Source organism: Ranitomeya imitator, chromosome 3, assembly GCF_032444005.1.
Source record: "Ranitomeya imitator isolate aRanImi1 chromosome 3, aRanImi1.pri, whole genome shotgun sequence".
NCBI classification, from domain to species: Eukaryota; Metazoa; Chordata; class Amphibia; order Anura; family Dendrobatidae; genus Ranitomeya; species Ranitomeya imitator.
The window spans coordinates 394,184,989-394,257,077 of record NC_091284.1 but is presented as its reverse complement, the minus strand read 5'-3'; the positions used below and the strand labels follow the sequence as shown (position 1 = coordinate 394,257,077).

The window sequence follows — 72,089 nt, the reverse complement described above, 5'->3', positions numbered from 1 at the left end:
GTAGCAGCAGGAAAAAGTTTTGGCTTTCATTGCTGACTCAGCCTCTAGCTCTTTCGCCTTCTCTTCAGAAAGTTCCAAATATAAAAGCAGCACGTCGTCAGTGTCCTTGTGTCCTTCTCCCAAACCAAAAGTGAAGGATGCGTCAGGCGATACTACAGGTTACTCCATGGAGCTCTTTACACATACCGTGCCTGGGTTAGAACGGGAAATTGTTAACTGCCCATTACAAGATGAATCGGACATGGAGTGCACTGATGCACAGCCACAGCTAGATTATAATGCTGTTCCATTGACTCAGATCACTACATTGCCCTTGCAGTGTACTGAGTCAGGATCTGACCCTGCTGAGACTATGGTGCTCCGTCCCGAACGCTATAGCACCTTACACAGTGACACAGAGGAAGGTGCACATGACATTGAAGAGGAGGTGATAGATGACCCAGTTGTTGACCCAGATTGGCAGCCATTGGGGGAAGAGGGTGCCTCTGCCAGTAGCTCTGAAGCGGAGGAGGATGATCCGCAGCAGCCATCTACATCGCAACATCTGTCATCTGGCATGCCCGTATCAAGCCAAAAACGTTTGCAAAAAACAAAAACAGTTTTAGGACAGCATGGCCATCCGGTGAAAGTAGCACAGCGTGCAGTGCCTGAAAAGGTATTCCATAGTAGGAAGAGTGCAGTGTGGCAATTTTTTAACCAAGATCCGAATGATCAGTCAAAAGTTATATGTAAGAAATGCTCAAAAACCTTTAGCAGAGGGAAGAATCTTCAAAATTTAAATACAACGTGCATGCTTAGACATTTAGCCAGCATGCACTTGCAAGCCTGGTCTAACTACCAAACATCCCGTACCGTTGGTGCACCTGCTCAGAATGAAGGTAGTCAGCAATGCTACATTGCTTCCCTCACTGTAAGCCCAACGGTTAGAACACCACCAGAAGCAAATGTGGAGGTATCGTTGCAAGGCCAAAGCAGTCAGGGATTCACAAGGTTATTGGTAGGAATCACTGTATGTAGGCCAACATCGAGAATACCATCACCAACCCTCTCTCAATCCGCCATGTCCACCACCACCACCGCTAGTTCCACTATATGCAACTCTCCAGTCCAGCTCACCCTACAAGAGACTCTCATTTGGAAAAGAAAGTACTCATCCTCTCATCCGCGTACACAGGGTTTGAACGCCCACATTGCTAGACTAATCTCGTTGAAGAAGATGCCCTACTGGTTGGTTAAAAGCGAAACTTTTAAAGCCCTGATGGCCAACGCAGTACCACGCTATGACCTACCCAGTCGACACTTCATGCGAGAAAAGCCATACCAGCCCTACACCAACATGTCAAAGACCACATTGTCCATGCACTGAGACAATCAGTCAGTAGAAAGGTGCACCCCACAACAGATGCAGGGACCAGTAGGCATGGCCAGGGACGTTACGTGTCCATCACGGCACACTGGGTTATTGTGGTGGATGCAGGTTCCACAGGGAACAGCCATAGTGGGACAGTTCTGCCTAGCCCACGGTCTAGGAAACAGTTGGCTGTAGGCGTTCGCAACCCCTCCTCCTCCTCTAGAAACGAAAGCTCATCCACAGAGCGCAGTCGCACGACCACTCCATCTGCAGCTGCCAGTGTTGCACACGAGGTGTCCCATTATAGAACAGCTAGTGGTAAGCGTCAGCAGGCTGTGTTAGAAATTAAGTGTTTGGGCGACAACAGACACAACGCGGAAGTACTGGCCGAGTACTTGCAGCAACAATCTCAGTCATGGCTGGGCAGTTTACATCTTGAGGCAGGCAAGGTAGTCAGTGATAACGGAAGGAATTTTATGGCTGTCATAGCCCTTTCAGAACTTAAACACATACCTTGCCTGGCTCACACCTTGAACCTGGTGGTGCAGTGCTTTATCAAAAATTATCCGGAGTTACCAGCCCTGCTCCTGAAGGTGCAAAGATTTTGCTCGCACTTCCGCTGGTCGCCCGTACACTCCAGCAGTATACTGAACCATCAGCGATTGCTGAATCGTCCCCAGCACCGCCTAATAAACAACAGTGCAACAAGGTGGAAATCCACACTGCACATGGTTCAGAGTCTGTGCGAACAGAGGCGTGCTGTGATTAATTTGTGGGAGGATACACATACACGGGCAGGCAGTTGGATGGCAGACATGGAGTTGTCTGGTGTGCAGTCATCGAAGCTCCAAGACCTCTGTCAAGTTCTTCAGTGTTTTGAGGAATGCACATGGCTGGTAAGTGCAGACGATGCCATCATAAGCATTAGCATCCCACTAATGCGTCTGCTGATGCAAAGTTTGACAAACATTAAGAAGCTGGCATCTGCAGCCGAGGAGGAGGGAAGCTTTGATGACATTCAGCCATTGTCTGCTCAGGGAACTCTCCTGGACGAGGTGGCGGATGAAGAGGAGGAGGAGGAGGAGGATGGGGATGAATATTTATGGGAGGAGGATGCATTTCAGGAGGCAATAATAACTAGTGGCGTTGCAAGGTCAGGTATAGGGTATTTGCGGGACACAAGTGATGTTGATTTGCAAGAAAGTGCTCCTCAACCCAGCACAAGCAGTGAATTGACACCTGGAACATTGGCCCACATGGCTGAGTATGCCTTGCGTATCCTAAAAAGGGACCCTCGCATTATCAAAATGATGACCGATGACGATTACTGGTTGGCCTGCCTCCTGGATCCACCATATAAAGGAAAATTACAAAATATCATGCCACATGAGAACCTTGAGCAAATATTGGCTACCAAACAAGCAACTCTTGTAGACTGTTTGGTTCAGGCATTCCCAGCACACAGCGGCGGTGATGGTTCTCACACGAGCCGTAAGGGACAACATGGCAGAGGTGTTAGAGGTGCACAAATTCGAAGTGGCGTTGGACAGAGGGGTTTTATGACCAGGTTGTGGAGTGATTTTGCAATGACCGCTGACACGACAGGTAGTGCTGCATCGATTCAAAGTGACAGGAGAAAACATTTGTCCAGTATGTTTACGAACTACTTTTCCTCCCTTATCGATGTTCTCCCTCACAGGTCATTCCCCTTTGATTACTGGGCATCTAATATAGACACCTGGCCTGAATTGGCAGAATATGCATTACAGGAACTCGCTTGCCCTGCCTCTAGTGTGCTATCAGAAAGAGTCTTCAGTGCTGCTGGTTCAATACTGACCGAAAAAAGGACACGTCTGGCTACCCAGAATGTTGATGATCTAACCTTCATTAAAATGAACCAATCATGGATTTCAAATTATTTTGCCGCACCTTCTCCTGCTGACACGTAGCTTGCCTGAAAAATGTCTTGCTTTTGGCCTCTTCTTATTGACTTCTCCAATTCCTCCATTTGCAGCTGCTGAATGTCCACCATAGGCCATTTTTATACCTCTCTAAATGGGCTGACTCCCCCCACAGGGCCGTGGTCACCACCTGGCGCAAGCACACGTGCGTGTGCCGTTTGCCTGGACAGGTGGGTGCGCTCACTCTTGGGCGACGGCACTGGCACAGGGTCCCTCATAGTACAATGAAGTGTCTCTGACGGTGGTGGTGCACAACCAACGTCAGACACACTGTCGTAATATGAGGGGCCCTGTGCCAGTACCGCCGCCCACGAGAGAGTGTTCCCCCCCAGTTCGAACAGTGCTCTACCACTTGCAATACTTACCTCTCCCTGCTCCACCACTGTGTAGTCTGTGCTGTTAAATCCTTCAATGGCACTGCCAATACAAATTTGTTGAAATTATAGATAATAGTTAAAATATACAGGGCCCTGACCTCCATTTAGACCAGTTAATACTTTGTGCCTACTACCACTGTCTGCTACTCAGCAGAGGAGCCCACCCCAGTACCTAGCTATGCCGCCTGTTTAGTCCTGTTACCAATTTTGAACTGCTTTTTGCCTACTTTTGTATTTTGGGCCTACTACCTGTGTCTGCGCCACTCATTACAATTGTCGTCCACTGAACAAAGCTATGCCGCCTGTTTAGTCTTGTTACCAATTTTGAACTGCTTTTAGCTTACATTTGTATTTTGGGCCTACTACCTGTGTCTGCGCCACTCATTACAATTGTCCTCCACAGAACAAAGCTATGTCGCCTATTTAGTCCTGTTACCAATTTTGAACTGCTTTTAGCCTACTTATTTATTTTGGGCCTACTAACTGTGTCTGCGCCACTCATTACAATTGTCCTCCACTAAACAAAGCTATGCCGCCTGTTTAGTCTTGTTACCAATTTTGAACTGCATTTAGCCTACTTTTTTATTTTGGGCCTACTAACTGTGTCTGCGCCACTCGTTACAATTGTCCTCCACTGAACAAAGCAATGCCACCTGTTTAGTCCTGTTACCAATTTTGTACTGCTTTTAGCCTACTTTTTTGTTTTGGGCCTATATCTGTGTTTCCTCCTCATCCTGCCCATTGCCCAGCCTCTGCTAGATGAGTCTGTTGGTACATTGACCCAGACCACTACATTCCCCTTGCACTCTACACAGCCAGAATCTGACCCTGCTGAAAGTCAGGTTCCCCTTTCTCCATATTATACCACCTTACACGGTGACAAAGAGGAAGCTGCAGATGAAAGTGCAGGTTCCTTCATCAGGTGGGGGGCATACTCGTTGGCACTGGCACAGGGCCCCTCATAGTACACAAAAGTGTCTCTGGCAGTGGGAGGCACCACCCGCCATCAAACACACCGCCGTACTATGAGGGGCCCTGTGCCAGTGCCAGCTAGTGGGCGCCCCTGCTTGCTCAGGATCACAGCACTTGCAAAGTTGAAATACTTACCTCTCCCTGCTCCACCCCTGTGACGTATTCCGCGTTGTCCTGAGCCAGCCCTACCCCCCCACAACTTTAACCAAATGACCCCCTGTTTTCAATGCCTAACTATTATTATAAAGTAAATTAAGATTGACAAGCTTAAGAAATAAGAATTGATGTTTTTAGCATTAAATTGGGCACTGTAGGTGTTTCCTGTTCTCCACTCACTGCCGACTTTGATTCCCCATTGACTTGCCTTGGGTTTCGTGTTTCGGTCGGCCCCCGACTTTTTCGCAATAATCGGCCGATTTCACCCGACCCGACTTTTGACAAAGTCGGGTTTCGCGAAACCTGACTCGATGCAAAAAAAGTCGCTCAGCTCTAGTTGGCTGTAATTGCTTCACATGTGGTCATATTAGTATATACAGACAGATATTTATTAACCTGTCTTGGCCAACAGGTAGCAGAACTTTAAAGTGAACCTCAACTAATGCCATTGATGGTGCAGATCAGTTTTCACTTCAGTTTTTTTCTAATTTAACCTGTTATTTGGCTCCATGTCTCATAGTAAGTAATATCTCTAGGCACTCACAGTTTGTCTGCCTCTGTTCTTACCAGTTTCTACATATTATTACGTCATATTGCTCTTTATGATTTTTTGGGATAGTTGCATACCTTCACATCCATTAGTTTATGTGATTTTAATATGTGCAAATATAATAGAAATTAAATAGTAAATGCATTAGTATTGTATAAAATCCTTTTTGTTAGTTTCTGTTTTTGTTCACATGCTACTAAATCCTACTGTTCTGTGTCTGACATTCAGTCTCTTCTCACCTTGAGGACCTCCTTGTGTCTTTTCCAACACAACAAAAATTCTGGCTGGTATTATTGGAAAGCATGCCCAGATCTCTCAGGGGGTGTCTATTCAAACTGTGGAGTGTCTAACATTTGATGAAAAATTCTGCTTTATATATCCCTAATAATACTTCTGGCGATGATCAGCAACTAAGCAATCTAGCCATCACACAGTCTCTGATCCTTAACAGCTTGGGCTCTTATAGGGTAAACACTATTGCTGCTGGTAAATTATTGAATTGTGTTAGATTATCTTTATTGGTACATGTTTTTTCTTTTGCTTTGTATAATATGAATAATATAAACAAGTTTTAAACTAATATATATATATATATATATATATATATATATATATATATAGATATATATATCTATATATATATATATATATATATATATATATACACTCCAAGAAGTTTTTTCAAAAAAATAACTTGGATTTTAATATACCCTCATGGCGTCAGGACTAGGGTTGAGCGACTTTTAGTTTTTTAGGGTCGAGTCGGGTTTCGCGAAACCCGACTTTCTCAAAAGTCGAGTCGAGTGGAATCAGCCGATTATCGCGAAAAGTCGGGGATCGACCGAAACACAAAACCCAATGCAAGTCAATGGGGGAGCATAGTCGGCAGTGAGTGGAGGCCAGGAAAACACCAACAGTGCCCATTTTAATGGCAAAAACATCCATTCTTGTTACTGAAGCTTGTCAATCTTAATTTACCTTATAATAATAGTAAGGCATTGGAAATTTGGGGTCATTTGGCTAAAGTTGTGGGGTGTAGGGCTGGTTCAAGTATTTAGTGGGCCCAGGAAATCTGGACCACGTCACGGCAGTGGAGCAGGGAGAGGTAAGTATTTAAACTTTGCAAGTGCTGTGATCCTGAGCAAGCAGGGGGGGGCCCACTCGTTGGCATTGGCACTGGCACAGGGCCCCTCAAAGTACGGCGGTGTGTTTGCACGGCGGGGGCGCCTCCCACCGGCAGTGACACTTTTGCGTACTATGAGGGGCCCTGTGCCAGTGACGTTGCCAACGAGTATTCCCCCCACCTGATGAAGGAACCTGCACTTTCATCTGCATCTTCCTCTTTGTCTCCGTGTAAGGTGGTATGGTATGCGGGAAGGGGAACCTGACTTTCAGCAGGGTCACATTCTGGCTGTGTAGTGTGCACGGAGATTGTAGCGTTCTGGGTCAATGTACCAGCAGACTCATCTATCACAGGCTGGGCAATGGGCAGGATGAGGAGGAAACACAGATATAGGCCCAAATAGTAAAGTGGGCTAAATGCAGTTCAAAATTGGTAACAGGACTAACCAGGGGGCATTGCTTTGTTCAGTGGAGTACAACTGTAATGAGAGGCTGACACAGTGAGTAGGCCCAAATCAGTAAGTAGGCTAAATGCAGTTCAAAATTGGTAACAGAAGTAAACAGGCGGCACTGGTTTGTTCAGTGTAGGAGAACATCAAGGAGCGGCAGACACCGTTAGTAGGGCCAACAAAACAAGTAGGCCAAATGCAGTGTTATATTAAAAACAATTTAACGAGAGCCGGAAGATAGAAGCTAGGGAAAGGCAACCTGGAGAACACCTTGGAGCGTAAGACACCGTTTGTAGAACCCAGACCCAACTTGTAGGCCTAATGCAGTGTTGTTTCAACAACTACTTAGCAAGAGCTTCAAGATAGAAGCGAGGGAGAGGCAACAGAGAGAACACCTTGGAGCAAAAGACTCAGTTTGTAGACCACAACGAAACTTGTGGCCCCAATGCAGTGTTATAATTCTGATAAGCTGAAAATCAGCCTTTTTTTTTTAAAGGAGGAGGACAGCTGTATTAAGTGGCGCAGACAGACACTGCTAGTAGGCCTTACACCACAAAGTAGGCTCACTGCAGGATGAAAAAAAGTTACATGGGTACACGGTCGGCATTGGTGTGCTCAGCGGAGGACAAGTGGAAGGATGGACCGCAGACAGACTTAGTAGGCCTACAATAAAGAAAGTAGGCTCTATGCACTGTTAAATAGGTTCCAGGGGTACACAGGCAGCATTAGTGTGGTCAGCGGAGGACTATTGGAAGGAGGGACTGCAGACAGACTTAGTAGTCCTAAAATAAAAAAAATTAGGCTCAAAGCAGTTTGAATTATCTTGCAGAGGTACACAGGCAGCATTGGTGTGGTCAGCGGAGGATGATTGGAAGGAGTGTCTGACACAGTTAGTACTCCCAAAAAATAAATAGATATTAATGTCTCGCAAAACAACAAAACCAAAAAACAAAAGGGTGGCATACATAGGTAGAGGGGTGGGCTCCTCTGCTTAGTTTCAGACATAGTAATTTGGCGCTAAGTATTTACTGGTGTCAATATAGGACACTGACCCTGACTATTTTAACTAGCATCATACATGTCAACAAATTGGTATTGTCAGTGCCAGGCATTGAAGGATGTCAGCGCATAGACTAAACATTGGTGGAGCTGTGAGAGATAATTTTGCAAGTGGTAGAACAGTGTTTGAGCTGGGGGGAAGGGAAAACTGTCTTGTGGCCAGCGGTACAGGCCCAGGGCCCCTCATGTTACTACGGTGTGTCTGACGTTGGGTGAGCGCCACCACCGCCAGAGACACTTTATTGTACTATGAGCGACCCAGTGGCAGTGCCATCGACCAAAAACGGGCACACCCACCTCTTCAGACAAACGGCACTCTCACGGGTGCTTGTGCCAAGTGGCGAGACCACGGCCCCGTGGGGGGAGTTAGCCCATTTAGGGAGGTGTAAACATGTCGTATGCTGGACAAACAGCTGCTGCAAATTAAGAGATTGGAACAGTCAGTAAGACCAGTCCACCAGCAAGACCTTTTTATAGGAGAGCTAGGTGTCAGCCGGGAAAGGTGGGGCAAAATAATTCGAAATCCATGAGTGGTTCATTTTAATGAAGGTTAGATCATCAACATTTTGGTTAGCCAGATGAGTCCTTTTTTCGGTCAATATTGAACCAGCAGCACTGAATACTCATTCTGATAGCACACTAGCTGCTGGGCAAGCAAGCTCCTGCAATGCATATTCTGCCAATTCAGGCCAGGTGTCTATTTTGGATGCCCCGTAATCAAATGGGAATGACGGTTGAGGGAGAACATCGATAAGGGATGAAAAATAGTTAGTAACCATACTGGACAAATGTTGTCTCCTGTCACTTTGAATTGATGCTGCAGCACCTGTCCTGTATGCGGTCATTGTGAAATCACTCCACAATCTGGTCAGAAAACCCCTCTGTCCAACACCACTTCTGATTTGTGCACCTCTAACACCTCTGCCCTGTTGCCCCCTGCAGGTCGTGTGAGAACCATCACCGGCGCTGTGTGCTGGGAATGCCTGAATCAAACGGTCTACCAGAGTTGTTTGTTTGGTTGCTAATATTTGTTCGAGGTTCTCATGTGGCATAATATTGTGTGGCACACACAGCACTGGCAATGAGGCAGAAATGCCAATCTTAATCTCCCACTATTTTTATTTTTTCAGGGAGAATTGAAAAGAAATCTGGCCCAGTATTACACACTAGGTTTAATGTGGCACAAAATTTGAGACAGGTGGCACACACAGGAGTGGCACTGAAGCAGAAATGCCAATTTTAATCTCCCACAAATTTTTTTTTTCAGGGAGAATTTAAAAGAAATCTGGCCCAGTATTACACACGAGGTTTAATGTGGCACAACATTTGAGACAGGTGGCACACACGAGTGGCACTGAAGCAGAAATGCCAATCTTAATCTCCCACTGTTTTTTTTTTTTCAGGGAGAATTTAAAAGAAATCTGGCCCAGTATTACACACTAGGTTTAATGTGGCACAAAATTAGAGACAGATGCCACACACAGCACTGGCACTGAGGCAAAATTGCCAATCTTAATCTCCCACTATTTTTTTTTATTTATGGGAGAATTGCCAAGAAATCAGGCCCACTGTTAGACTGTATGTTTTCTGTGCCAGAAAATGAGACACAGATGCCACACACAGGACTGCCACTGATACAGATTTGCCAATTTTAATCTGCACCCTTTTTTTTTTTCTTCAGGGAGACTAGTGAATAAATCTGGGCCACTGTATTAGAGTATATTTTCTGTGGCAGAAAGTGGCTTGAAGAGATATAACGAAATAAAAAAAAGGGACTGTCCTACAATTACTATCTCCCTGCAGTAATCTCAGCAAAGTAGGCAGCAATAACAAGGAGTGGACTGCTGCACAAAATAATCAAAAGTGTGACAAACAAACAAGATAACTGTGCAGAAAGGAAGGAGCAACAGGATTTGTGCTTGAAAAAAGCAGTTGGTTTGCACAGCGGTGTACAAACTGCAATGCAGCTATCAGGGAGCCTTCTAGGGCAGCCCAATGAGCTACAGCGCTGAGGAAAATAAATGTAGCCTCCACTGTCCCTGCAAACAAAAGGTGCTGTTGGGCAGTGGAAATCGCTACAGCACAAGCGGTTTGGGGGTTAATGTACCCTGCCTAACGCTATCCTTGCTTCTGACGAAGGGGCATCAACCTCTCCCTATGCTCAGATCAGCAGCAGTAAGATGGCGGTTGGCGGGAACGCCCCTTTATAGCCCCTGTGACGCCGCAGAAAGCAAGCCAATCACTGCAATGCCCTTCTCTAAGATGGTGGGGACTGAGACCTATGTCATCACGCTGCCCAGACTCTGCGTCCACCTTCATTGGCTGAGAAATGGTGCTTTTCGAATAATTGAAACGCGACTTTGGTGCAAAAGTCACGTACCGCATGGCCGACCCCACACAGGGATCGGGTCGGGTTTCATGAAACTGACTTTGCCAAAAGTCGGCGACTTATGAAAATGACCGACCCGATTCGCTCAACCCTAGTCAGGACGTTTCAGCTCACATGAGCCTTTCTCAAGCAGTGAACACATTATGCAAACAGGTATACTATATAGAGAGGTGATAAAACAAGCATCAGTTAAGAGTTTATTCATAAAAAAATGCAATGCAATACACATAGTGCAATATATATGACAGCCATGTGTTGATCCAATGTGTGTATGCTGTAAAGTGCTTAATAAACATGTACAGTTATTTCAGAAACACATAAATTGCATTTGATTGTTTAGTTGATGCATCTGTAACATTCATTATAATGGATTAACTAACCAGGTGTGCACGGCTGTATTTTACATTGAGGAACACACATCGAGTTCGGGGCATAGGTGCTGCAGGTTTTACCCCCGCATGCGCATGTGAGAGAGGCCAACTTACCGGCATACCAAAAATACATTACTGCGCATGTAAAGCAGTTCCAAGTCCGCAGTATTTTTACTCCAGCGCTACCCATATTTTTGTTGCTTGAAACTTAGGCATATTCATTATTAATCTCTTAGTTCATTTATAGCCACTGTAGCATGGATAAAGCTTGTGTAGTCGACGGGAGGTATGTGTCACATAGGTGGCTTGTCGCTGTGATGTGACCCGGAGTGTTTTCTTTATTGCATATAACCATGCCTATGTATATGTGTTGCAGGACCTGTGGTGATGTCAAACCACATGTCTAATCAAGTGATAATAATAATAATAATAATAATTTTTATTTATATAGCGCCAACATATTCCGCAGCGCTTTACAAATTATAGAGGGGACTTGTACATACAATAGACATTACAGCATAACAGAAATACAGTTCAAAACAGATACCAAGAGGAGTGAGGGCCCTGCTCGTAAGCTTACAAACTATGAGGAAAAGGGGAGACACGAGAGGTGGATGGTAACAATTGCTATAGTTATTCGGACCAGCCATAGTGTAAGGCTTGGGTGTTCGTGTAAAGCTGCATGAACCAGTTAATTAATTTTTTTTTTTTTTTAATATAGGCCACACAGGGATCGTTAGGTTAATGCATTGAGGCGGTAGGCCAGTCTGAACAAATGAGTTTTTAGGGCACGCTTAAAACTGTGGGGATTGGGGATTAATCGTATTATCCTAGGTAGTGCATTCCAAAGAATCGGCGCAGCACGTGTAAAGTCTTGGAGACGGGAGTGGGAGGTTCTGATTATTGAGGATGCTAACCTGAGGTCATCAGCGGAGCGGAGGGCACGGGTAGGGTGGTAGACTGAGACCAGAGAGGAGATGTAGGGTGGTGCTGAGCCATGGAGTGCTTTGTGGATGAGGGTAGTAGTTTTGTACTGGATTCTTGAGTGGATGGGTAACCAGTGTAATGACTGGCACAAGGTAGAGGCATCGGTGTAACGGTTGGTGAGGAATATGATCCTGGCAGCAGCATTCAGGACAGATTGGAGTGGGGAGAGTTTGGTAAGAGGGAGGCCGATTAGTAGAGAGTTACAATAGTCCAGACGAGAATGAATAAGTGAAACAGTAAGAGTTTTTGCAGAGTCGAAAGTAAGAAAAGGGCGAATTCTAGAAATGTTTTTGAGATGCAGGTAAGAAGAGCGAGCCAGTGATCGGATGTGGGGGGTGAATGAAAGGTCAGAATCAAGGATGACCCCAAGGCAGCGGGCATGTTGCTTTGGAGTAATGGTGGAACCGCAAACGGAGATGGCAATGTAAGGCAAAGGTAGGTTAGTAGAGGGAGAAAACACGAGGAGTTCAGTTTTTGACAGGTTTAGTTTCAGATAGAGGGAGGACATGATGCTAGAGACAGCGGTAAGACAATCACTGGTGTTTTCTAATAAGGCAGGCGTGAGATCAGGAGAAGAAGTGTATAGTTGGGTGTCGTCAGCATAGAGATGGTACTGGAAGCCAAATCTACTGATTGTTTGTCCAATAGGGGCAGTATACAAAGAGAAGAGGAGGGGGCCTAGGACTGATCCTTGAGGAACCCCAACAGTAAGGGGAAGGTGAGAGGAGGAGGAACCAGCGAAACATACAGTGAAGGATCGGTCAGAGAGATAGGAGGAGAACCAGGAGAGAACGGTGTCCTTGAGGCCGATGGAGCGGAGCATAGTGAGGAGGAGCTGATGATCCACAGTATCAAATGCTGCAGAGAGATCCAAGAGAATTAGCATGGAGTAGTGACCATTAGATTTAGCTGTTAGTAGGTCATTAGAGACTTTAGTGAGGGCAGTTTCAGTAGAGTGTAAAGAGCGGAAACCAGATTGAAGAGGGTCGAGAAGAGAGTTGGGTTCCTGGGTGTGGTTAGCTCCATAAAAGACAGGCTAATGCTTAACACAGGAGATGTGTGTGTGTGTGAAGGTGAAAGCCACCAGAGTGTCTTAAGGCCCCAGGACTGAGCCTGAAGGACACTTGTATTTTTTGATCCTGTGCTAAAGGCTATTTGATTTCTGTTATCTACTATGTGGTTTATGGAGCAATAAACCCTGTGAACTTTTAATGGAATGTGCCTCCTGAGTGTCAGCCGTCGCACCTGAGTGAGTGTAACCCCTACACCACTTTGATGAAATGTTTGCTGAAAACTGCTACTGAGCAGGCGTGGACAGCGCCATCTTGGAGGAGCATATTTTTTTTCTCTTTCAAGATGGCGCTGCCAACGCATGTGCTATAGCAGCTACTGGATCTCAGCTATGTACTCCGATAGCTGCTACTCTGCAGGCGCAGCAGGCGCCATATTAATATTTTTTTGCTATGCTCCTCAGGAAAAGCTCAACCACGTGTAGTAACTACAGAGTAAACGTGATTATGCTGGCACCTGCCTGCAGAAGGGTTTTCTTTTTCTTCAATATGTTAGGTATTCGTTATGCAAACTAGAGGGCAGGTCAGTGTGGGATCAGTGACCTGTCAGCAGTCTGTATTATGAATAGCTTAGCAGAGCACCACATGAAACCCTCCTCACAGGCCATCCTGGATCACGAGCATATCATTAACACAAAATTGAGAATACAGATTAAACAAAAACAATATGACTGATTTCATCAACCAATGTATCATTTTAATCAGGGTAACCGTGTCGACCTGACAGTGTCTGTAAGTTACTGTGCACAATCCTGCTGACAGGTTCCATTTAATGTATTAAGCCATAAATGATATCCACCACATTATTTTCTGAATGTATACAGTATTCCTTACCTATTAGTGTTCAATTTGCCTATTATATACTGGAAGCAGCTACCTTCCTTTGTGACTTTGGAATTTACTCAAAGTACATTTGTCACTCAGATATATTATACTTTTTTATTCTTTAGAAAACGTTGAGTCCCAAAAGCTTTTATTGCTTGATATTTTATTAGGTTTCAATGGTTCACTCATGTGAAAAATCAAGCTATTTTTTGTTTCAACCCATATCCATGCTACGAAAGATTCATAACTGTAAGTATATCCTCATGAGTTCAAGCTACCATCACATAGATCAACCTCCGTTTACTTTCTAATCCATTGTCATCGTACTGTGAGGTGCCAAGGGGAGAAGTACTAGAAAACAGATATGTTTCTCCCCGTTTCATTTCATATGTATCACGGTATTGATTGTGAAGCTGTTTATTTCTCTGTAATCCGGTCCTGGTTTCTTTAGTGATCAGCCTGAAAGCTCTGGTGCTTCCCTTCCACACATACGATCCAGCTTTTGCTTCAGCTGATATAATCAAGGAACTGCTGGGATCTCAGTCTCTCATCTGCTGGTCTGGGAGCTGACACAGTAAGGTTGCACAAACTTCTTTCTTGTTGTGTAGGTTTATTTTGCAGTTAGTATCTTGTTGTTAGTTAGTGGCCAGACGGCCTTAGACATTTTATTTCATGTTTGGCACGTGTAACATTGTACGGCAAATGTGTACAATAAATACACCTGACACATACCTGTGTGGAACTCGCTAGCCTGCTATTGTTCGTTGTGACTCCATAGCCACCTGCTTGGGCCAAAGCAGAGATCCCTGATGAGCTATATTCCCACAAATGGTTTTGAGAATGCGGGCATAGTGGCTGTTGGACTGTGACTGCAGATAAAGTGCTCTGTGTATGTCCTGGCTGAAAGCTCATGCGCTTTTGAAGAGCCAAGAGTCCAGTAATATGGAGGAACTAGTGAAACAGTTATTGCAGGCAAATGTGCAACAACAGCAGACCAATACTTACTTCCAGCAAGCCCTGGACCAGCAAAACCAGATTCAGCAAGAGCAGTTGAATGCAATAAAGCAGGCTTTGATTCGGCAGCCCCAAGATGAGAGGGATCATGCACAAAGTGTTGCTGGTGCACGGAAAGCCGTACAAAAAACCCTGCTTAAAATGACTGCTGACGATGATGTAGAAGCGTATCTCACCGTATTTGAACGTATTGCAGAACGTGAGCATTTACCAGTGGACACGTGGGCTGAAGTGGTTGCGCCATTTCTGAGTGGAGATCCACAAAAGGCCTATTACGATTTAAGTGGAGTGGATGCTATGGACTATACCAAATTAAAAAGCGAAATCCTGGCAAGGCTGGGAGTAAACACATATGTACAAGCACAGAGGGTACATTTATGGACTTTTGTGGAAGATCAGCCAGCCCGCTCACAAATGCATGATCTTATCCATCTAGTAAAAAAATGGCTGCAACCAGAGATTTTGACATCTGCAGAGATGGTGGAACGTGTCGTTCTAGACAAGTACCTGCGGTCCTTGCCCCCTAAGTTACAGAGGTGGGTTGGACAAGGTGACCCATATACAGCCGACCAGTTGGTGAATATGGTCGAACGCTACAATGCTTCCGAAAGCCTACTCCAAGGGACGTTATCACCTCGCTGGGCTCCCAAGAAATCGCCAGAAAATACTGCGAGACCTACTTCATCTTCAAAAGAAGAGAACGTTGCAATAAAGGGTAGCAGACCCACAAAGAACTATGGAGGTGGTACAGTCTCACAGCAATTCAGCAGACCCTATCAGGCATCTCCGGCGAGGAAGCAAGGACCTATACAATGTTGGCGATGTCGCGGGCTTGGCCATGTAGCAGCTAACTGCCCAATGACTACAGAGCCAATGGACTGTAACGCTATGAGACGCCTTTCGTTATATGTACAGTCAGTCTGTGTTGCAGAGGTCCTCACAGGAAATGAACGACACGTGTGTTGCCTCGAGGTCGACGGCCATAGTGTGAATGCCGTCTTGGATTCCGGCAGTCAAGTAACTCTGGTACATGCCAGTTTGGTGGACCCTAGAGCCCTAACGAACTCAACCCTGGGCATTAGTTGCATCCATGGCGATATAAAAAACTACCCCACTGCCTGGGTCACCCTTGCCACGCCAGTAGGAACCAAAAGACATCAAGCGGCAGTCCTAAAGTCTATGGGACATGATGTAATATTGGGGAGAGACTTTCCCTTATTTTGGGACTTGTGGAACCTTAAAAATGGCATGAGCACTCTAGTTGAGGAGGGTGCCGTGGGGCTAACCCCTGAGCTATTGCAGCAAGAGGGGGGGGAGTCCATCTCAGAGGTAACTCCAGAATCTGCAGACTCACCTCTGGCTGTATATGCAGGCGACGCAAGTGAACTAGAGGAGGCTATAGAAATGCCAGGTCTTGAGGTGGCCCGTGGTAAGTTCGGGACCGCTCAACACCAGGACCCTACTCTGGCAAGGGCATGGGAAAATGTAAAGGTCTCTGAGGGAAGACCATTGTACCCAGGGGCTCAAAATGAGTTCCCACACCTAGCTGTGCAACAGGGTATGCTGTATCATATAGACAAAGTGCGGGGGGTGGCGGTAGAGCAATTAGTGGTGCCCAAGTCCTTTCGCCAGGTAGTTTTGGAACTGGCACATAAACATCCCTTGGGGGGACACCTGGCCGGAGAAAAAACAAAACACCGTATTCTGCAGCGTTTCTTTTGGCCGGGTCTAGGGGGGGACGTGACCCGGTATTGTCAGTCCTGTCCTACGTGTCAATTGACCACACCTATGTCACATTTTAGAAGCCCCCTTGTGCCCTTACCAATAATAGAGGTGCCCTTCGAGAGGATAGCAATGGATATAGTGGGTCCATTGGTTAAATCTGCCAGGGGACATCAGTACATTTTGGTAGTACTAGATTATGCCACTCGTTACCCTGAAGCAGTGCCTCTGCGGAATGCCAATGCGAAAGCAATTTCAAAGGAGCTTGTTAATATGTTTTCTCGCACCGGCATTCCGAAAGAAATACTAACAGATCAGGGAACCCCCTTTATGTCTCGAATACTTAAGGACTTGTGTAAGCTACTAAAAATCTCCCACTTGCGTACTTCAGTATATCACCCTCAGACTGACGGGTTGGTGGAGCGATTTAATAAAACCCTGAAGGGAATGTTGAAAAGGGTGGTAGATAAGGACGGGAGGGATTGGGATGCTCTCCTACCATATCTCCTGTTCGCTATACGGGAAGTACCCCAATCCTCCACAGGCTTTTCGCCTTTTGAGTTAGTTTACGGGCGATGTCCTAGAGGCCTGTTAGATATTGCTAAAGAGACTTGGGAACAAGAGGTGACTCCTTATCGCAGTGTAATTGAACACGTAATGCTTATGCAAGATAGAATTGAGGCGGTCATGCCAATAGTTAAAGAATGTTTAGAACGTGCGCAACAGGCCCAAAGCACGGTATATAACCGAGCGGCTAAAACACGAGTCTTTCAACCCGGAGACAGGGTGTTAGTATTAGTACCCACTGTAGAAAATAAATTTCTTGCGAAGTGGCAGGGCCCATACGAGGTGTTGGAGAGAATAGGTGAAGTGAATTATAAGATATATCAACCAGACAAGAGGAAAACCGAACAAATCTACCACATAAACTTGCTTAAGGCCTGGCGGGATAGGGAGAGTCTAATGACAAAAGCCACCCTTAATGATGGACCTCGTAGGGCACCCCCATCTGTGGTAAATGACCCCCAGGTAGCATTGCCAGAGGTGGGTATTGCAGAGACACTATCCGAAAGTCAAAAACGAGAGACTAAGGAATTTATACAGAAAAACGCAGAGGTTTTTTCAGAGCTTCCTGGTCGTACTCACTTAATTAAACACGACATTGTTACTGATCCACAGGTCCGTGTACGACTAAAACCATATCGAATTCCGGAGGCTCGGAGACAAGCCATTGCCCAGGAAGTCGAGAAAATGTTAGAACTTGGAGTCATTGAAGAGTCCCGGAGTGATTGGGCTAGCCCAATCGTGCTAGTGCCCAAACCCGATGGGACTATTAGGTTTTGTAATGATTTTCGGAAATTAAATGAGGTATCAAAATTCGATGCCTACCCGATGCCGAGAGTTGATGAACTTATAGAGAGACTGGGTTCGGCCAGGTACATATCTACTATCGACTTAACAAAAGGTTATTGGCAGATTCCCCTCACGGATTCAGCCAAAGAGAAAACGGCCTTTGTAACGCCCCAGGGACTGTTCCAGTACCGTGATATGCCATTTGGGTTGCATGGTGCTGCAGCCACCTTCCAACGTCTAATAGATATTGTCCTTAAACCCCACGTCCGGTATGCGTCCGCATACTTGGACGATATCATTGTCTTTAGTGATGACTGGGACACACATTTGTCAAAAGTACAAGCCGTCTTAGACTCGATAAAAACTGCTGGGTTAACTGCCAATCCTAAGAAATGTACCTTGGGATTGGAAGAGGCTCGCTATCTGGGATATAGCATAGGGCGAGGAGTCGTAAAGCCACAGACCAATAAAGTGGACGCTATTCAGAATTGGCCACGACCGGTCAACAAAAAACAGGTCGGAGCCTTTTTAGGGATCGTTGGCTATTATAGGCGCTTCATTAAAAATTTTGCCACCATAGCGGCCCCTCTCACAGAGCTTACCAAGGGCTCAAAATCTATCACAATAAAGTGGAACGCAGAAGCAGAGAAGGCCTTTCAGTATTTGAAAACGGTCCTCTGTGACCAACCAGTGTTGGTTGCCCCTGACTTTAAACGGGAGTTTATTGTCCAAACGGACGCCTCTGGTGTCGGCCTCGGTGCAGTGTTGTCACAGGAAGTGAATGGCGAGGAACACCCAGTAAGCTATCTGAGTAGGAAGCTTACCAGGGCAGAAAAGAATTATAGCGTGGTTGAGCGCGAAGCCCTGGCTGTGAAATGGGCCCTATTCACCTTACCCTATTATTTACTAGGTCGCCAATTTAGGCTAGTAACGGACCATTCACCCCTAACATGGATGTCCCGCGCAAAAGAGGGCAATGCGAGGGTGACACGCTGGTTCTTGGCATTACAACCTTTTAACTTTTCCGTTGAGCACAGGGCAGGCGCAGCGCACGGGAATGCAGATGCGTTATCCAGAACACACTGCTTAGTGACTCATCGTGTCCGACCCTACAGGCTCAAACAAAGGAAGGGGGTATGTGAGGTGCCAAGGGGAGAAGTACTAGAAAACAGATATGTTTCTCCCCGTTTCATTTCATATGTATCACGGTATTGATTGTGAAGCTGTTTATTTCTCTGTAATCCGGTCCTGGTTTCTTTAGTGATCAGCCTGAAAGCTCTGGTGCTTCCCTTCCACACATACGATCCAGCTTTTGCTTCAGCTGATATAATCAAGGAACTGCTGGGATCTCAGTCTCTCATCTGCTGGTCTGGGAGCTGACACAGTAAGGTTGCACAAACTTCTTTCTTGTTGTGTAGGTTTATTTTGCAGTTAGTATCTTGTTGTTAGTTAGTGGCCAGACGGCCTTAGACATTTTATTTCATGTTTGGCACTTGTAACATTGTACGGCAAATGTGTACAATAAATACACCTGACACATACCTGTGTGGAACTCGCTAGCCTGCTATTGTTCGTTGTGACTCCATAGCCACCTGCTTGGGCCAAAGCAGAGATCCCTGATGAGCTTGACTTTTGGATATGGGATGGACCCCACTCCTTCTTAAAACCACCATAACTACTGTAAACCTAGGTACTAAAATAAATACACAAAACACATTATTTTGGTTGTCAAAATGGCCACAGCTTTTATTCAAATCACAGGATTAAATAATGACAGTAGGAGTCAGGTGGAGTGCTAGTACATTGGGATTCACAAGTACTGCGATATCCCCAGCTGTCTGACATACATCACTTGGACAGACAGCCATAAAGGGGCGGCACGCACTGGCTTGCCATTCAAGCAGAGCCAGTAAACTTTCAGGGCACCAATGACCCTATTATCCTCACTCCTGTGCTTAACCACTGTGCCCGCCCCTGATTGATGTTACCATTACAACGTCCTTGAGGCTGGCCACCAAAGCCGAGCCTGCTCACCACCATGAGGTTTTACATCCTCTATTAGTTAAAATGAGTCCACCTTAACTTGTCTGCAACTTCCACCTGACTCCTAAACCGCCACCAGCGAGGCCATTTGACACCTTGAATGGACTCGACCCCCATCACCCATGCCTAATAAAGTCATCAACCAGATCTGCATTCTATGGAAAGACTGTGCATATAAGGAACAAAATTCCAGGACTGCAACAGATTAATTTTAACAATGCAACACTACCAAATTATGATCAATAATATGGTAACTACAGCAAAATAACAGCCGCTAAACACCCTGCAATGTGGATCCTATAATAGGGAATGCAGAAACTAAACCATAACAAAGGGGTAGCCACAGTCTGACTACCTGTATAATGACATCTGTGATGCCTCAAAAACTATTATACTGCATGTATTGTAGCCAGCTCTAATAACTCACTAATTCACAGATTTCAGTTCAAGAAACCACCATTACATACAGTAGCTGGGCTGTGCAGTAACCAATTCTTAAACCCACTTACTATTACTACCCAAAAAGTGATGAGTGTATATAAAGAGAAAGATACTATAAACAAGGAGTAATTAAAAGCCATACACAATATAAAATCGACATTATAACCGATCATTAAATAATTTAAATAATTTCTGCAATATTTGGACATGGTAAATGAAATAAGCCTATTGCAGAAAAGTCTACAAAGACATTATTAATAACCTTGCCACGCCATTGTTAATTGCTTTACAGGCACTTGATAACATATACCATTAACCTTCTCCAACTGGGACAAAGACATTGGGAATAGGCACATTGCCCTTCGTGTCAATGCACTTGATGTCTTCACCCCTAGCCGCTCCCACTGGCTCAAGGGCATTGGGATGCATTTTATTACTTTTCTCTTAGTCACTCCCACTGACTCCAGGGCATCCATATTAGGTACATTGCTCTCCAGTTTGATGCCCCAGATTACTGCATTCTCCAGACAACAACCTTGAAAGAAATAGGAGTTGGTCAATATAAACAGTCAAAATCAGTGCCTCAGCATTCTCAAGTCACAGGTACTATTCAGGACCTCGTCCAACACCCCAGGCATATGACCTGTCCAGGTGCTATTCAGGACGTCAGTCCAACACCCCAGGCATATAACCTGTCCAGGTGCTATTCAGGACATCAGTCCAACATCCCAGGCATATGACCTGTCCAGGTGCTATTCAGGACGTCAGTCCAATACCCCAGGCATATAACCTGTCCAGGTGCTATTCAGAACATAGTCCAACACCCCAGGCATATGACCTGTCCAGGTGTTATTCAGGACCTCGTCCAACACCCCAGGCATATGACCTGTCCAGGTACTATTCAGGACCTCGTCCAACACCCCAGGCATATAACCCAATTTGTATGCATGTAGAATATGATTGACATGACCACAGGGACTTTACCCTAACAGGGTCTTGTAAGATATAAATGCTTCTGGAGACCAGGGGGCCATACCGTGATGGTCACTCCTCCACACCAGGGGGCCATACCAAAGATGGTTACATCTCCATTCCACGGGGCCATACTATGATGTACACCCCTCTATCCAGGGGCCACACCCGAGATGTTTACTCCTCCACACAAGGGGTGATACTATGATGAACACCCCCCCTAAACAGAGGGTCCATACCTGAGATGGTTACCCCTACTGACCAAATTATAATTAGCTTCAAGGACCCACTAAAAAAGAAACAAATAAGTGCTTTTTTTTTTTTTTTTTAATACACACCTTTATTAATACAAACATACAATAACCCAACAAAGCATAAATAACCTTAGCTAGCTGGGAGGAGTCCTTGAAGCTCATAAGATCTGGAGATTACCAAGCATAAAGTGAACATAAAATGTACCAACAATTACTCCCATCCGTTACCCCACTGGCTCGGGAGCACCATAACCACAGGGTTCCAATGTTCACTTGAACTTCCTGAGGATCCGACAAACCTTTGCCGAAACTCCCCTCCACATTTCACCAGATCAGAACCATATTTAATACCAAAAGGAAGAATCCATATCCCAATGGATCCCCCAGACCAATTTGTAACGAACTTCAAGGAACCCCCCAACTGCCTGGCTCCAGGTAATCCACTTAGTCTGTGCTATCCACCATCTTAGGTAATATAAAATTTAGCACTCAGTGGATATACACCATTCCTGCAAATATATGAAGGGGACAATATAAGAATTAAAAAACAGCATACAATAAAACATCAAAGCATAAAGAACATTAACATGCTGGGAGGAGTCCTTGAAGCTCATAAGATCTGGTGATTACCAAACAAAAAGTGAACATAAAATGTACCAACAATTACTCCCAGCCGTTACCCCACTAGCTCGGGAGCACCACAACCACAGGGTTCCAATGTTCACTTGAACTTCCTGAGGATTCAATAAACCCTTGCTGAAAATCCCCTCTACCATTCACCAGATCAAGAACCAAATTAAATTCCAAAAAGAGGAATCCATATCCCAATGGATCCCCCAGACCAATTTATAACCAACTTCAAGGACCCCTCCCCCCCCCTAACTGCACAAGATGTGGGATAAGTGAAGATGAATACACCATGTAAGTTTACAACCAAGGTATATTACAGGTTGATCCTGGAAAATGTCCCATCATAAGGTCAGATACATTCGATGATGGGCAATGCTGTTATATGCTGTAACAATAAAGAAGCCGCCTGCTCCTCTACACCAGTTACAGACAGGCTCTCTAACCACCAGCTGCACATACATCATAAGAAAATATAATATGTAGATCTAGTATAAGCTGCCTGCAGCCATAAGTGTATGTGCAGAAAATGGCAAGGTCTGTGTCCCCAGTCAGTCACACTACCTACATACAATAGACGAGAGACAGGGCTGAAAACTGGGCCCATGATGTGTTCTCCAGAGCAAGGTGCAGCATCACACTAGGAGTGCCCACTCACTGCCCGCCATGTGCTGAGTTATTAGTGCCCACTCACTGCCCGCCATGTGCTGAGTTATTAGTGCCCACTCACTGCCCGCCATGTGCTGAGTTATTAGTGCCCACTCACTGCCCGCCATGTGCTGAGTTATTAGTGCCCACTCACTGCCCGCCATGTGCTGAGTTATTAGTGCCCACTCACTGCCCGCCATGTGCTGAGTTATTAGTGCCCACTCACTGCCCGCCATGTGCTGAGTTATTAGTGCCCACTCACTGCCCGCCATGTGCTGAGTTATTAGTGCCCACTCACTGCCCACCATGTGCAGAGTTATTAGTGCCCACTCACCACCCCACCATGTGCTGAATTACTCCCTGAATAATTATTGACACCTGATAAAATATATATAGTAAGGCTCCAGGTAATCCACTCAGGCTTGTGATAAGCTGCCTGCAGCCATAAGTATATACAGAAAAAGGGGTGGATATATCAGGCAGGACAGCATGCAACATAATAGGACTAAAGGCTGCCATATCTCCAGAAATAAAGCACGGATTTGGAAGTCATGTACAGATTATATGTGCAGCAAGGAAAATAACCTGGAGACCCGTGATCTAACATGTACTCAAAGTCTGTATACATGATAAGCATGCTGCACAGAGATGGAGCCTTTTCTCATATATCACATATAGATAGTGAGAGTAACCTGGTTATCACCCAACATCATCAGACTGTACTGCTGCAGAGATGAGGTCACATGCAGGTCACCAGACTCCATAAATGGGAAGAGGGGAATCAGCACACAGCAGCATGCAATGCACAGACATGAAGCCTCTTACCCTCATATATATAAGGTGTATATGTACAGTATATACCATCCCGTTACTGCTCCCTCTCACCAGTGACGAGTCCCTGTAACTGTCCAGCTCCACGCTCCCAATAGCAGACACTGTATGTGTCAATGCTCTGACCCACTACACAGATACACAAAACTCATGAAGACTCTGCACAATACAGCAGAAATAAGACACAACAGCCATGTCTGTAAGGAGGTCACACAGGAGCTGTCTCTGCAGTGTGTGAGGCAACTTGTAACAGACCCATGAGGGAACATGGCAGCTACATGAATCTCTGAGGTAATATTACTCCCAAATAAGATGTAAGAGCTGAGACTATACTAATACATAATGAATGTGGATAGTATATCAGCCATGTCTGCAGGGAGGTACACATGAGGGAACATGGCGGCTACATGAATTTCTGAGGAAAAATTGATCCCATATATGATGTAGGAGCTGATACTACACTAATACATGAAGTGTGAAGTGAATGTACTCCTATCAGCTATAATGTGAGGTGATAACCCCAGTATTATACTCCCTGAAACTGCAGACATGTTTCCTCCTGTCCATCGTGTGAGAGAAAGAGGGAGAGCCAGAGTTGCCTCCCCTATATAAGCCCACCCTCCTCACAGTAATACACCAGGCACAAACATCTAAACTCCTTCCTCTTAAAGCAACAACACTCTTGTTTAAAATCTACACTGCAATACAAACAAAGGCTGCAGGAGTTCTCAGTCCACCCATCCCCAAGTCATGTCCACCTCCGTCTAGTCTCCGGTGGTTTCTATATTCCCACAGTACGTAAGCTTGAAGTTCATGATATTATGAGCGGCCTTCCTGACCCAGTGTACTGGTAAAATGCAGAAATTGTTTAGTGTGATAGGTGGCATGACAATGGATGAAGAAAAATAGCAACTGTATGTTATAGGACAGAATTATCAGATATAAAAGTTCCACAATTGGATGTTTAACCCCTTAGTGATGGAGCCAATTTGCAGCTTAATGACCAGGCCAATTTTTACAATTCTGACCACTGTCACTTTATGAGATTATAACTCTGGAACACTTTAACCCCTTCCCGACCTTTGACGCATACACTGCGTCATGAAAGTCGGTGCCATTCCGACCCATGACGCAGCATATGCGTCATGGAATGATCGCGTCCCTGCAGATCGGGTGAAAGGGTTAACTCCCATTTCACCCGATCTGCAGGGACAGGGGGAGTGGTAGTTTAGCCCAGGGGGGGTGGCTTCACCCCCTCGTGGCTACGATCGCTCTGATTGGCTGTTGAAAGTGAAACTGCCAATCAGAGCGATTTGTAATATTTCACCTAAAAAAATGGTGAAATATTACAATCCAGCCATGGCCGATGCTGCAATATCATCGGCCATGGCTGGACACACTAATGTGCACCCACCCCACTCCTCCGATCGCCCCCCCAGCCCCCCGATCTGTGGTCCGCTCTCCTCGGTCCTGTGCTCCGCTCCCCCGTCATCCTGCCCGCTCCCCCCGTGCTCCAATCACACCCCCCGTGCTCTAATCAAACCCCCCCGCACTCCGATCACCCCCCCGCACAGTGATCACCCCCCCGCACAGCGATCCCCCCCGTGCTCCGATCCGCCTGCCCGCACAGCGTTCCCCCAGTCCGTGCTCCAATCCACCCCCCCCCCCCCGTGTTCCGATCCACCCCCCCCCGTGCTCCGACGCCCCCCCCGTGGTCCCCCCCCACCCCATCATACTTACCGATCCAGCCGGGGTCCCGTCCGTCTTCTGCCTGGGCGCCGTCATCTTCCAAAATGGCGGGCGCATGTGCAGTGCGCCCGCCGAATCTGCCGGCCGGCAGATTCGTTCCAGAGTGAATTTTGATCACTGAGATATAATCTATCTCAGTGATCAAAATAAAAAAAAAAGTAAATGACACCCCCCCTTTGTCACCCCCATAGGTAGGGACAATACATTTTTTTTTTTTTTTCCACTAAGGTTGGGGTAAGAACTAGGGTTAGGGTTAGGGGTAGGGTTAGGGTTAGGGGTAGGGTTAGGGGTAGGGTTAGGGTTAGGGGTAGGGTTAGGGGTAGGGTTAGGGTTAGGGGTAGGGGTAGGGTTAGGGGTAGGGTTAGGGTTTCGGTATGTGCACACGTATTCTGGTCCTCTGCGGATTTTTCCGCTGCGGATTTGATAAATCCGCAGTGCTAAACCGCTGCGGATTTATGGCGGATTTACCATGTTTTTTCTGCGCATTTCAATGCGGTTTTACAACTGCGATTTTCTATTTGAGCAGTTGTAAAACCGCTGCGGAATCCGCAGAAAGAAGCGACATGCTGCGGAATGTAAACCGCTGCGTTTCCGTGCAGTTTTTCTGCAGCATGTGTACAGCGATTTTTGTTTCCCGTAGGTTTGCATTGAACTGTAAACTCATGGGAAAATGCTGCGGATCCGCAGCGTTTTCCGCAGCGTGTGCACATACCTTTAGAATTAGGCTATGTGCACACGGTGCGGATTTGGCTGCGGATTGGCCGCTGCGGATTCGCCACTGCGGATTCGCAGCAGTGTTCCATCAGGTTTACAGTACCATGTAAACATATGGAAAACCAAATCCGCTGTGCCCATGTTGCGTAAAATACCGCGCGGAAACGCTGCGTTGTATTTCCCGCAGCATGTCAATTCTTTGTGCGGATTCCGCAGCGTTTTACACCTGTTCCTCAATAGGAATCCGCAGGTGAAATCCGGACAAAAAACACTGGAAATCCGCGGTAAATCCGCAGGTAAAACGCAGTGCCTTTTACCCGCGGATTTTTCAAAAATGGTGCGGAAATATCTCACACGAATCCACAACGGGGGCACATAGCCTTAGGGCTAGGGTTGGGTTGGAATTAGGGTTGTGGTTAGGGTTAGGGGTGTGTTGGGGTTACGGGTGTGTTGGGGTTAGGGTTGTGATTAGGGTTATGGCTACAGTTGGGATAAGGGTTAGGGGTGTGTTGGGGTTAGTGTTGGAGTTAGAATTGAGGGGTTTCCACTGTTTAGGCACATCAGGGGTCTCCAAACGCAACATGGCGCCACCATTGATTCCAGCCAATCTTGTATTCAAAAAGTCAAATGGTGCTCCCTCACTTCCGAGCCCTGACGTGTGCCCAAACAGTGGTTCACCCCCACATATGGGGTACCAGCATACTCAGGACAAACTGCGCAACAATTACTGGGGTCCAATTTCTACTGTTACCCTGGAGAAAATAAAAAATTGCTTGCTAAAACATCATTTTTGAGGAAAGAAAAATGATTTTTTATTTTCACGGCTCTGCGTTGTAAACGTCTGTGTAGCACTTGGGGGTTCAAAGTGCTCACCACATATCTAGATAAGTTCCTTGGGGGGTCTAGTTTCCAAAATGGGGTCACTTGTGTGGGGTTTCTACTGTTTAGGTACACCAGGGGCTCTGCAAACGCAACGTGACGCCCGCAGACCATTCCATCAAAGTCTGCATTTCAAAAGTCACTACTTCCCTTCTGAGCCCCGACGTGTGCCCAAACAGTGGTTTACCCTCACACATGGGGTATCAGCTTACTCAGGAGAAACTGGACAACAACTTTTGGGGTCCAATTTCTCCTGTAACCCTTAGGAAAATAAAAAATTCTGGGCTAAAAAATTATTTTTGAGGAAAGAAAACGTATTTATTATTTTCACGGCTCTGTGTTATAAACTTCTGTAAAGCACTTGGGGGTTGAAAGTGCTCACCACATATCTAGATAAGTTCCTTTCGGGGTCTAGTTTCCAAAATGGGGTCACTTGTGGGGGGTTTCTACTGTTTAGCAACATCAGGGGCTCTGCAAACGCAACGTGACGCCCGAAGAGCATTCCATCAAAGTCTGCATTTCATAACGTCACTTCTTCACTTCCGAGCCCCAACATGTGCCTAAACAGTCGTTTACCCCCACATATTGGGTATCAGCGTACTCAGGAGAAACTGGACAACAACTTTTGGGGTCAAATTTCTCCTGTTACCCTTATGAAAATAAAAAATTGCGTGCTAAAAAATCATTTTTGAGAAAAGATTTTTTTTTTTTTCATGGCTCTGCGTTATAAACTTCTGTGAAGCACTTGAGGGTTAAAAGTGCTCACCACACATCTAGATTAGTTCCTTTGGGGGTCTAGTTTCCAAAATGGGGTCATTTGTGGGGGATCTCTAATGTTTAGGCACACAGGGGCTCTCCAAACGCGACATGGTGTCCGCTAATGATTGGAGCTAATTTTCCATTTAAAAAGCCAAATGGCGTGCCTTCCCTTCTGAGCCCTCCCGTGCGCCCAAACAGTGGTTTACCCCCACATATGGGGTATCAGCATACTCAGGACAAACTGGACAACAACATTTGTGGTCCAATTTCTCCTATTACCATTGGCAAAATAGGAAATTCCAGGCTAAAAAATCATTTTTGAGAAAAGAAAAATTATTTTTTATTTTCATGGCCCTGCATTATAAACTTCTGTGAAGCACTTGGGGGTTTAAAGTGCTCAGTATGCATCTAGATAAGTTCCTTGGGGGGTCTAGTTTCCAAAATGGGGTCACTTGTGGGGGAGCTCCATTGCATAGGCACACAGGGGCTCTCCAAATGCGACATGGTGTCCGCTAACAAATGGAGCTAATTCTCCATTCAAAAAGTCAAAAGGCGCGCCTTCCCTTCCGAGCCCTGCCGTGTGCCCAAACAGTGGTTTACCCCCACATATGAGGTATCAGCGTACTCGGGAGAAATTGCTCAACCAATTTTAGGATCCATTTTATCCTATTGTCCATGTGAAAATGAAAAAATTGAGGCGAAAAGAAATTTTTTGTGAAAAAAAAAGCACTTTTTCATTTTTACGGAACAATTTGTGAAGCACCTGAGGGTTTAAAGTGCTCACTAGGCATCTAGATAAGTTCCTTGGGGGGTCCAGTTTCCAAAATGGGGTCATTTGTGGGGGAGCTCCAATGTTTAAGCACACAGGGTCTCTCCAAACGCGACATGGTGTCCGCTAACGATGGAGATAATTTTTCATTCAAAAAGTCAAATGGCGCTCCTTCCCTTCCGAGCCTTACCATGTGCCCAAACAGTGGTTTACCCCCACATGTGAGGTATCGGTGTGCTCAGGAGAAATTGCCAAACAAATTTTAGGATCCATTTTATCCTGTTGTCCATGTGAAAATGAAAAAATTGAGGCTAAAAGAATTTTTTTTGTGAAAAAATAGTACTTTTTCATTTTTACGGATCAATTTGTGAAGCAGCTGGGGGTTTAAAGCGCTCACTATGCATCTAGATAAGTTCCTTGGGGCGTCTAGTTTCCAAAATGGGGTCACTTGTGGGGGAGCTCCAATTTTTAGGCACACGGGGGCTCTCCAAACTTGACATGGTGTCCGCTAAAGAGTGCAGCCAATTTTTCATTCAAAAAGTCAAATGGCGCTCCTTCCCTTCCAAGCCCTGCCGTGTGCCCAAACAGTGGTTTACCCCCACATATGAGGTATCAGCGTACTCAGGACAAATTGGACAACAACTTTCGTGGTTCAGTTTCTCCTTTTACCATTGGGAAAATAAAAAAATTGTTGCTGAAAGATCATTTTTGTGACTAAAAAGTTAAATGTTCATTTTTTCCTTCCATGTTGCTTCTGCTGCTGTGAAGCACCTGAAGGGTTAATAAACTTCTTGAATGTGGTTTTGAGCACCTTGAGGGGTGCATTTTTTAGAATGGTGTCACTTTTGGGTATTTTCAGCCATATAGACCTCTCAAACTGACTTCAAATGTGAGGTGGTCCCTAAAAAAAATGGTTTTGTAAATTTCGTTGTAAAAATGAGAAATCGCTGGTCAAATTTTAACCCTTATAACTTCCTAGCAAAAAAAAATTTTGTTTCCAAAATTGTGCTGATGTAAAGTAAACATGTGGGAAATGTTATTTATTAACTATTTTGTGTCACATACCTCTCTGGTTTAACAGAATAAAAATTCAAAATGTGAAAATTGCGAAATTTTCAAAATTTTCGCCAAATTTCCGTTTTTATCACAAATAAACACAGGATTTATTGACCTAAATTTACCACTAACATGAAGCCCAATATGTCACGAAAAAACAATCTCAGAACCGCTAGGATCCATTGAAGCGTTCCTGAGTTATTACCTCATAAAGGGACACTGGTCAGAATTGCAAAAAACGGCAAGGTCTTTAAGGTCAAAATAGGCTGGGTCATGAAGGGGTTAAGGCCGGCGTCACACTCAGCGTATGAAAATACGGTCCGTTATTTACGGCCGTAATACGCAGAAAAGTCCCCAAAATAGTGATCCATATAGGCAGGGTGTGTCAGCGTATTTTGCACATGGCATCCTCCGTATGTAATGCGAATGGCATCCGTACTGCGAGATTTTCTCGCAGGCTTGCAATACTGACATACAATGGATCCATGGGCACAAATAATCGTAAAAACATATATACTGTATATATATATATATATATATATATATATATATATACTGTGTGTGTATATATATATATATATAATATATATATATATATAATGTCAGTGAGACACACACACATATATATATATTTCATACAGCGCTAGATAGGAAAAGCCGGTAATTGAATTACCGGCTTTTCTCCTATCTCCTTCACAAACCCGACATGATATGAGACATGGTTTACACACAGTAATATCATATGAACTCGAGCCTGGGAACTTTTCAGAATATTTTGCCAGGCTCGAGTTCATATGAGGACATCCAGCAGAGGGCGCATCACCGCAACTCGAGGTAACTACAGGTCATTCACCTACATTCCATTCATTCACCGGGTTTTTACAGGCAGGGGCGGCTGCATTAGCAGGCTTCAGTTTGTAAAATTAGTTAACCCTTTTAGATGGATTTACAGCGTGGGACGAGACTGATCGTCGGCAGGTATGGAATATTGTTGTTTGTTTTGTTTACATTTGTTTCAGGTGACAAGGGTCTTAATAAAATATTACAACAACCTGTGTATTTATTTCACTAAAAGACTTTGTAATAATGTGTGTGTGTTTTTTTTAACCATTTCATACTATTGGATTAATAATGGATAGGTGTCATAATTGACGCCTCTCCATTATTAATCTGGCTTAATGTCACCTTACAATAGCAAAGTGACATTAACCCATCATTACCCCATATCCCACCCCTACACGGGAAAGGGAAGAGAGTGGCCAAGTTCCAGAATAGGCGCATCTTCCAGATGTGCCTTTTCTGGGGTGGCTGGGGGCAGGTGTTTTTAGCCAAGGGGGGGCCAATAACCATGGACCCTCTCCAGGCTATTAATATCTGCCCCCAGTCACTGGCTTTACCACTCTGGCGGAGAAAATTGCGCGGGAGCCCACGCAAATTTTTCCCGCGATTTAACCCTTTAATTTAATAGCTAGAGCGCCCAAATTTTGCATATATATATATATATATATATATATATATATATATATATATATACATATATATATATACATAATTATTATACCCCTATACTATGTGTAGACATTTATCTTGGCTATTCTATTCTAACCTGTCAGTGTGATTTTACTGTACACCGCGCTGAATTGCCGGCTTTTCTATAGAACACTGCTGCGTATTTCTCGCAAGTCACACTGCTGGTCCGTGTGTAATCCGTAATTTTCTCGCCTCCATAGATTTTCATTGGCGAAGTTTTTATTTTTTTATTTTTATTTTTTTGCGCAATACGGTGACAAACGCAGCACACTGTTATTTTCTACGGCCACAGAAGACCGTATACTACGGATCAGTAAAATACGGCAGATCCGTATTTTCTGCACCTCTCATACGTCCGCAAAACTCGTTAGTGTAACGCCGGCCTAACGGATCCCGCTGATTCTGAGAATGTTTTTTCGTGACATATTGTGCTTCATGCTAGTGGTAAAATTTATTCGATATTCCTTGCGTTTATGTATGAAAAAAATGGAAATATGGCAAAAAAAAATTTAAATATCACAATTTTTAAACTTTGAATTTTTATGCCCTTAAATCAGAGTGATACGTCACACAAAATAGTTGGTAGATAACATTTCTACATGTCTACTTATATCAGCACAATTTTTGGAGACAATTTTTTTTGTTAGGAAGTTATAAGAGTTAAAATTGACCAGCAATTTCTCATTTTTACAACAAAATTCACAAAACCATTTTTTAGGGACCATCTTACATTTAAAGTCACTTTGAGGGGTGTACATGGCAGAAAATACTCAAAAGTGACACCATTCTAAAAACTGCACCCCTCAATGTGCTCAAAACCACATTCAATTACATCAGAGGAGAGAGAAATTAAATGGCAAATTGAGCTTTTTTTTCCGGTTAATACCGGCGATCGCAACCCGGGGGTTAGTACAAACCGACCAGAATCATGTTCTCTGGGGTCTCGACTACCCCGGCAGCCAAGACCCCAGAGAAAATTTGACTCTGGGGGGGCTAAGTACCCTTAACTACCGCTGTTAAAAGGCGTATCACTGGTCGTAAAGGGGTTAAAAAATGTTTGTGTGCTGAGATAATCTTATAAATGTGCCCTTGCTATGTGTTGTACGAGTATAATGTCTGTGTCTAACCATGCAGTAGCATGGTCTGATGATACCACAGCTGCTGGTCAGGGGAGGAAGCAAACAGCATGAAATCACAGCAGATTTTTTCTGTGAGGTAAAACTAGGTTTTAAACAGGCAGGGAAATGTTTTACTTTACAGATGATTCTTTCTGATTCTTTCTGTAATCTCATGCTGTTATGTGTGTTTATTTTCGGTTCTGCTGGACGTTTATGCACTTCAATAAAACTCCCTTTTTGACCCAGAAACTATGTGCCTGTGCGAATGTTAGCAGGTGTCTAAAAGTGTGTAAATAACTATATTTGATGGATGCAATGCAGGTGTGAAGTCCCGGAGAGAACAGGTGACCAGTTTGCTAATCGTGTTTTGCTGGATAAAATCTCTATGTCCTAGGTGAAAGCCGCTACAGTGGTACAAGTACGATCGGACAAAATGGAAAAGATTGTGAAGCAACTGATTGAGGCCCAACAAACTCTTGATGCAACAATTTGAACAGCAGCAGAAGCAGATGACTCTCTTGGCAGAAACTGCCCGTGGCAGGTAGACTACTCTTTTCACCAGCCAAAAGGACCGTATTTGTGTGAAGCAAAAAGTATGAGAGGCCTTGCAGAAAATTACTCTGGAGGTCGAGGCTTTCCTGACTGTATTTGAGAGTATGACAGACAGGGAAAAACTGCCACCCAGAGCAAAAGTCCTGGTGCCATATCTTACTGGGTAACCACAGAAGGGGTATTATGACCTTACTCTGTAGGATACTGAGGAGCATGACAAGCTGAAGGAGGAGATTATTTAACATTGATTGTAACCCTGGCAGTCTGGACACAACCGATACACCTCTGGCGCTACTAAAAGGACAAACTTCCCCGGTCTCAGATGTTTGACCTGTTACACCTGGTGCAAAAATGGCTGCAGCCTGAGATCTGCTCTCCAGCACAGATGGTGGAAAAGGTGGTTGTTCACTGATTTATCCATTCACTACAGAAATCTGTATAAACTGAGGTGCCCAAGGAGATCCAGAGAAGGCAGGTGAGTTAGAATGTCTGGTGGAAATATACATGGCTGCAGCGAACTCCCTAACCAGTCAAGCGAGCCTGAGTTACCCTGTCAGGGGTACTCTAAAAAAAGGAGCCAATGCCACATCTGAGATATACATAAAAACCCAGCAGCAAACTGCAGCATGAACTAGCACTGCTCCTACCTTGGCTATATAAACCGAGAAAGACACACGGTAATGGATGAATGTAATAGTCTAGCTATAGATTATAGTTTGTTTGCGTTATAATAGTGCACAAAATCCATACTAGTATAGGGGTAAATATTCAATACAAAGGTTATTAGAAAGATTATATAAATAAATCAAAAAAGACAAAAATAAAGGAGTAGGTGAGCAATCACTGCTAAAATTAGTCAGCGTATCAGATAGTGTGAAATACATGGACAGCACAAATATCACTGCTGCAGCGCCTGCAGTAGATTATGCAGCCAACGATGTAATAATAATATCTTTATTTTTAAATAGCACTAACATATTACGCAGCACTTTACAGTTTGTACACATTATCATCGCTGTTCCTGATAGGGCTCACAATCTAAATTCCCTATCAGTATGTCTTTGGAATGTAGGCGGAAACCGGAGTACCCGGAGGAAACCCACACAAACACGGGGAGAACATACAAACTCCTTGTAGATGTTGTCCAAGGTGGGATTAGAACCCAGGACTCCAACGCTGCAAGGCTGCTGTGCTATCCACTGAGCCACCGTGCTAATGAATATAACAGACAGGGTGTCAATAAGTCCTCGCTTAAGAGAAATAGATACAGGTCTAAAATAGACTAACAGTATTCTTATTGAAAACCCAAAGTCATGGTCTGCTAAAATGTTAAATATAATACAGGGTATTAACAGATTCAAATACTGTGGCTACCCTGCTTGTAGTGCTTTTCCTCATCCTGGCGTGGGGCTTCCGGTCTGCCAAGTGACTGTAAATCAGTTGCATGTGAATGAACATCTGCATACTGGGAATTTTGTGACCCATGTAGAGGCCAAAATTCCACATGTGCCAATCCCTGGGAAAGTGATAGGTATTGGTGTATTCCTGGAGAGCCAAAAACGTTCAAGTGGCCCTGGTTGACATTGACATAGACTGTGGTTCCATGACCCTCTAAGTGGGAGTAGTCAAAAACTTGACACATCCTTGACACATCCTACAAATGTCAATGGAGTTTTCCTCTTTTAGGATTTGTGGGGAAAAGTGATACCGCTTGGTAGCTCAGCTGACAACCAGATTACAGGCATAAAAACCTTGTCACATACCATCGCCGAAGAATTGCTATTGTCTGTGCGGGATGGTTCTAACTCAATAGAAGAAACGGATTCAAGCCCAAATAGATTAAAAAGGTATAGTAAAAGTACTGATGATAACAATTAGACTTTAATGACAAAAACTGGTGGAAATGATCAGTGGGTAAACCAGACATTACCACATGCATTATAAGATAAAGTGCAAAGTGATAAACAAGAGGAAGGGTGGTAGCTAGTACAAAGTTACCTACAAACACAGGGATCAGTGCCCTATAAATATTAGTCTCCCATGCCCTAGATATCTTACCCATTTTGTGGTGTCGTCTGGCTCACCACCGTGCAGCCCCAATGCGCATTTGGCGTTTGGCTGCATCAGGGGAACTGCCCAACTGAGGGACTTAACTTTGAAAGGTACCCTGGAAAAATGTAAGAGTGGTAAATGTTGTTCCCCAGGATCCAGAAACTGGTGTTAAGTTTTCACATTTGGCCAAGCATATTGAACTGTTGTGTCAAGGGACCAAAGTGAGTGGCCAGGAAAAGAGCGTTTCCACAAGGCACAATCCAGGGGGTATAGTTTGGTGACTCAGGTGAAACAATTTAAACCTGGGGATTGGGTACGGGTCTTGGTGCCCACAGTGGGGACAAATTTTTCTTCAAGTGAAAAGATCCCTTTGAGGTGATGGCAAGGGTTGATGAGGGCCACTATAAAGTTTACTAACCAGTGTAAAGGAAGCCCCACAAGGTATGTCATATCAGCTTGGTCAATACTTGGCGTGACAGTGTTCAACATGGGTTGGCAGATGGTGCCCAGCACTCAGATGTGAACAGAGGGGAACAGTGTCAAGCAAAGCCAGATAGGACAGGGTTAAATACTAACTGTGCAGGGTTTGATTAGATGCACTTGCATGGCTTTTTACTAGAAACAGGAAGTAGGCTCACTCGGTGTGCAGTGTGCTAGGAAGTGGAGCAGTGTGTAGATTCTGCTGTGCACTGCAGAGTACCTTTTATTGCAGACTAAGCTGAGCCAGGTGAAGTACCAGAATTGCTACGTGGGTGAGAGACTGTGGCCTGTGTCTGGAAGGAGAGGTGAAATTTGTATGAGCCCGCATGTCCCTGTATATGGACTGTTTATTTTTTTTCTTTATGCCTGAGAAAGGCTGTATATTTTCCATTCTGCTGGAAGTTTATGCACGTCAATAAACTTCCCTGTTTGACCCAGGAACGACATGCCTGTGAGAATGCTACCAGATGCCTAAAAGCAAGTAAGTCTGTACAGTTGTTATTCAGTGTTGTTGGAAATTTTAAAATGGGCTAATAACAGGAAAACAAAAATCTTAAAATAAATGTTGCTAATCTATTCTAACTGAAGTGATAAATGCAGCCAATCTGTAAGGGGTCTTGTACCATGTATGGAAGCGTCACTGCTGAGACCAATGATTAACTGTAGAAATCTTGTGTAAGATTGATGTAACATTATCGCTGCAGGACCAATGGGGGACACCAAAGTGGCAATACTAGAGCAAAGATTGAATAAATGAGTGACGGTTATTTTATTATGACAACGCATTTCAGCTCTTAGTTCATTTTTTTTATATCCTTCGCAATCTTTCTCCAATAGAGATTCTGTTGGGGTTTTATGCTGCTCATGATGAACAGAGATAGAAGAAAATGTCTTTGCAGACCAGTGTACAATGCTTTCATGCTTGTGCATATTCAGAATATGCTAATGCTACAAAATATTTTGCGGAATACATAATAGTCTCTGGTACTAAGCGGCCATGTGCAGGTTATTTTTCTATTACTGAAGTCAAAGAAGAACTAAGACAAAACACTTGATCATTACACAATGCACTGTTTCTTGGCAGATAATAAGAGCCAAAGACATATTTTCTGTAGAGTTTTACCACCGCTGGACAGGTATATTGATGAAGCTGCCATGCTGGTAACAGATGTGAATCCTAAGATCCAAGAATACGAAAATACACATCAATTATACTGGGGTCAACACAAAGCTATGGAGTTGAGAAAAAAACCCTCAAATGCAATGTAAACACAGTAAACTATTTCCAATGTGACTGTTCTAAAAAAGTACAGCAGTCATTGTTATTAATGTCACGAGTGATTTTCCTTGTAGAAGTAATTATTTTCATTGTTGCTTCATCAAAGAAATGCCGACACATTAATTACAGCATAGAGACAGTTAATCATGTTAAATGCAGGGTATGGATGGTCAATGCAGCTGAAAAGAAACGAAAAAAGGAAACTCGGAATTTATCACTTTGCTACCCCCTTTTTCTACTCCTTTCCATTGCATGTCGATAAGGTTACAATTTCAAGGATATTTTGAAGTCAAGCTTATTATTTCTCTCATGAAGGCAAGTCACTGAGGTCATTGACCGACGATTCAGATAGATCTTGATTACTGTCCTCGTGTTCACAGATTATCACCTCTGACGAGGGAATCTATGGAAGATGAAAGGAGGGGACAGCAGGAAAAAAGGGTTGACAGGATTCTCATCTGACTGATGAAATGGCCAAATAATCTTTACATAAACACAAGGTCGCTGCTCTTTCCAGCGAACACATCACATCAACTCCAGGTAATTTCAAGGTTCAGCAGAGGACAGCTGGGTCACTGGTAATTTCGCCTTATCAGGAGATAACACATGTGTAACAATACATGGATATTATCCATTATTCACTCATGAGTCAAGCTGTACACACTCCATAATCTACGTGCATCATGTCTCACAGAGCTTGGATAGATGTGTGCTGGTGTGAGCTATGATTCCTTGACTTCTGTTCTGCTGGGGGGCAGAAAAAGGAATGACACTGATTTCTCTGTATGGAAGCTGCTGTAACCCAGCTCATGCGAAATTACTCTAGCGCTGGATTATAAGCCACAGCCTAAGGATACGGCTGTTGGGAAAAAAAAAACTGAAAAGGGTGGAGGGAGCCAGGAATCTTGTTCTGATAAATGGTTGATAATATCAGATCCCAGAGGAAAGGAGCATGTGAGGGAATCTGAAAATCTTAACAAGCTTGAAGGACTGGTAGCAGAAAGTCTGCAGAGGGTTTCGTTAGCTAATGAGTTCCCCTTGTTCAGCTCCGGGAAACTGTCTGATGACAGCTGGCTTCAAACTGAAAAGGGGACTCGGCGCAGCTCTGCAGCAGAGGCGTTACCAGATGACTTGTTGCCTGCTCATATCTAAGGAATGACAAGGCCCATGATAAAAGATGCTATTTGAATTTTATGGTTTACTAAAGAAAGACAAAAACTTGCAGAAAAAAGATGTTTTTACAAGCTAAAAGACTCAAATCCCTCTTCTTACTCTGTACAAGTCACACAATAAGGTCTAAAAACAAAAGCAAAAATCTGTAATGTGCGCCGGCAGGGTTGTCAGTGTGCATATCCTGAAGAAATAGATGCACTAAAATCAAGAGTGACATAAGTAGACTGGTGGCCTATGAAAGTAGCTGATTTGCATATTTAATCATGACGATTATGCCATGTAACGTTACAGATTTCAAATGATGAAACAAATCCATACATTCTGACATTTTTTGCATTGATCAGTTCCATGATAATATTACTTTTATGGAAAAATTGACCTACTGATTATTTGAAGGACAGAGATGAAGCTCTTATTTGAATACATTGGACATTGGATGAAAAATTGCCTAATGTAACTGGTTTGAAAATAAAATGGATAATTGTAAACTTGGTTCTTTCCGTTATACCTTTCAGCATTTGTGATGCTGCAGTACAATTCCTGCCATTAAAGACACTAAAAACATGATGAAAACCCGAGAGACCTATTATAGATTAAACAAGTAGTCTAGGATTACAAAAATATATCACTCCTTAACATTGACATTGCAACACCGAAAAGCAAATGTGGAATTATGGAAATCAAAGGATTGATAGATGTTAATGATATGTAAATGAGAAAAAAATTGAAACATTTTTGAAACATCTCGGTTTATTCAGTAGAAAGTAGAAGCTCCATGAGCAGTAATATGCTAACTTATAACAAATGGTGGTATCACTGATTACACGATAGATTAATTCTGGACTGCAATTAAAATTGGACTTCACCTACCAAGACTAAAATGTCAAACAGTGCCTACAGAAACCATCAGAATATGTTTGGTTAACATTAGACTACGAGGCAAATGTCAACTACAGGTTTTCCATTGACCATATGCCATTGCTCTCAAAGGCTATCGTCGTGCTGAGTATGAATGGAGGACTATTCTCTTCAACAATGCGTCCCACTTTTGCCTTGATTGAATTGATAAACGGAGACTAGTCTGGAGACCACATGGCTTGGATGAGCCCATAGATAGGCCATAACAATTGAACATCACACTTGTCCTATTGCTATTATCAGGCTACGGCCCCGCTATCCGTATTTAGTCAGTATTTTTCCTCAGTATTTGTAAGCCAAAACCAGGAGTGAGCCAAAGATGCCGAATTGGTGACTTGTGTCTATGATACCTTTTCTTTGATTGTTCCTCACCTGATTTTGACTTACAAATACTGAGGAAAAATACTGATTAAATACTGATAGTGGGGTTGTAGCCTTATGGTGCAAGTTGGTATATTAGCATAATGGACGTTTACCTGACAGCTCTAGTCTTCATTTTAGGTATCAGATCGGCATATATTAATTTGGTTGTGCAATCAGTGGGACAGCGATTTCTCTACAACGTCCCATGGACTGGCTTTGAACACAACAACACCAGGCAGCATGTTGCTTGTGCTACTGTGAGGAGCCTGTATGGCCTAAATGTTTTACCATTGGTTGCAGCATCTCCAGACTGTCTCCCATTAAGCACATCAGGAAATTTCATTGGTGGACAGTTGTAAAAGGAGACTCCAGCAGTGGATCTTGATGATTTGCGTGCCCAAGTGTATAAGCAATCCTGTGATTTTCATAATTCCTTCATTTTTCATTCTTGAAGTTGCAATATCAGTGGTGAATGTAGCTGCTTTCTTCCAAAACCATGCCACGTCTGTCTACAAATTATATGACATTTGCAAAGTTACAATCCCATACACAAGCTGTGAAATGGTGTGGCACTGTATTTCAAAGAAAGTAGTCAAATAATTTATTTCAGGGAAACCCCTTTAAAGGTGTTTATGTTAAGGAACAAATTATGAAAGATTCTCCATTTTGTGCTTTGACTCCATTTTGTTGTTGGTTAAAGATAAATTCTGTTATTTACTTAAGTAGAAGGTTACAGCTGTTATGAAATAACTCTGTCCTGATTCTCACGAAGATAACATTTTGTTATTCAGCTAGTCTATGGTTCATAATTGGTATAAAGACCTTGAGTATTCTAACTCGAGTGAGCCAGATAAGAGACTCGTGGGGGTATCACTATACAAGACTGAGGCATCTGTTAATATGTTTTTCTATGCCAAAAAGACATGACCATATCTGTAGTTTCCATTTTTCCTGTATCCTCATGGGTTAAGTATTTCCTGTATTCTTATAGGTTAAGAACTGTGAGCGTATTCTTATGCTGATTGGTTGAAGTATAATTTCTATGACTATGAAAACTCATACACAATAAACAGGGGCCCAGAGATCTGCTCGATCCCCCACACAGAGGCACGAGTCTCCGTCTGGTCATTTTCAGTTTCCGGCAACGCCCTTTAGATTAATTTGGAAATCACTGAGTCAACCGTGAAGGATCACTTTAGATCCTCCCTCGACAGCTTGGCGCCCGAAAACGTGGGGCCCCAAACAGGAACGCCTATGCCCCCCGGAGGACAAGACAAAGGACCCTCGGAGCGGACACAGGCACTGGAAAATTGGGACTGATCATCCCCCACAACAACCACGGTAAGTTGGCAGTTATACTGTCCAGACTGACCGTTTGGTGTGGTTTTCCTGTGTTTGTTGCTGCAAAGAGGATCTGAGGTTTGTCCCCGATGGTGGGTGATTTTTGGGTGGAATCATATAGAGGTGTAGTTCCGTTGGGAGCCCAGTGCTCGAACCGTACCTCATAAGGGACGGACACCCCGGATTGACCAGTGATGTAATTCTCTTTATAGTCAAAATATCCTGAATTCCTGATCATTGTTAGAATCAGGCGCGGTGAGGTGATCGAAGATTGGGTAGGATACGTAACTCAGGAATATATAGAAGTATACAGTATATATATCCAGAGGTATTCGGAGGGAATGTCTAAGACGCCCTCCTCCTTTCACTGAGTACCGTGTTTTTGGGTTGTCCCAGCGGGGGACAGGTAAACCTAGTGGAATAGACTATATACGGCCGCTCTGGTACTATGCACAACAAAGTAAGGATATTTAGCTCTAAAGGAGAATCATGTTTCCATGGAAGTAAGAGAAGACTTTGAATTTGTGTGTTGAATCTGATATTGTTAGCCCAAAGATCAGGAAAATATTCTCAATTATTGGTTTTTCTAAAGTGTTCTGGCATATGAATTGTGTGATGAAGGTTTTGTAGAAATTAATTAAGTCTGAGAACTGCTGTATTCTGTTTCTGTGTATAGATTTCCAAAATATCCGATGAGAGGGGTCAAACATCTGCGCTGTGTCTTTCTGCTTTCTGTGCTGAGGAATGCGGTAAATTCTTATCTCTGTGTCTCTGGTATGGAGGGGGCACAATGCCGCGTCCTCTCTGAATTTTCCATCCTTGTGTAATATGTGCAATAGTACAATATTGTATTGAAGTAGAAAGAAATTTTGTAAGTTTAAAGTAAAAAAAAATGGCGCCTAGTTTTAGAAGGAAACTTGAAAGAGATGGTTATCAGTGTGATTGAAAGATTGGTAAAAGATTCACCTGCTTCAAGTTGAGTGGTTGATATATAGCAGATTAAGGATTAACAGAGAAAGTGAATTCGGATTTGTTTTTGTTACGTTGAAAAATGGAAAGTTGTCTATTACTATGACAAAAAGTGGATGTTTGTGGTGCAAGAAGGAACTGAGAAAGTGATTGAGGGTAATGTGTTAGAAAGACAAACAATTAAAAATGATGATCTGGAACAGGGGGTCTCCCTGCTAGATGATAAGGTCCCTCTCCAGGAAATCAAGCCTCTTCTCCCGACTGTAAGCTCTGTGCCCCTTAACCCCAAAGCTCCAATATATCCTGGGTTGCCAAAACTCAGTGCGCCCCCACCCTATGATCCTGCCGGGTGGATTTGTGATGTATGCAGAGTTACTAATTCTCAGTGGAGACAGGTCTGTTACAATTGTGAAGCCAGAAGACTCAGAGTTGTAGCCCCCACCTTTCCCTTGCTAAACGCTGACGGCACTTATTATCAGCCACCGCCAGCACCAGTCCCTGGTATGCTTAGTATTGCTGGTGGTTATGAGTATCAACCCCCTCCTACTTTAGTTACCTGATTCAGAAACATCCCCCATGGCCTTCTATAGACAAATAGCAGCGAATCGAAAGATTTATTCCACTCCCCGGAGAGATCTGTTACACTTACTCCATGTGAAGGCTGGAGAGGGGTATTTTCCAATTATTGAGGGTGGCATAATGTATAATGTGAACGGGGAACCTATGAGAGTGATGTTGATTTCTGTAATGCTTTAAAGGTTTGGGCACAAGATAGACTAGTGGACCACGCTACCTCCCTCACAGATGTCACACAGGACAAGGGGGAGACTGCCGAGAAGTTCTATGGGCGTCTTATGGTAGTACTTAAAGATTTGGGGTTTTCACTGTATAATAAAGCCCATTCACACCTTTTTGCAGTAGCTTTGATGTCCGGCCTTAAATCTGAATTGAAAGAGGCAATAATCTCAATGAGACCCGATACTGAGACTTCCATTCTGGACGATGCAATGAAAAAAAAAAAAAAAGTAGTACAAAGTTTTCAGAAGAACTTAACCCACTCTAAATCAGCAGCTGCAGCGATCTCTGCTCACTCTCTAGCCTCCACCACCGCAGCTTCAAGGACGCAGCTCGGTTCCTTATCAGTGGCCCAAGCAACAGACTTACTCAAATCCAGTCTCATACTCCAATATCCATTTTAACCCTATATCTGGGAATCTCCCTCGCCATGTCAATTCTCAGATCAAGAGCTTGTTTTAATTAGAGTAGATGGCAGACCCAATAAATATACTCTCACAAAACCCATCCCTGTGGGACCATTCCCTGAAGTTACTGCTCAGTTCGTAATCTCTCCCTCATGTCCGGTAAATTTACTGGGGGCAATTTGATTATCACAGTTCCGCTGCAGAATATAATTCCAAGATGCTGGTCAAATGGTATTTACGTTATATAACCCCTATGCAAATGAATATAATGAGATGTGTATCTTACACGCCCTTTCCCAATCAGTTTGCAAAAAATATGGGCGAGTGTTTTTAACCCTGTCAGTTAGAATATCCTTATGTCACGCTGCTTCAGTATGTGGGTAACCTTTGTTGTGTGCACAGACAGAGCAGGAAGCCATTGTTGCCACTGTTAGTTTCCTCAAGTATCTTGCAGATCTGAACTGTCGGGTTTCGGCCTCGAAACTTCGGTTCTGCCTTGGTCAAGTGATATTTTTGGGTCACTGTCTCCTTCAGGGTGCCAGACACCTCACAGAAGAAAGAAAAATAGCCGTCACCTCCCTTCCTTTCCCAAAAGATGAGGCTGCACTCCAGCGTTTTCTTGGACTATGTATTTATTGTTGTCAGTGAATACCGGACGCATCCCGCATAATGCAGCCTCTCTACAATGCCCTGAAAGACGGTTCAAGATATGATGATTTTAGCAGATTCCACACCAGATACACTGTTACTACGGAAATACTGTATTGCCCGGAGCTGCACTCCCTCCCTCCCTGTCAGGACAAGAAGCAGAATTTCAGGCTCTGTCTACTGCATATGTTCTGGCCAAAGACAGGCGGGCTAATATATACACGGACTCACAGTATGCATTTGGTATTGTTCATGATTTCGGAGCCCTATGGGCCATTCGAGGGTTTGTTACTACTGCCGGGACTCCAGTGAAGAATGCTGAAGCTGTTAAAACCCTTATGGACTCAATCAAATTACCTACCCAGGTGGCCATTATCAAAGTTAAGGAGCACGGTACTATGGAACAGTCCACAGACTGTTGGTAACACCTTTGCGGATATGCAAGCAAAAGCTGCTGCTCTCCTACCCGTTGAACAGACCATACCAACTATGGTGACCACACGCTCTCAGCGTAAACAGTTACAAGAAACACTGACTCTACAGGAACCTTATGATCTATGCCAGACTGAGGTTTTCTGCCGGACCCTGCGAGACCGCTTAATGACAATGCAGAGAATGTCTCCAAAGGAAGAAGTGAAACAGTGGAAGCTGATGGAGCATGTATGGACAATGGTCTCTGGAAAAAGGACCAACTTGTGTGTCTCCCTAAGCGGATGTACCCTGCTATTGCCACGTGGGCACATGGGCCCACATATCGAGAAAAAAAATAAACAGGCCCTAGCCCTGGTACAAAAATTCTACTGGGCTCCAGCTATTTCTACAGTCTTGACAGCACTCAACCGTGCATGTAACATCTGTCAGACCTGCAATCCCGGTCAACTTCAACGTGTACCCCCGAAGCACCTTGCTAAGCCCGACTATCCTTTCCAAAGGCTCCAGGTGGACCACATCACGTTGCCTAATTCTGGAAGGTATGAATATTGTCTGGTGGTTGTCGACATGTTCTCCAATTGGCCGGAAGCATTCCCTATTACCAACATGACTGCAAAGACCACAGCAAAGAAACTGGTGATGGAAGTTATATGCAGATATGGTGTTCCAGAAGTTGATGAAAGTGACCAAGGCCCGGCCTTTTCTTCTCATGTGTATCAGGAGGTTCTGACAATGCTTGGATCCACTGTAGCCCTCCATACTCCGTACCATCCACAATCCAGTGGGAAAGTTAAGAGGCTGAACGGCACACAGGAGGGACAATTGACCAAAATGATGCAGGAGACTACGGCTCCATGGCCAGGGCTCTTAAACATTCGTACTACCCCTATTGCAAAACATGGCCTGTCCCCATATGAGATATTGTTTCGTGCTAGGCCCTCAGTTACACATTTCCAGTCTCAGTAGTTATCAGAAGAAACTGACTGTGCCGTTCAATATGTTATTCAGCTTAGTAAAAATGTTGCTAACACCCATGTTTTAGTTTCTTCTTTCCTTCCAGATTCAGCAGAAACCGACACTTGTCACAATTTGAAGCCTGGTGGTTTTATGGTCGTGAAAAGCTATGTCAGAAAACACGGACTAGAACCCTTGTATGACGGTCCTTACCAAGTCCTCCTCATTACTCCTATGTCTGTAAAGCTGGAAGGAAGGCCGACGTGGATCCACGTATCGCACTGCAAGCTGGTCAAACAGACTAGTGGCAAATAAGGGAACATGATGTTTTGGTTTTTCGTATTTCCATATAATAATATTGATAACTGAATGGGACAGCCTAAATTCCACAACATCCTTGAATAATAAGTTTGTAAAATATCATGAAAGATTAGTAGTACAGATGGGTATAGCCAATAAAATTGTCAGTTCTATTTTCATTTACCCTATGATTACACAAATGTGGGATAAATTGCTTAGGGCCACAGATTATCCAGATGATCAAATTTGGGATATATTGGATATACTTAATACTATTGTTGCTGTCCAAAACTAACTTATCATAGTCACTAATCAACACACTGTAGTACTGGACTACTTAACAGCAGCACAGGGTGGTATGTGTCAGATTATTGGACCCGCATGCTGTCATTATATAGATCCCAATAGTACTCTAAAGTTAAAGTTAGAGGACATTCAAAGACTCAGAGATCAATATGATAAAGACAATGACCGTAATAAGGACAGTTGGTGGGCAGACACCTTCTCCTTTCTTAATCCAGACAATTGGTTTGAGGGACTTGGGGGCTGGATAGCTGGAATCTTGCAAAGTTTGTTTCACATCGCTGCCTTTATCCTTGTCATGTATGTAATACTAAAACTTGTTCTTTGGCGTATTTCTGTATGTATTAGGAAATTCTGCACTAAGACAACTAATGAGGAAACCAAAAGCGTTGCCACCCCTGCTCTTCTTTACACCGATTTCACAAAGTTACCAGATGAAGATGTTGAAGCCAAGCGCATGGCTATCTTCAAAAGATCCCCACCACCGTCATCAACAATTGTTATTCGTAAATTCTAGCCTACAGGGGGGACGGGTACGCCGCAACAGCCATGGCTGGTAACATGGCACCAGTCATGTGAAGACCAGTACCCCTCGAGCTTATAGCTTGGGATAGTACCTCTGATGCTGGACATTAATTAACAAAATTTATCTAGGGGGGAATGTGAAGGAACAAATTATGAAAGATTCTCAATTTTGTGCTTTGACTCCATTTTGTTGTTGGTTAAAGATAAATTCTGTTATTTACTTAGGTAGAAGGTTACAGCTGCTAAGAAATAACTCTGTCCTGTTTCTCACGAAGATAACATTTTGTTATTCAGCTAGTCTATGGTTCATAATTGGTATAAAGACCTTGAGTATTCTAACTGGAGTGAGCCAGATAAGAGACTCGTGGGGGTATCGCTATACAAGACTGAGGCATCTGTTAATATGTTTTTCTATGCCAAAAAGACATGACCATATCTGTAGTTTCCATTTTTCCTGTATCCTCATGGGTTAAGTCTTTCCTGTATTCTTATAGGTTAAGAACTGTGAGCGTATTCTTATGCTGATTGGTTGAAGTATAATTTCTATGACTATGAAAACTCATACACAATAAACGGGGGCCCAGAGATCTGCTCGATCCCCCACACAGAGGCACGAGTCTCCGTCATTTTCAGTTGCCGGCAATGCCCTTTAGATTAATTTGGAAATCACTGAGTCAACCGTGAAGGATCACTTTAGATCCTCCCTCAACATTTACAAGATCAGAAAAAATCTGGATGATTTCATCTAATGCAATGCCACACCTATCCACAGGTTCATTCTTATCTAACAACTCAACTAAATTATCTTCAGTAGTCTTGAGCTGCAATAAAAGGCACAACAAATCGACCGATGTAGAGCGAGTTTTGAAAAAAATGTTTTTCTATTTCCATGCAAATGGTTTAAAAGGTTCTGTTAGGGTTGCAATACATAACATCACACCATTAATAATGGGAGGCATGATCCTTAAAGTGAACCTGTCAGCAGGACTTTGCTAAGTAAACTACAGGCATTGTCATGGAGAAATGAAGAACACAGACTCCATGCTACTCAATAAAAGATACATTTTATTCATCAAAATAATAAAAAATATCTACATATCAAAAACAAGTGCAAATAAATCAGTGAAAAAGTTACCAAGTTACAGGGCAAGGATTACTGCCAGAACAAGAAATGTATATGTATATATGAGAAAATACTAGTATTCTAGGCCTAAACAGAGATTGTGCATGCAAGCCCGATGGAATAGCATTAATAAGAATTAAATTAAGGAAACATGACTAATTTATAATGTCAATGGTACATGCGTAATATCCTAAGTTTGGTTTGTCTCCCTAATCCTCTGCCGTATATCATGTAACAGGTGTGTGTCATGAGTAGTGCTCTCAAAAATAAAAAGTAAAAAACAATGTACATCAGCGCTATTTCCATGTTACACAAATATATGGCGAGAGAATACAAAGCATTACAAGATGTTAGTAAAAGGAATAAAAACTAGAGATCAGCAGACCCCTGGATATTCGGACCCTGACACCATTCACTTGAATGGGGGACCCGAACATCCAGTGTTTGCCATGCTGTGATGTGCATGACAGCGCTACAAACACTGCCTCTGATCGGCAGTAAGATCAACAAATAGGTCCGCCTTTTCTGGCCAGCTGCAGGCTGCTATTTGTAGGCTGGGGGGCCAATTTCCATGGCTCCTAACCAATGTGAAAATACCAGCTGTCTGCTTTAGCTTGACTGGTTATGAAAAAATTGGGGGGACACAAACATCATTTTTGTAAATTATTTATTTATCTCTGTGTCTCTCTGTGTCTGTCTCTCTCTAACTTTCTGTCTCTCTCTGTCTGCCTCCCTCTGTCTCTCTGACTGTTTCTGTCTGTCTGCATCTGTCTGTCTCTTTCTGTCTGTCTCTTTGTCTATCCATGTGTTTGTCTCTCTCTGTCTCTCTGTCTGTTTATCTCTGCATATCTTTTTGTCTCTGTAGATCTGACTGTCTCTCTCTCTGTGTATCTGTCTGTGTCTCTGGGTATCTCTCTCTCTGTCTCTATGATGAGGAACATGTTTGTGCTTTGGGGCCGCCTGTGGGCAGGTCTTTCCTTGGTTTCTCTGGTAGAGCAGGAAGAAAAAAACGAAGAGAAGAAGCCGACCATAAAGACCAAACATAATATGGTGGAATGAATAGTATTTATTAATTTACATAATGAACAGGTAATAATGACAGAAGCAACACATCAATGTATGCAAATACATTAAAAACAAGGCCGCACATCCAGATATGAAAGTAGCCATGAACAATGAGATGGAATGAGGCTAAAAGTAGAGTGCCAATCTCTATGAGACTATAGATATATGTACAAAAATATGATTAATACAAAAAATTATAATGATGATAATAAATAAGGAACAACCACAGAGTAGTGAAGTGGATATGAGGAGTTGTACAGGGTATATATCAAGTAATAAAGTGCTTAGCGCAAGACAGCTCCAGTAAGTATCATCATAAATCCTTGGTGTGAGTATACATAATCATTTTGATGGTATAAAGGCACAATGGAAGAAGATAGCCTATAAGACCACTACACATGGTGCACCACCACCGCAGTCCACAATAATCCACCATGTGCATATACAGTGCCTTGAGAAAGTATTCGGCCCCCTTTTCAACTTTTTCCCACATATCATGCTTCAAACATGAAGATACCAAATGTAAAGTTTTGGTGAAGAATCAACAACAAGTGGAACACAATTGTGAGGTTGATCAAAATGTATTGGTTATTTTCAATTTTTGTGGAAATTCAAAAACTGAAAATTTGGGCGTGCAATATTATTCGGCCCCTTTAACTCGTACTTTGCTACGCCACTTTTTTCTGCGCTTGCAGCTACAAGTCACTTGGGGTATGTCTCTATCAGTTTTGTACATCGAAAGACTGAAATTCTTGCCCATTCTTCCTTGGCAAACAGCTTGAGCTCAGTGAGGTTTGATGGAGATCGCTTGTGAACAGCAGTTTTCAGCTCTTTCCACAGATTCCCGATTGGATTGAGGTCTGGACTTTGACTTGGCGATTCTAACACCTGGATATGTTTATTTGTGAACCATTCCATTGTAGATTTTGCTTTATGTTTGGGATCATTATCTTGTTTCTTGGTATTGTGAACAATGTCCCTACAGTCTTGTTCACCGTGTGCATGGCTCATGTGTTTCTGTCTTAATCGATTGTTTTCTTGTTTCCACAAGACTAGGGAGGCTTCCACCCCTCCTTGTGACCCTTGCACATCAAAACCATTCTATGCTGCTTGTCCACATTGGACATTACCTTTCTGAATCCTGCTCATACAGGTACTATACATATGACCAGGTTTTTAAATACATCAGATAGGGATTACATACTGTACATTAGTTAGGACTGCTCTAATACAGGTATACCTTGACATTTGGTAGAGCGGCTTAATATACATTTTTTGCCAAAAATGTATTAACCAAATACCCTGTTTTTTTCCATCCTTTTATTAGCACTTGCTTTTACTGATATTTTTTGCAACAGAGTACTTTGGGGTTTTGCTGTGCTTTTTTGTGTGTTTCAATTTCTTGGTGGTGTGAGCAATGTCCAGGCTTGTTCACCGTGTGCACGGCTCATGTGTTTCTGTCATTTTCTTGTTGGAAGACAAATCTCCATCCCAATCTCAGGTCTTTTGCAGACCCCAACAGGTTTTCTTCAAGAATGGTCCTGTATTTGGCTCCATCCATCTACCCATCAATTTTAACCATCTTCCCTGTCCCTGCTGAAGAAAAGCAGGCCCAACCCATGATGCTGCCATCACCATGTTTCACAGTGGGGATGGTGTGTTCAGGTTGATAAGCTGTGTTGCCTTTACGCCAAACATATTGTTTGGCATTGTTGCCAAAAGTTTGATTTTGGTTTCATCGGACCAGAGCACCTTCTTCCACATGTTTTGTGTGTCTCCCAGGTGGCTTGTTGCAAACTTTAAACAACACTTTTTATGGATATCTTTGAGAAATGGCTTTCTTCTTGCCACTCTTCCATAAAGGCCAGATTTGTGCAGTGTATGACTGATTGTTGTCCTATGGACAGACTGTCCCGCCTCAGCTGTAGATCTCTGCAGTTCATCCAGAGGGATCATGGGCCTCTTGGCTGCATCTCTGATCAGTCTTCTCCTTGTTTGAGATGAAAGTTTAGAGGGACAGCCGAGTCTTGGTAGATTTGCAGTGGTATGAAACTCCTTCCATTTTAATATGATCACTTGCACAGTGCTCCATGGGATGTTTAAAGTTTTGGAAATCATTTTGTATCCAAATCTGGATTTAAACTTCTCCACAACAGTATCATGGACCTGCCTGTTGTGTTCCTTGGTCTTCATGATGCTCTCTGTGCTTCACACAGAACCCTGAGACTCTCACAGAGCAGGTGCATTTATATGGAGACTTGATTACACACAGGTGGATTATATTTATCATCATTAGGCATTTAGGACAACATTGGATCATTTAGAGATCCACAATGAACTTCTGGAGTGAGTTTGCTACGCTGAAAGTAAAGGGGCTGAATAATATTGCACGCCCCACCAACTGTGCCAGTATAAGTAATATAGATAACAGTATTTCTAAGAGTGTAGGCATACTCGCAGTATAAGAGAAATCCCTTTAGGCTAACTGCCACAATAGGAAAAAAAAGTCAGGAGCAATGACCAAAAGAGTAAAGTGCATGGGAAATTACCTGAGAGACCATGTTACCATCCACCCCAACATGCATTTTGGCATAGTGCCTTCTTCCGGGGGTATTCATCGCTATGCCAAAATGCGCATTGGGGTGGGGGGCACCACGGTGTCTCAGGTAATTCTCCAAGCACTTTTTTTCTATTGTGGCAGTTATCCTCCAGGGATTTCTCTTATACTGTGAGTATGCCTACACTCTTGGATATACTGATATCTAGGTATATTACTTATATTGGCACACTTTGTGGTACAATGCATTTGCGCTTTTTGAGCTGACTGATATGTTTATTAATCTTTACCTTGCCTGCGGTTTCTTTTTGCCTGTTTCCAACCCTGGTTCAATCATTTTGACTTACCATTGTAATTTCTTTGTTATCCTTCCTATGTGATTTGATAGCTTTAGCAATACTCGGTGGATTGTGAATTGCATTCAGGACCAAGGAAAGCATCTACTGAAAAAGAATGCTGAAACTTTGGCATCACTAATGTTTGGCTTACAACATTGTATTATTGTGTTCATCACGATTGCATGTATTTTTTCAGTGTTTGTCACAGACTATGTGATGAACTTTTGCATGATCTACTGCAGAAAATACTTCCATGACATTTCCAGGAGCAGTGCTTTACAATTGGAGACGTAACAAACATATAAAATGACAAATAATAAAAAATATGTAAACAACATAAGCACAGTAACTATTTGTGCACTCTTTAAATTAAAAGATTTTTTTTTTAGATTGTTTTACATACTAATAGAGTAGAAAATCAACCTAAATAAAACTAATGACTATTTGGCAGTTTAAATATCATGGTCAGCAGCTGGTACTATTGCTAATTATTTAAAATTAAATGTTCAAATATTCTTCTGCAGATAGAATCATTAGTGTCTATAAAAATGCAATGGCAGAGTAGGAAACAAACTAAAATGCAATTTACAGTCAAGAAGTTGGAATCATCACACAATACTTTTGACTTAAAATTGAAATGAGTGCCATTATGAGATATTATTAAGCATCAAGGGCTGCTGTTTATGGGTGCCCTCGCTATGCCCTGTCCACCACTGAAAATGTCTACCATTGACATCTTGAATCCCACAGATGTAGCCAACATTACCTTGACAAGTAAAACATTATAAAGCTGTAGTATAACACAGTGTTTTAAGCTGTGTATAGTAATATTACCTGTCTTTGAAATCCTTCCTCAGATAATAATAAAAATGCAGAGCACTCTTCCTAAAAAGACAGTAACTATCAAATAGACATTACAGTATTTTACTCAAATGTCCACATTCAACGTTTAACATCGCATTTGTCTATGGAAAAAGTCCCATGAGCCAAGATTAAGAATTTGTTAAGAGATTATTAAATAATGATTTGAGATGAGCAAAATTGTTTGAAAAACGGTCGCAAATCTCATATTCGGCACGAACGTAGTACATTTGGATTCGTGTTCGCTTTCATGAGCATTTTTACTCAAAGTCGACAAAATTCGGTCACAGTTCGTTAAATCATTGTGTTGCCACTAATACTTTTGTTATTACTTTGGCTCTGATAATGGTTCTGTATGGTGACCAGGGGGATGGGGGATAGAGGAGCATGTGGAGAGGTTTTTTTTTGTTTTTGTTTTTTCCTTTTTTTTGTCCTTAACTTTATGTGTTTTTTCCAATAGCCAATTAGGGTTCAAAAACAATCCACAATGTCATGATACAAAGTCTTCTGTGATTGGTTGCTACATTTCCCCGGCCATGAAAAAGAGGACATCTTGCTTTTCTGGCACAATTGTCTCAGTGTCACAGTGCAGAGAGGTCACTCCTGCGCTAGTGCTGCTGCTGAAAGTGAACTTGTCAGTTTAATTGATATGATCCTGTCCTGTGTGAAATTGATCTTCCAGCATTGAACTAGATTCTTCAAAAACTGTGTGGCAGTCTCTGGAAGCCCCATTTGCTGCTCTAAATAGTTTGTGATAAAACTGTGTTTCAGTGGCAAATAACAAGAACAGATTTCCATTTAAAAATTTGTTAGGCCTAATATTGGGGTGCAGCCACGAGGCCCAATTAGCTAATTGAAATCGCTTGTGATAAAACTGTGTTTCAGAGACAAATCAGAAGGCCAGATTTTCTCTTAAAAATTGTTAGGTATAAAACTGTTGTTAAGACACACTAAGAAAATAAATAGTGATTGTTCATTTAGTGACAGGTGACTGACAGATGTAGGCTTAAGGTTTTGAAACAGCAGGTTACAAGAGGGGAAGGCTACTTACAACATGAGTGGGAAAAAGTGAGGTCATAGTGGAAGGGGGAATAGGCTTGGTGTTCGAGGTATACGTGGATTAGGTGTTATAATGTTAATGAAAGCTCAACTGAACAAACACCATCTTTCCTATCCAAATACTATTGACAACATCTGTTATTGGACAGGCTACTCGACTTCCTTACTTTGGCAGCCAGACAGCGGTATGCCTTGTAGATGAAGCTCAGAAAGAGCATGTGCTACAGTGAATGGCAATGGCAGCATCAAGTGGCCTTTCCTCCTTTTCCTCCACCTTAACATCACACACAGTGCAATCGTCAGTGGTGACACCCCAATCACCCTTGTTTTTCATCAAAAATTTCCAAATGTCCAACTGACTCAACTGACTTTGGGTAACCACAGAGGTCTGCTTCGAAGAATCACAGAATCCAGAGGAGAAAAGCAACTGCACTAATGCCCAAAATGTTTTCATATTGGATCCAGGGCCAGACGAAGTAGGGTCCGAGCAGGATGCAGACCCTCGTCACCAGACAGTAAACACCAGGGGCAGAGGTGATCCTGATAAGACTCAGATACCAGAGGTGTATGTGGGCTGTACTGTAATGTCAGGGCAGGAAGAAGAGGATGGTGACTTTCAGGGTGAGGAGTGTGAGAACAGAAAGGCTGATGATGAGGTTGTGGATCCCACTTGGTGTAAACCCAGAGTTATGCAGCTCAGTAGCTCAGCAGAGGAGATGGAAGAGAAGGAAGACGAAGAGGTTACATTGCGGCTTCCCACACAGACACAAAGTAATGCAACCATGACAAACGCTGCATCCTCAGCCCCAACTCTGGTTGTGGCCAGCCCCAGTCACAAGTGTGCAGTTCACAAGGGTGGCAAGGGTTGCCTAGCCTGGGCCTTTTATTGAGATAAAAAAGGATCACTAATACAAGTTACCTGTCAAATTTGTAAAAAAAAAACCTTAGTGGAGGCAAAAAATTACAATAATTTGACAACTACATGCATGAATCAGCACATGCGCGATCAAAATGCCATAGTGTTGGAATCTCACAGCGCTAAAATGTGGACTAGTGAGCCTTGCCAACCAAGAGTCATCCCCATCTGCTGCTTATTCCTCCTTAATTACCATGCCAAGTCTTCTCACACAGAAGCTACACTTGTTTACTAGTGATGATGAGCGAACCCCCTAATGTTTAGGATCAGCGGGTTCGCCCGAGTTTTTTTGTAGAGTTCGGGGCCGGAGATGACACGAATTTGCGTCTGAACCCCAAACTCGGACTTTACATATATGGGATGGGGAGAGGGAACTGTAAAAAAAAGCTGAAAATTTAAAATAAACATTATAGTTATGCTTACCTGTCCAGCGATGCTTCCTCCTGTCCCAGTGTTTCCCTGCCGCAGCTGCTTCCAGGACCGTTCATTAACTGATGGCAGTATTCATAATAATAATCTACTATATAATTGTCTAAGGGTCACTTCCATCCGTATGTCTGTCCTTCTGTCACGGTTATTTATTCGCTGATTGGTCTCGCCAGCTGCCTGTCATGGCTGCCGCGACCAATCAGCGACGGGCACGGTCCGGAAGAAAATGGCCGCTCCTTACTCCCTGCAGTCAGTGCCTGTCGCCCGCATACTCCCCTCTGGTTACCGCTAACACAGGGTTAATGTCGGCGGTAACGGACCGCATTAAGCTGCGGGTAACGCACTCCGTTACCGCCGCTATTAACCCTGTGTGTCCCCAACTTTTTACTATTGACGCTGCCTATGCGGCATCAATAGTAAAAAATGTAATGTAAAAAATAAACCTGCTAGACTCACCCTCCGTTGCAGCTTGCACCGGCCGCCAACTTCCGTTGCAGGTTCCGGTGGCAGAAGGACCTGCCATGACGTCACGGTCATGTGACCGCGACGTCATCACAAGCCCTGCGCGCCTGCGCGACAAGGACCTGCCATGACGTCACGGCCATGTGACTGTGACGTCATCACAGGCCCTGCGCGCCTGCGCTAGAAAGACCTACCATGACGTCACGGTCATGTGACCGCGATGTCATCACAGGTCCTGCGCTAATGCCAACCCTGGGACCGGAACCTGCCGTGGACTACAAGGTCTCCCTCGGAAAGGTGAGTATATGTTTATTTTTTATTTTTTCGCCTGTGACAAACCTGGCTGGGCAATACACTACATAGCTGGGCAATATACCACGTGACTGGCCAATATACTATGTGGCTCTGTGCTGTATACTACTTCGCTGTGCAATATACTACATGGCTGGGCAATATACTACGTCACTGGGCAATATACTACGTGGCTCTGTGCTGTATACTACGCCACCGGGCAATATACTATGTCACTGGGCAATATACTACGTGGCTGCGCAATATACTACGTGGCTGGGCAATATACTATGTGGCTGCGCAATATACTACATCACTAGGCAATATACTACGTAACTGGGCAATATACTACGTGGCTCTGTGCTGTATACAACGTCACTGGGCAATATACTATGTCACTGGGCAATATACTACGTGACTGGGCAATATACTACGTAACTGGGCAATATACTATGTGGCTGGGCAATAAACTATGTCACTAGGCAATATACTACGTAACTGGGCAATATACTACGTGGCTGGGCAATATATTACGTCAGTGGGCAATATACTACGTCACTGGGCAATATACTATGTGGGCTGTGCAATATACTATGTAGATCGGCAATATACTACGTAACTGGGCAATATACTATGTGGCTGGGAAATATACTATGTGGCTGCGCAATATACTATGTCACTAGGCAATATACTACGTAACTGGGCAATATACTACGTGGCTGGGCAATATACTACGTCACTGGGCAATATACTACGTCCCTGGGCAATATACTACGTGGCTGGGCAATATACTACGTGGCTGGGCAATATACTACGTGGCTGGGCAATATACTGCGTGGGCTGTGCAATAATATACTACGTGGGCTGTGCAATATACTACGTGGACATGCATTTTCTAGAATACCCGAAGCGTTAGAATCGGGCCAACAGCTGTGGGCTATTATATTATTTGTGTGTGTATGTATCAAGCCATGCCCACTCCACATAGCATGCACAGGCCACATCTAGCTCCATCGTTTCTAGAATGGAGTTGCTCCTGTCAGGCATGACATCAAGGGAAAGGAAAGAGCCTCTTGGATAGAGATGTCAGGGGGAAAATGAGAGAAGTAACATAGTAACATAGTAACATAGTAACATAGTTAGTAAGGCCGAAAAAAGACATTTGTCCATCCAGTTCAGCCTATATTCCATCATAATAAATACCCAGATCTACGTCCTTCTACAGAACCTAATAATTGTATGATACAATATTGTTCTGCTCCAGGAAGACATCCAGGCCTCTCTTGAACCCCTCGACTGAGTTCGCCATCACCACCTCCTCAGGCAAGCAATTCCAGATTCTCACTGCCCTAACAGTAAAGAATCCTCTTCTATGTTGGTGGAAAAACCTTCTCTCCTCCAGACGCAAAGAATGCCCCCTTGTGCCCATCACCTTCCTTGGTATAAACAGATCCTCAGCGAGATATTTGTATTGTCCCCTTATATACTTATACATGGTTATTAGATCGCCCCTCAGTCGTCTTTTTTCTAGACTAAATAATCCTAATTTCGCTAATCTATCTGGGTATTGTAGTTCTCCCATCCCCTTTATTAATTTTGTTGCCCTCCTTTGTACTCTCTCTAGTTCCATTATATCCTTCCTGAGCACCGGTGCCCAAAACTGGACACAGTACTCCATGTGCGGTCTAACTAGGGATTTGTACAGAGGCAGTATAATGCTCTCATCATGTGTATCCAGACCTCTTTTAATGCACCCCATGATCCTGTTTGCCTTGGCAGCTGCTGCCTGGCACTGGCTGCTCCAGGTAAGTTTATCATTAACTAGGATCCCCAAGTCCTTCTCCCTGTCAGATTTACCCAGTGGTTTCCCATTCAGTGTGTAATGGTGACATTGATTCCTTCTTCCCATGTGTATAACCTTACATTTATCATTGTTAAACCTCATCTGCCACCTTTCAGCCCAAGTTTCCAACTTATCCAGATCCATCTGTAGCAGAATACTAGCTTCTCTTGTATTAACTGCTTTACATAGTTTTGTATCATCTGCAAATATCGATATTTTACTGTGTAAACCTTCTACCAGATCATTAATGAATATGTTGAAGAGAACAGGTCCCAATACTGACCCCTGCGGTACCCCACTGGTCACAGCGACCCAGTTAGAGACTATACCATTTATAACCACCCTCTGCTTTCTATCACTAAGCCAGTTACTAACCCATTTACACACATTTTCCCCCAGACCAAGCATTCTCATTTTGTGTACCAACCTCTTGTGCGGCACGGTATCAAACGCTTTGGAAAAATCGAGATATACCACGTCCAATGACTCACCGTGGTCCAGTCTATAGCTTACCTCTTCATAAAAACTGATTAGATTGGTTTGACAGGAGCGATTTCTCATAAACCCATGCTGATATGGAGTTAAACAGTTATTCTCATTGAGATAATCCAGAATAACATCCCTCAGAAACCCTTCAAATATTTTACCAACAATAGAGGTTAGACTTACTGGCCTATAATTTCCAGGTTCACTTTTAGAGCCCTTTTTGAATATTGGCACCACATTTGCTATGCGCCAGTCCTGCGGAACAGACCCTGTCGCTATAGAGTCACTAAAAATAAGAAATAATGGTTTATCTATTACATTACTTAGTTCTCTTAGTACTCGTGGGTGTATGCCATCCGGACCCGGAGATTTATCTATTTTAATCTTATTTAGCCGGTTTCGCACCTCTTCTTGGGTTAGATTGGTGACCCTTAATATAGGGTTTTCATTGTTTCTTGGGATTTCACCTAGCATTTCATTTTCCACCGTGAATACCGTGGAGAAGAAGGTGTTTAATATGTTAAACACATATGCAGAAGTGAGGTGCTGCTGCAGTATGAGGCTGTGTATAGAGAAAAAGGAGGTGCTGCAGGTGGAGGCTGTGTATAAGGTCACATTCACATGTTCAGTATTTGGTCAGTATTTTACCTCAGTATTTATAATCGAAAACCATGAGTGGGAGAAAAATACAGAAGTGGTGAAGTGTTTCTAATAAACTTTTACTCTGCTTGGTTTACTCCAATATTTAGCTTACAAATACTGAGGTAAAAATACTGACCAAATAACATGTAATTGAGGTCTAAAGGAGAAAAGTGCGGTGCTGCAGAAGAAGTAGGCTCTGTATACGATACGCTTTATTGTAATTAGTGAAATTTCTCTCGGGATCAAGTTTTTCCAATTGTATATGGAAGAGGAGCATGAGGTGCAGGAGGAATATGGCCCTTTAACTTAACTGTCGCCATTAAAAGTCATATCGGCAGATGTTAAGGTGTTAATATTATGTTAAAGAAAACCTTTTGCTTCAACAAAATGGCGCCGATAAACTTGCGAGACACAAACCACAGAGCAGGATATACTATATACAGGGGGAGATGACATACAGGTATATACTATAAACAGGAGGAGATGAAACACAGGTATGTACTATATACAAGAGGAGATGACATAGAGGTATATACCATAGCAGGAGGAGATGACACACAGGTATATTCTATATACAGGAGGAGATGACATACAGGTATATACTATATACAGGGGACATGACATACAGGTATATACTGAGGGGAAAATGAGAGGTGCGAGATGAAAATGAAAGGTGTGAGTACAAAATGAGAGGAGTGAGGGGAAAAGAGTGGAGTGATCAGAAAATGACAGATGTGAGGTCAAAATTAGAGATGAGCGGTGTTCGAGTCAAACTGTTCGCCAATTTCAAATTCGAGCTGCTTTGGACTGTGTTCGAGTCGTTCGACGACCCCAAACAATTTGCTTAAAATTCGGCTGTTCAGGTTTCTGTTCGATAACTGTTCGTTCACCAAAAGCCTAGCTTGATTTGCACATTAAAACTGTTTATTATTGTTAATAGACTGTTTCAGTGTATAGTGGGCGGGGGGTGGGGTATAGATCTGTGCTGAAATAACGCCGATCTCCATTTTTTTTTCTTTCCCGCATTTACAGTGGGGTGGTGCAGTCTCTTAGCCTATCAGTAGGGTTGAGCGACTTTTACTTTTTTAGGGTCGAGACGGGTTTCGCGAAACCCGACTATCTCAAAAGTCGTGTCGAGTGAAATCGGCCAATTATTGCGAAAAGTCGGGGACCGACCGAAACACGAAACCCAATGCAAAGTCAATGGGAAATATCTCTCTCTCTCCGTCCCTGAACAGAAAAGCTGGTGTTACACATTGCAAATCGCAACAGCGCACAAGCGAGAAGATGGCGATAGGCGTGCACGCCTCTAAGACCTATGTAATCACTCTGCCCACGCTCCTTCATTGGCTGAAAAAATGGCGCCAAACGCATCATACGAAACGCGACTTTGGCGCTAAGATCGACGACCGCATGGCCGATCCCACACTAGGATCGGGTTGGTATTCATGAAACCCAACTTTGCCAAAAGTCGGCGACTTTTGAATTTGTTCGATCCGTTTCGCTCAAGCCTACCTATCAGCAGTGCGCACACACACAGCAATGTGCATGTGATGCACACACGCAAGGGCATGTGTCATTGGCTGTGTATGTCACATGTCCTTGCCCTATAAGAACCAGCCATTTGCTCCATCACCACCATTTCCTCACTGCTGCAGCTTAGTGTTAGACGGCACCGCTGCTGCTGTGGGTGCTATACAGACTAAGAGTGTTTTTTTGGAGCGAATTGTCAGAGAGATATGTTTAGGGAGTCGGGAGGAGTCGGGACTAGTTGTAATATCAGCCCTTGTCAGGGTAGGTTACAGCAGTTCATAGCACTGTTTGCCAGGCAGGTCTGTGCCAGTGCTGCGCAAGTGTTTGTCACAGCACTTGGTGTAATCTAGCTCAGCCAATCCTTTTGGGCTAGCAGCATTTTCTGATAGTCATCTGAGTAGCCCGCCTGTGAAGCTAGCTACACCGCCTGTGTATCTCAATTTTTACTGCATCAAACCCAGTTAATAGTTTTGGGCCTAGGAGCAACTAGGAGTTTACCTAACAACTATTTTGTAATGGCATCTAGCCCAGGAAATTCTTTTTGGGCCTAGTAGAATTTAGTGATTCTCAGCAGCGTACCCCACCCATGAAGCAAGCTACACCACCTGTTGATCTAATTACTAATTTTGAGCTGCATCTAGCCCAGGAAATCGTTTTGTACCTAATAGCATTTTGTGCTACTCAGCACAGTACCCCACCCATGAAGCAAGCTACACCGCCTGTTTACCTAAGTACTATTTTTTAACAGCATCTGGCCCAGGAAATCCTTTTGGGCCTAGTAGAATTTGGTGCTACTCAGCAGCGTACCCCACCCATGAAGCAAGCCACACCACCTGTTTACTCAACTACTCTTTTTTAACGGCATCTAGCCCAAGAAATCCTTTTGGGCCTAGTAGAATTTGGTGCAACTCAGCAGCGTACGCCACCCATGAAGCAAGCTACACCACCTGTTTACCTAACTACTATTTTGTAACGGCATCTAGCCAAGGAAATCCTTTTGGGCCTAGTGGAATTTGGTGCTACTCAGCAGCGTACTTCCCCCATGAAGCAAGCTACACCGCCTGTTTACCTAAGTACTATTTTTAATGGCATCTAGCCCAGGAAATCATTTTGGGCCTAGTAGAATTTGGTGCAACTCAGCAGCGTACCCCACCCATGAAGCAAGCTACACCACCTGTTTACCTAAGTACTATTTTTTAAAGGTATTTGGTCCAGGAAATCGTTTTGGGCCTAGTAGCAATTTCTGCTACTCAGCAGAGTACCCCACCCATGAAGCAAGCTACACCATCTTCTTTCTTTCTCCATCTAACCCCTCGGCTCTGGGGTGTCCACTCTCCCTTCAGCTCTCTCCTTCTCACAGGTGGACTACCGCATGTTTTCACACTGTGGCGAATCTTTTGGGCCCAGGCAAAAGAAGTCGTCAAGGTAATGGTTAATATGTGCCACCTTACAAACGTCCATGACGACACATTCTGGGAAGCAAGTAAACACCTCAAATAGTAAGCAGGATGTGGAGCACCCCATGGGCAAACAGCAATCTATGTAGTATGCTCCTTCACAGAAGAAGCCCAATGGGACGACACTATTCGGAGGCACAGGTAGCAACCAGAACGCCCCCTCAATGTCTGTTTTGGCCTTTAGGGTGCCCCTTACCAACTTCTTGAACCATCTGATTGCCTCATTAAAGGAGGTACAGTACATAGTACTGTACTTGGTTCTGCATCGATGTTGTCATTTACTGACCTGCCCCTTGGATATGACAAATGGTGGATTAGTCTGAGTATATTGGGTTCATTTTTTGGCACAACTCCCAACCGGGGTACCACTACGTCTTCTAAGGAAAGTGTTCTGAATGTACCTGCTGCCATTCTACCTAAAGATATATTTTTTTTTTTGTCAAGATGTCTGGGTGTTGGGAGAGTGAGTTTAGATTTTTAATCCAGCCTTTCTTGATTTTAGAGGGGCATGCCATGCATATATCTGTGTCTCCTCCTTTTACTCCTCCACCTCTTTTGTTTTCACATGACTATATGTAGTTGTGACTTTTCCATGTGTTTGTTGCGTCTTCTGAGCAATTTGTCAGCTTTTGGACACCTTTTAAGGTGTTTTCTATGTGTTTTCCATGTGTTTCTATGTGTTTGTGCTTGCCTGCCATTGGTTTCAATGGGGTTCGACGGTGTTCGTCGAACGATCGACGAACATTTCGTCAAACATGTCCCTGTTCGACAAACCGAACCTGAACACTAGGGAGGTGGCTTAACACTAGTCAAAATGACAGGTGTTAGGGAGAAAATGAGAGGAGTGAGGGGGAAAATGAGAGGCGTTAGAGGCAAAATGAGAGGCGTGGGGGGGAATGAAATTTGTGAAGTGGAAAATGAGAGGAGTGAGGGGGAGAATGAGAGGTGTGAGGGGGAAAATGAGAGGAGTGAGGGGAAAATGAGAGATGTAAGGGGGGAAAATGAGAGACTTGATTGGAAAATGAGAGAAATGAGGTGCTATAACTAACCACAGTTAGTTACTATACCCAGGCAATGCCGGGCTCTTCAGCTAGTAAATAATATTTGCCACATGTGTACTTTATAACTGCAAGATTTTTCAAACTTTTTTTTGTGAGGAAGTTAGAAGGGTTAAAAGCAACTGATGAAAATTATGTTTTTTCAGAATTTATCAGGCGCTTTATGGTAATATACCTGGATGATATCCTTGTTTTTTAGCCTAATAAGGAATCCCACATTAGTCATTTACGTGCTGTTCTTCACAGGTTATGGGGAAATTCTCTGTTTGCTAAACCTGAGAAATGTTTATTTTGTGTCCAGGAGCTTTCTTTTCTGGGGATCATCCTTTCTGCCAATGGGTTTCAGATGGATCCCGGAAAGGTACAGGCAATTGTTGATTGGGTGCAACCCAAAGACCTCAAGAGGTTGCACTGTTTTCTGGGTTTCACCAATTATTATCAAAAATTCATTAAGGGGTTTTCTCAGGTGGTCAAGCCACTCACCGATCTCACTCGCAAGGAGCTGATCTCAAGGTTTGGTCACCCTTGGCGGTTGAAGCATTTGTTGCATTAAAAAAGTGTTTTATGTCTGCTCCTCTATTGGTTCAGCCCGATTCATCTGAACCGTTCATTGTAGAGGTGGATGCATCAGAGGTGGGAGTGGGGGTGGTATTGTCTCAGGGACCTGTTACTTTGACCAATTTAAGACCATGTGCCTTATTCTGCAGGAAGTTTTCCTCTGCAGAGAGGAACTATAATGTTGGTAACCGGGAGTTATTGACCATAAAATTGGCTTTTGAAGAATGGAGGCATTTTTTGGAGGGGGCGATTCATCAGATCACGGTGATTACGGACCACAAGAACTTGTTGTATATTGAATCTGCCAAACGGTTAACTCCTAGACAGGCTAGGTGGTTGCTTTCTTTTTCTCGTTTTCATTTTTCAATCACTTTTTGGCCTGATTCCAAGAATATCAAGGCGGATGCCTTATCTCGCAGTTTTGATCTGATATCACCCCCCGAATCTCCCTCCTCCATTCTTCAGCATGGGGCGGTTGTTGTGGGGGTATCCTCTGAATTGGAGCAGGAGATTCGGAAGGCTCAGTCTCTTGTTCCTCACTCTTTGCCTGACAATAAGCTCTTTGTCCCGGTTCAGTACCGGTTGAGGCTTCTCCGAGAGTTCCACGATTCTGCTCTCAGTGGACACCTGGGATCTCTGCCACCTGGAAAGCCATTGCTATGCTGTTTTTGTGGCCCTCCATGACCTCTGATATCACTGTGTTTGTATCTGCTTGTGATACCGGTTAAGAGCTCCCATAACCGGCCGGCTGGGGAATTGGTGCAATTGCCAATTCAGGATAGAATTCGGACTCATTTGTCCATGGATTTTATCACTGACCTCCCTCCTTCTAATGGCAAAACTGTAATCTGGGTAGTGGTTGAAAGATTCAGTAAACAAGCACATATTGGACCTCTGGCCGGATTGCCTAATGCTGAAACACTATCTAAGCTGTTTGTTGAGCACGTCATATGGCTGCATGGCGTGCCTTTGAATGTGGTTTCTGATAGAGGGGTACAATTTGTGTCTAAATTTTGGAGGGCATTTTGTAAGATTGGGTGTTTGCTTGACCTTCTCCTCTGCTTACCATCCTGAGACCAACGGTCAGACGGAGAGGACGAATCAGTCACTTGACCAGATTTAGAGGTGCCTTGGTACATCTCAGCAGGATGATTGGTGTTCTTCGTTGCCCGTGGCTGAGCTTGCATTTAACAATCGGATTAACCAGTCCACGGGCACCTCTCCATTCTTTTGTAACTATGGTTTTCACCCCTTTTTTGGCGAATTTTCTAGGCTGGATTCAGGATGTCCAGGGACTGATACAGCAGTGCAACGATTGGGGGAGGTGTGGAGGGAGGTCCAGAAGAACATTGTGTCTTCTGAGCAATTTGTCAGCTTTTGGACACCTTTTAAGGTGTTTTCTATATGTTTTCCATGTGTTTGTATGTGTTTGTGTTTGCCTGCCATTGGTTTCAATGGGGTTCGACGGTGTTCGTCGAACGATCGACAAACATTTCGTCAAACACGTCCCTGTTCGACAAACCGAACCTGAACACTAGGGAGGTGGCTTAACACTAGTCAAAATGACAGGTGTTAGGGAGAAAATGAGAGGAGTGAGGGGAAAAATGAGAGGCGTTAGAGGCAAAATGAGAGGCGTGGGGGGGAATGAAAGTTGTGAAGTGGAAAATGAGAGGAGTGAGGGGGAGAATGAGAGGTGTGAGGGGGAAAATGAGAGGAGTGAGGGGAAAATGAGAGATGTAAGGGGGAAAATGAGAGACTTGATTGGAAAATGAGAGAAATGAGGTGCTATAACTAACCACAGTTAGTTACTATACCCAGGCAATGCCGGGCTCTTCAGCTAGTAAATAATATTTGCCACATGTGTACTTTATAACTGCAAGATTTTTCAAACTTTTTTTTTGTGAGGAAGTTAGAAGGGTTAAAAGTAACTGATGAAAATTATGTTTTTTCAGAATTTATCGGGCGCTTTATGGTAATATACCTGGATGATATCCTTGTTTTTTAGCCTAATAAGGAATCCCACATTAGTCATTTACGTGCTGTTCTTCACAGGTTACGGGGAAATTCTCTGTTTGCTAAACCCGAGAAATGTTTATTTTGTGTCCTGGAGCTTTCTTTTCTGGGGATCATCCTTTCTGCCAATGGGTTTCAGATGGATCCCGGAAAGGTACAGGCAATTGTTGATTGGGTGCAACCCAAAGACCTCAAGAGGTTGCACTGTTTTCTGGGTTTCACCAATTATTATCAAAAATTTATTAAGGGGTTTTCTCAGGTGGTCAAGCCACTCACCGATCTCACTCGCAAGGAGCTGATCTCAAGGTTTGGTCACCCTTGGCGGTTGAAGCATTTGTTGCATTAAAAAAGTGTTTTATGTCTGCTCCTCTATTGGTTCAGCCCGATTCATCTGAACCGTTCATTGTAGAGGTGGATGCATCAGAGGTGGGAGTGGGGGTGGTATTGTCTCAGGGACCTGTTACTTTGACCAATTTAAGACCATGTGCCTTATTCTGCAGGAAGTTTTCCTCTGCAGAGAGGAACTATAATGTTGGTAACCGGGAGTTATTGGCCATAAAATTGGCTTTTGAAGAATGGAGGCATTTTTTGGAGGGGGCGATTCATCAGATCACGGTGATTACGGACCACAAGAACTTGTTGTATATTGAATCTGCCAAACGGTTAACTCCTAGACAGGCTAGGTGGTTGCTTTCTTTTTCTCGTTTTCATTTTTCAATCACTTTTTGGCCTGATTCCAAGAATATCAAGGCGGATGCCTTATCTCGCAGTTTTGATCTCATATCACCCCCCGAATCTCCCTCCTCCATTCTTCAGCATGGGGCGGTTGTTGTGGGGGTATCCTCTGAATTGGAGCAGGAGATTCGGAAGGCTCAGTCTCTTGTTCCTCACTCTTTGCCTGACAATAAGCTCTTTGTCCCGGTTCAGTACCGGTTGAGGCTTCTCCGAGAGTTCCACGATTCTGCTCTCAGTGGACACCTGGGATCTCTGCCACCTGGAAAGCCATTGCTATGCTGTTTTTGTGGCCCTCCATGACCTCTGATATCACTGTGTTTGTATCTGCTTGTGATACCGGTTAAGAGCTCCCATGACCGGCCGGCTGGGGAATTGGTGCCATTGCCAATTCAGGATAGAATTCGGACTCATTTGTCCATGGATTTTATCACTGACCTCCCTCCTTCTAATGGCAAAACTGTAATCTGGGTAGTGGTTGAAAGATTCAGTAAACAAGCACATATTGGACCTCTGGCCGGATTGCCTAATGCTGAAACACTATCTAAGCTGTTTGTTGAGCACGTCATATGGCTGCATGGCGTGCCTTTGAATGTGGTTTCTGATAGAGGGGTACAATTTGTGTCTAAATTTTGGAGGGCATTTTGTAAGATTGGGTGTTTGCTTGACCTTCTCCTCTGCTTACCATCCTGAGACCAACGGTCAGACGGAGAGGACGAATCAGTCACTTGACCAGATTTAGAGGTGCCTTGGTACATCTCAGCAGGATGATTGGTGTTCTTCGTTGCCCGTGGCTGAGCTTGCATTTAACAATCGGATTAACCAGTCCACGGGCACCTCTCCATTCTTTTGTAACTATGGTTTTCACCCCTATTTTGGCGAATTTTCTAGGCTGGATTCAGGATGTCCAGGGACTGATACAGCAGTGCAACGATTGGGGGAGGTGTGGAGGGAGGTCCAGAAGAACATTGGGGAGGCTCAGGGCAAGTATAAACCTTTTGCGCATAAGCGATGGTCTGTAGGACCTATATTTCTGGTAGAAGATAAAGTGTACTTGTCTACCATGAACATTTGTCTTCAGTTTCCTTATGCCAAGCTAAGTCCCAGGTTTATTTGTCCTTATGAGATCATTGAGATGGTCAATCCAGTTGCCTTTCGCTTACGGCTTCCTCCGTCATTTCGGATCCCCAATGTGTTCTATAAGTCCCTTCTTAAGTCATTTGTACCATCCTCTGCAGGGCCTCCATCCAATATGCCTCCTGTCTCTGTGGATTGTCAAACCAAGTTTGAAGTGGAATGGATTGTTGATTCTCGCATGGTCCATAGTTCACTTCAGTATTTGGTCCATTGGAGGGCTTACGGTCCAGAGGATTGATCTTAGGTCCCGGTGCGATCTGTCTATGCTGATCAATTGGTCAGGGCATATCACACATGTTATCCTGGGAAACCTGGGGTCCGGTGGCCCCCCTTGAGAGGAGGGTACCGTCATGACCCGTTCCAGGGTTTAGTCCTGTCTGCTCTTTTTCTGGGCGGATCATGTGAAGGGTTAACTTTGCTCTGCCTCATTCTGGGCTCAGGTTTGCTATTTAGCTCCCAGGCATTCTGATGGTGGTGTCAGCTATAGTTCTGCCTTCGGCAAGTGAACCCGACTCTGGTAACTCTTGATTTGTCCTGCTGTGATTCCTGACTTGTCCCGTGTCTGTTGACTCCCTCTGTCTGCCCTTTTCCCAGTGTTTCTCTATTTGTCTGTTTGATTCTTCTCTGGTTCCTGACTTGGCTTGTATTCGGACTCGTTTCTGCTTTCTGACTTTGTCTTATCCGCTTCTGACCGCTGCTTAACCTCCTGGCTTGTTTTCTGACCACGTTTACTGCTTATCCCTTTTTGGTACTTCTGCCTCTGATTGTGCTTTGACTCGGCTTGTCTGAGCACTCTCTCGCCACTTGGTGGCACCTGTGCTGTTGCTCTGTGGTGCTTCTCTGTGTACTCAGTCTCAATTCCCTCTCAAGCTCCCTCTGGTGGACGTTGCGTTATACTGCACTGCAGCAGCATGACACTTAGCATCTCTTTTCCCACTGCCCTGAAGTGATGGCATATGGGGTAATAAGGGGTTAATGTCACCACTGTATTGTAAGGTGACATTAAGCCTGGCTTAGTAATGAAGAGGTGTCAATAAGACACCTATCCATTACTAATCCTATAGTTGTTAATGGGTTAAAAAAGACACAGACAGAAAAAAGTTTTTTAATGAAATAAAACACTACACACTGTTTGACCATTTTACTGTTACTGGTAATCATTGCGACGACCTCGATCTCCTGTAAGTAATAAATGAAAAAAAAAAATACCCATACCTGTCCGGCGTACACTCAGTCTCACGCCGTAAACCATATCTGGGGTATATACAGTTTACAACCGGGAGCGGCGCTAATGTGACCGGTGCTAATGTGACCGGCCTGGCAGTAAACTTCTGTGGAATGAATTAAATCCTGGAAGCAAAGATTCAGTGACTAGCGGTGACTAGAGTTGAGCGACCTTGACCTTTTTAGAGTCGAGCCGGGTTTTGCGAAACCCGACTATGTCCAAAGTCGGGTCGAGTGAAATCGGCCGATTATGACGTAAAGTCGGGATCGACCGAAACACGAAACCCAATGCAAGTCAATGGGGCAGCATAGTCGGCAGTGAGTGGGGGCCAGGAAAACACCTAGAGTGCCCATTTTAATGTCAAAACCATCCATTCTTCTTAATGAAGCTTGTCAAGCGTAATTTACCTTATAATAATTGGAAGGCATTTGAAATTGGGGGTCATTTGGCTAAAGTTGTGGGGGGTAGGGCTGGTTCAAGTAATTAGTGGGCCCAGGAAATCTGGACCACGTCACGGCAGTGGAGCAGGGAGAGGTAAGTATTTCAACTTTGCAAGTGCTGTGAACCTGAGCAAGCAGGGGGGGCCCACTCGTTGGCATTGGCACTGGCACAGGGCCCCTCAAAGTACAGCGGTGTGTTTGCACGGCGGGGGCGCCTCCCACCGGCAGCAACACTTTTGCGTACTATGAGAGGCCCTGTGCCAGTGACGTCGCCAACTAGTATTCCTCCCCCCACCTGATGAAAGAACCTGCACTTTCATCTGCACCTTCCTCTTTGTCCCCGTGTAAGGTGGTATGGTATGCGGGAAGAGCAACCTGACTTTCAGCAGGGTCACAATGTTGTTGTGTAGCGTGCACGGGGAATGTTGCGTTATGGGTCAATGTACCAGCAGACTCATCTATCACTGGCTGGGCAATGGGCACGATGAAGTGGAAACACAGATATAGGCCCAAAGAAGAAAGTGGGCTAAATGCAGTTCAAAATTGGTAACACAGGAATAACCAGGGGGCATTGCAGTGGAGGACAACTGGAATGAGAGGCTGACACAGAGAGTAGGGCCAAATCAGTAAGTAGTCGAAATGCAGTTCAAAATTGGCAACCGTAGTAAACAGGCGGCACAGCTTTGTTCAGTGGAGGAGAACAGCAAGGAGTGGCAGACACCGATAGTAGGCCCCAACCCAACTAGTAGGCCAAATGCAGTCTAACATTAACAACTACTTAACGAGAGGCTGAAAATGGAATTTTAGGACAGGAAACCAGGAGAACAGCAAGGAGTGGCAGACACCGATAGTAGGCCCCAAACCAACTAGTACGCCAAATGCAGTTGTTCCATTTAACCACAATTTAATGAGAGCCTGAAGATAGAAGCTCAGGAAAGGCAACCTGGTGAAAACCTTGGAGTGTAACACAACCTGTCTCTACACCCCATACCAAATTTGTAGGCCTAATGCAGCGTAGTTTCCACCAACTACTAAACGAGAGCCGGAAGATCGAAGCTCATGAAAGGCAACCCGGGGAACACCTTGGAGTGTAACACAACCTCTCTCTACACCACGAAAGGGCTGATTCTTAGGAAGGAAGGCTGTTGTAAATAAGCATTGCGCGTCCGAGGGTGATTATATTCTTATTCGGTATCTACTCACCCTCGGACGCGCCATGCTTCTTGATTTGTAATTAATGTTTATTTGCAATGTGCTTTTGACTTACTCAATTATTTTTTTAATTATTGATTTTATTAAATTAATAGTTTAACATCTTATTGGAAATAATTTAAAGGAGACGCGACAGGACAACACTCGGTGGATGCCATATCTGTGTTAACAACTCCAAAAAACTTTCAGTTAACTTCTTGCAGGAGAAAGAAATTGTAGCTGTTGGACCTTTGTAGTACAGTTCCAGATATTTGTTGTGTGTTTGTTTTGATTGTTAAAATGTCTGCATTTGAGATGTCAACACGATCTTATTTTTTATAATCAAATTAATTTTTTAAATATTTTATTAGGTTGGTTCAAGGGGTACACGGGCCGCAGTAGACAGGTCAGTGGAGGCCTAGTGGAAGGAGGGACCGCAGATGCGCCACTGTTTCACCCATACACAATTAGTAGGCCTAATGCAGCGTAGTTTCCAACAGCTACTAAACGAGAGCCGGAAGATCGAAGCTCAGGAAAGGCAACCTGGGGAACACCTTGGAGTGTAACACACCATCTCTCTCCACCCCATACCCATTTTGTAGGCCTAATTCAGCGTACTTTTCTACAACTACTAAACGAGAGCATGAAGATCGAAGCTCAGGAAAGGCAACCTGGTGAAAACCTTGGAGTGTAACACAACCTGTCTCTACACCCCATACCAAATTTGTAGGCCTAATGCAGCGTAGTTTCCACCAACTACTAAACGAGAGCCGGAAGATCGAAGCTCATGAAAGGCAACCCGGGGAACACCTTGGAGTGTAACACAACCTCTCTCTACACCACGAAAGGGCTGATTCTTAGGAAGGAAGGCTTTTGTAAATAAGCATTGCGCGTCCGAGGGTGATTATATTCTTATTCGGTATCTACTCACCCTCGGACGCGCCATGCTTCTTGATTTGTAATTAATGTTTATTTGCAATGTGCTTTTGACTTACTCAATTATTTTTTTAATTATTGATTTTATTAAATTAATAGTTTAACATCTTATTGGAAATAATTTAAAGGAGACGCGACAGGACAACACTCGGTGGATGCCATATCTGTGTTAACAACTCCAAAAAACTTTCAGTTAACTTCTTGCAGGAGAAAGAAATTGTAGCTGTTGGACCTTTGTAGTACAGTTCCAGATATTTGTTGTGTGTTTGTTTTGATTGTTAAAATGTCTGCATTTGAGATCTCAACACGATCTTATTTTTTATAATCAAATTAATTTTTTAAATATTTTATTAGGTTGGTTCAAGGGGTACACGGGCCGCAGTAGACAGGTCAGTGGAGGCCTAGTGGAAGGAGGGACCGCAGATGCGCCACTGTTTCACCCATACACAATTAGTAGGCCTAATGCAGCGTAGTTTCCAACAGCTACTAAACGAGAGCCGGAAGATCGAAGCTCAGGAAAGGCAACCTGGGGAACACCTTGGAGTGTAACACAACCTCTCTCTACACCACGGAAGGGCTGATTCTTAGGAAGGAAGGCTGTTGTAAATAAGCATTGCGCGTCCGAGGGTGATTATATTCTTATTCGGTATCTACTCACCCTCGGACGCGCCATGCTTCTTGATTTGTAATTAATGTTTATTTGCAATGTGCTTTTGACTTACTCAATTATTTTTTTAATTATTGATTTTATTAAATTAATAGTTTAACATCTTATTGGAAATAATTTAAAGGAGACGCGACAGGACAACACTCGGTGGATGCCATATCTGTGTTAACAACTCCAAAAAACTTTCAGTTAACTTCTTGCAGGAGAAAGAAATTGTAGCTGTTGGACCTTTGTAGTACAGTTCCAGATATTTGTTGTGTGTTTGTTTTGATTGTTAAAATGTCTGCATTTGAGATCTCAACACGATCTTATTTTTTATAATCAAATTAATTTTTTAAATATTTTATTAGGTTGGTTCAAGGGGTACACGGGCCGCAGTAGACAGGTCAGTGGAGGCCTAGTGGAAGGAGGGACCGCAGATGCGCCACTGTTTCACCCATACACAATTAGTAGGCCTAATGCAGCGTAGTTTCCAACAGCTACTAAACGAGAGCCGGAAGATCGAAGCTCAGGAAAGGCAACCTGGGGAACACCTTGGAGTGTAACACACCATCTCTCTCCACCCCATACCCATTTTGTAGGCCTAATTCAGCGTACTTTTCTACAACTACTAAACGAGAGCATGAAGATCGAAGCTCAGGAAAGGCAACCTGGTGAAAACCTTGGAGTGTAACACAACCTGTCTCTACACCCCATACCAAATTTGTAGGCCTAATGCAGCGTAGTTTCCACCAACTACTAAACGAGAGCCGGAAGATCGAAGCTCATGAAAGGCAACCCGGGGAACACCTTGGAGTGTAACACAACCTCTCTCTACACCACGAAAGGGCTGATTCTTAGGAAGGAAGGCTGTTGTAAATAAGCATTGCGCATCCGAGGGTGATTATATTCTTATTCGGTATCTACTCACCCTCGGACGCGCCATGCTTCTTGATTTGTAATTAATGTTTATTTGCAATGTGCTTTTGACTTACTCAATTATTTTTTTAATTATTGATTTTATTAAATTAATAGTTTAACATCTTATTGGAAATAATTTAAAGGAGACGCGACAGGACAACACTCGGTGGATGCCATATCTGTGTTAACAACTCCAAAAAACTTTCAGTTAACTTCTTGCAGGAGAAAGAAATTGTAGCTGTTGGACCTTTGTAGTACAGTTCCAGATATTTGTTGTGTGTTTGTTTTGATTGTTAAAATGTCTGCATTTGAGATCTCAACACGATCTTATTTTTTATAATCAAATTAATTTTTTAAATATTTTATTAGGTTGGTTCAAGGGGTACACGGGCCGCAGTAGACAGGTCAGTGGAGGCCTAGTGGAAGGAGGGACCGCAGATGCGCCACTGTTTCACCCATACACAATTAGTAGGCCTAATGCAGCGTAGTTTCCAACAGCTACTAAACGAGAGCCGGAAGATCGAAGCTCAGGAAAGGCAACCTGGGGAACACCTTGGAGTG

At 43.7% G+C, this 72,089-nt stretch overlaps 1 long non-coding RNA gene across 2 annotated transcripts; it reads left to right on the top strand.

Moving 5' to 3' along the window:
* Positions 1-35,385: 35,385 nt before the first annotated feature.
* LOC138670032 (uncharacterized) lies at positions 35,386-46,580 on the top strand. 2 transcript variants are annotated; one of them, XR_011319283.1, is made up of 3 exons: positions 35,386-35,683; positions 36,862-37,021; positions 44,588-46,579. It is a non-coding gene; the product is annotated as an uncharacterized lncRNA (long non-coding RNA). The 2 variants fall into 2 exon arrangements; XR_011319284.1 differs by having other exon boundaries at positions 35,390-35,683; positions 44,570-46,580.
* Positions 46,581-72,089: the final 25,509 nt, after the last annotated feature.